General features: G+C 36.0%; 8 protein-coding genes across 10 annotated transcripts in view; 2 read left to right on the top strand and 6 right to left on the bottom strand.

Moving 5' to 3' along the window:
- LOC111903028 (phytochrome-associated serine/threonine-protein phosphatase) overlaps positions 1–1,131 on the top strand; it is a 4,309-nt gene extending 3,178 nt beyond the window's left edge. The window contains exons 8-10 of the mRNA XM_023898825.3: positions 459–554; positions 654–725; positions 822–1,131. Of these exons, the coding sequence (XP_023754593.1) occupies positions 459–554; positions 654–725; positions 822–905 (252 nt within the window). The 3' untranslated portion in view covers positions 906–1,131. The remainder of the gene's footprint in view (positions 1–458; positions 555–653; positions 726–821) is intronic.
- A 2,288-nt stretch (positions 1,132–3,419) lies between these two features.
- LOC111903027 (protein sym-1) lies at positions 3,420–5,500 on the bottom strand. Its single transcript, XM_023898824.3, has 8 exons — positions 5,089–5,500; positions 4,750–4,837; positions 4,547–4,641; positions 4,379–4,451; positions 4,198–4,290; positions 4,003–4,089; positions 3,841–3,921; positions 3,420–3,631 (listed from the first exon to the last, which is right to left on the bottom strand). Exons 1-7 carry the CDS (start codon positions 5,439–5,441, stop codon positions 3,841–3,843), a joined length of 870 nt encoding a protein of 289 aa, XP_023754592.1. The 5' UTR covers positions 5,442–5,500; the 3' UTR covers positions 3,420–3,631.
- Positions 5,501–11,184: 5,684 nt separating this feature from the next.
- Positions 11,185–13,971, bottom strand: LOC111903056 (glutamine synthetase nodule isozyme). Of its 2 annotated transcripts, none has more exons than XM_023898850.3 (11): positions 13,655–13,971; positions 13,490–13,529; positions 13,127–13,230; positions 12,970–13,018; positions 12,713–12,819; positions 12,502–12,589; positions 12,258–12,386; positions 12,045–12,119; positions 11,841–11,932; positions 11,570–11,729; positions 11,185–11,500 (listed from the first exon to the last, which is right to left on the bottom strand). In XM_023898850.3, exons 1-11 carry the CDS (start codon positions 13,726–13,728, stop codon positions 11,348–11,350), a joined length of 1,071 nt encoding a protein of 356 aa, XP_023754618.2. In that variant the 5' UTR covers positions 13,729–13,971; the 3' UTR covers positions 11,185–11,347. The 2 variants fall into 2 exon arrangements, with proteins under 2 accessions (XP_023754618.2, XP_052623265.1); XM_052767305.1 differs by having other exon boundaries at positions 12,713–12,821; positions 12,945–13,018.
- A 406-nt stretch (positions 13,972–14,377) lies between these two features.
- LOC111903026 (dihydropyrimidine dehydrogenase (NADP(+)), chloroplastic) lies at positions 14,378–17,797 on the bottom strand. Its single transcript, XM_023898823.3, has 7 exons — positions 17,291–17,797; positions 16,386–16,649; positions 16,130–16,300; positions 15,898–16,010; positions 14,919–15,105; positions 14,729–14,838; positions 14,378–14,656 (listed from the first exon to the last, which is right to left on the bottom strand). The coding sequence occupies exons 1-7, from the start codon at positions 17,564–17,566 to the stop codon at positions 14,500–14,502; spliced, it is 1,278 nt and encodes a 425-aa protein (XP_023754591.1). The 5' UTR covers positions 17,567–17,797; the 3' UTR covers positions 14,378–14,499.
- A 2,848-nt stretch (positions 17,798–20,645) lies between these two features.
- On the bottom strand, positions 20,646–23,199 carry LOC111903024 (putative D-cysteine desulfhydrase 1, mitochondrial). Its single transcript, XM_023898819.3, has 10 exons — positions 22,895–23,199; positions 22,755–22,820; positions 22,255–22,449; positions 22,062–22,172; positions 21,888–21,979; positions 21,617–21,709; positions 21,441–21,498; positions 21,247–21,360; positions 21,077–21,174; positions 20,646–20,980 (listed from the first exon to the last, which is right to left on the bottom strand). The coding sequence occupies exons 1-10, from the start codon at positions 23,147–23,149 to the stop codon at positions 20,776–20,778; spliced, it is 1,287 nt and encodes a 428-aa protein (XP_023754587.1). The 5' UTR covers positions 23,150–23,199; the 3' UTR covers positions 20,646–20,775.
- A 1,820-nt stretch (positions 23,200–25,019) lies between these two features.
- LOC111903025 (rhodanese-like domain-containing protein 8, chloroplastic) lies at positions 25,020–27,300 on the top strand. 2 transcript variants are annotated; one of them, XM_023898821.3, is made up of 8 exons: positions 25,020–25,502; positions 25,651–25,704; positions 25,799–25,948; positions 26,112–26,235; positions 26,325–26,416; positions 26,507–26,610; positions 26,677–26,934; positions 27,016–27,300. In XM_023898821.3, the coding sequence occupies exons 1-8, from the start codon at positions 25,179–25,181 to the stop codon at positions 27,143–27,145; spliced, it is 1,236 nt and encodes a 411-aa protein (XP_023754589.1). In that variant the 5' UTR covers positions 25,020–25,178; the 3' UTR covers positions 27,146–27,300. The 2 variants fall into 2 exon arrangements, with proteins under 2 accessions (XP_023754589.1, XP_023754590.1); XM_023898822.2 differs by having other exon boundaries at positions 25,362–25,502; positions 25,804–25,948.
- Positions 27,188–31,422, bottom strand: LOC111903023 (plastid division protein CDP1, chloroplastic). Its single transcript, XM_023898818.3, has 12 exons — positions 30,912–31,422; positions 30,369–30,482; positions 30,114–30,251; positions 29,911–30,015; positions 29,700–29,822; positions 29,254–29,622; positions 29,044–29,139; positions 28,857–28,976; positions 28,680–28,745; positions 27,875–28,603; positions 27,498–27,688; positions 27,188–27,415 (listed from the first exon to the last, which is right to left on the bottom strand). Exons 1-12 carry the CDS (start codon positions 31,194–31,196, stop codon positions 27,331–27,333), a joined length of 2,421 nt encoding a protein of 806 aa, XP_023754586.1. The 5' UTR covers positions 31,197–31,422; the 3' UTR covers positions 27,188–27,330.
- Positions 31,423–33,424: 2,002 nt separating this feature from the next.
- On the bottom strand, positions 33,425–36,210 carry LOC111903022 (DNA-binding protein RHL1). The gene is made up of 10 exons (XM_023898817.3): positions 35,803–36,210; positions 35,386–35,496; positions 35,211–35,297; positions 34,907–35,127; positions 34,725–34,823; positions 34,512–34,641; positions 34,345–34,396; positions 34,206–34,240; positions 33,940–33,981; positions 33,425–33,705 (listed from the first exon to the last, which is right to left on the bottom strand). Exons 1-10 carry the CDS (start codon positions 36,124–36,126, stop codon positions 33,676–33,678), a joined length of 1,131 nt encoding a protein of 376 aa, XP_023754585.1. The 5' UTR covers positions 36,127–36,210; the 3' UTR covers positions 33,425–33,675.
- Between the last annotated feature and the right edge of the window lie 34,469 nt (positions 36,211–70,679).

A 70,679-nucleotide genomic window follows, 5' to 3' on the forward strand; every position in this document is an offset into this window, starting at 1 on the left:
TTACTTTCATCAGTTTAGGCACTTAACTATTTTTTCAGCAAGTAGATCATTATATAGAAATGCACAACACACTTTTACAGGTTTATTGATTTAGCCACTAGACTACTATTATAATAATCATTAAAGTAATAGTAGCTCAGTGGCTAAATCAATAAAATAGCGAAAGCATGTTGGCTCTTTTGCTAGACCAGTAATAAAAAAGAATTAATTGTTTTGGTAATTGGTAATAATGGTTTAACCACTACAAATAGAGTTGAGTGACTAAAATCAATAAAATGGTGAAAGTAGATTGTGCTTTTCTGTATACTGCAATAAAGTTTGTAATTTCTTTTTCTTGTGTTTTTGCCCAAAAATATAAAGGCAGTTTTGCAGATGAAAATGACATTATGTACAATGGGCAAAACTGTAATTTGCTCTTTTACAGGCTATTGAGTGATCCTTTTTTTTATATGTTTCAGTTCAACCACATCAACAAGCTTGATTTAGTTTGCCGGGCCCACCAACTTGTTCAGGAAGGTTTAAAGTACATGTTTCAAGATAAAGGACTTGTAACTGTAAGTTAGTTTCCTGTTTTACCCTTTCTTTCTTTCACTCCCAAAAATAAAAAAAAAAAAAGAAAATTTGATTTTCCATTTTCTTTCTTCGTGTTATAGGTCTGGTCTGCACCAAATTACTGCTATCGGTGTGGTAACGTGGCTTCAATTTTGAGCTTTAGTGAAAACATGGTATTCCCATAATGCCATGAACTTTTTTCTTTTAGGAGTATTATACTACTATTAATCAATAATGAATTAATGATTGTGGTGGGTGTGGTGTGACAGGAGAGAGAAGTAAAGTTTTTCACAGAAACTGAAGAAAACAATCAGATGAGAGGACCAAGGACAGGGGTACCTTACTTTTTGTAAGAAAGGAAAGAAGAAAGAAAGAAATATGTTTTCTCAAGATATGATGACGATGATGATGATGATGATTTTTGGGTATTTTCTTTACATTGCTTGTTTATTGTGTTCCATAATTAATCATATTCATGTGTTGTTGATATTCTATTCTGCTAGTAGACTCTGTAATGTAACTTCTCTCCATCATTTGACTTTTCATTAAATACCTACCTACCTACTTATATTTTCAGAATTTATCTTCCTTTCACATTCATCACATATCTAGCTCTATCAAATTACTAAGGAATGGATTATTCCATTCCATTCCATTATTATGTTTGGTTGGCTTGTACTAAAAATATTGGTTAATTTAAATCCTAAATGAAAAAGAAAACTAGGAAAGTGATAAATAAAAAGGAATATATATATATATATATATATATATATATATATATATATATATATATATATATATATATATATATATATATATATATATATTCCCAGTTCTCATAACAAATATGTTGGGAAAGATGTTATAGATATGTAGGTAGTCTTACCTACATATGTGAGTAGAGTCGTAGAAGATCAAACAAATAGGCATAAATATGTAGATGCACACAAGAGAGCATAAAGTAACAAGCAAGTAGTTGCTAATATGTATATACAAGCAATGGAGTAGAAAGTATCGGTACGACCAATAAAGCAATAGAGTAGAAAGTAACAACCTTGGATACAAGCCACATACAACAAGAGCCAAAGTAAAAGGAGGGATGCATACATAGACAGGTTTTACTACTAAAACAAAAGAAAATCAAGAGATGTGCTACTTCACAATCCTAATCATAAGCAATATGCTACCGTGGTATCCTAATTCTAAGTCATCGCTCCCTTCTACACCCTATCTCCTTTAGTAGTCTAACCTCACACTATCTTATTGTTTCTTTCTCATCGAAGACTTCTCATTTGCCTATTGCTAGTAACAATCTCCACAATCCTTGATGTATCCTTCGGTAAGCCGCCTCCTTTAGACGTGGCAACGCTATCATAATCTTGCTTTCCTCATTTTTTCGATGATTGACACAACTACCATCCAAATTATGATTATTGTATTTGTTACTATGTCGAACATTGTTCTGCCATAAGTAATGTAGCATCATCAAATTTGTAACTTCCATGTTACTCGCATTTGCCTTTTTTAACGACTAACATTCAGATCTATACAACATAGCTGGCATAACCGTCGTACCAACAAAATTTCCCTTCAGTTTCAACGAACCCTCTTGTCATATTAGCGGCTAACATTCAATCTCTATACAACATGCTTGAAACTTATATTGGGAGAAACACTTGCTCCCAAATGCAATACTCTTTGCTAAAATTGCACTAAAATATTATGTCATATCAAAAATATTAGTCTAACCTTTTTATCTTCCAAATTCGTCCAAATATCAAATCTAGTATTTACTATTTAGATTTGCCTTTGTCTCAATTACTAATACAATGTCATCAGCAAAGAAAAACATTCCATGAATTTTATGAGATCTCATCGTAAATCAGAGCAAAAATGTACGGGCTAAAAGCCGGTGATGGAGCCATGTTGAAGACCCCATACATATTGCAAATGGCCTTGGCATAGCAACTTTTGATCTTCTATGGTCATTAAAATTCTCGAGGTACACTATCATAATTAGTGGCGGAATTAGATGAGACGTTGGGGGTACATAAATAAAAAATATTATTTGTAGACATGTTTCATGTTATTGTACCACAGCTAACGAGATTATAACATGTTTTTTAATGTCCGATACTAGATAACTACATATAATATATTGACAATGTTGGTACCCCATATGAAAATTCATGGCTCCACCACTGATCATAATCTTTGTTGAGGTTGATAAATACCATATGTAAATCCGTACTTATTTCTCTATATTTCTTTGTCAGACGTCTAAGATGAGGAATTAGTCATCAACCACACATGGTTCTTTAACCACCACACCCAACATCTCCAATGAACCACCGTATACTAGTATTAGTTAAAAAAAAGTTGAAATATGCGCTCTAAATAAATCATTTGAAATATATACTACACGTTTTTTAATTAGTCAAAAAGTTTCACTTTAAAAGAAGTGTTTACAAGAATAAAAGTATAAATAAAATCAAATATAATGAAATCTTAATATATAATTATAACAAAAAAAAAAAGATATTCTTAGTTGTTTTTAGAAAAGAACAAGAAATAATTGAATTGAAGTTATGAGATTTTTAAAAAATATTATTGTTATTGAAAATTATATAAATAAACGTAACCAGTTAACCTTTTTCTATGGGTAATTTTATTGTTGCCTCCATCAAGGAACCGAAAAAAAAAAAGATTCCTCCTCCAAAGAGTGAAATTCAAATGGGAATCACATTTCATGAGGAATATTCCTATGTAGTACGTAGCAAACAGATGACTTTTTTTTTTTTTTTTTTTTTTTTTTCATTTCGTTGCAATGCCCGATTCAGTTAGTGCATACAAAACACAAGCTAAAAGACTCCAAAACGAAATCTCAACTACTTTTTAGATGTCAAATAAAGAGTTAAGAGGCCGAATTAGTATTTTGAATCATTTTACTACTTGGATTCCATATCAACAAGAAAATGCAAACTCAAATTGACACAAAAGAACAAAAAAGACATTAAAATTAACCAAAAAACTGTGCTGCTGCATGCCAACATACACCATTCGAGCCCTGATGAGAAATCTACAGATTGTTCAATAAAACATGTAAGATGCTAAGAAAACTACAAGACTGGAATATATGGATGTTTCTTTTCAACTTAATGCATAGATAAGGACTTAATACAAAAATTACGGAAACAAGGCTTTCCCGATTAAGTCCCAACTTTTTAAAATTTCAAATTTGCCCTTGATCAGTTATTCCTTTTAATTTAGAAATTGGCTTTTGCATACCTATTTTGCAATTACTTCTTTGTGAGCTTTATAGGATAGAATTACATTCCACACCAATGCAATAAAGTTAGCTGCAAGGACCTGCCAAACCAATTTCAACATTAATAAAACCACAAAATTTGATTTTGATCATATAAAAAAATAAAAATTAACAACTCAAACCTGAAATTGTTGAGGGACAAAACGGAAGTTGAGAAATTGAAAAGGTATCCATAGCTGCCAATTTGCAATTACCGAAGATACCCACTCCTAAATCATAAATAATTATTCGTTTTTATTAAAACCGGATTTCTTATATTATATAAAAACAAATGTCACGATAAACGTTATAAAATATACTAAAATATAAAAGCATACCTGCTGAAGCTTTGGCATAACCTGGGATGGCCTCCCCTCTAATGTCACCAATGTTGATAGAAAAACTCCAATAAAAGCCGGAGCAAATATAAACTGAAAATATTTATATATTAATAGACCTCTTGCTAACAATTTTGAAAAAAAAAAATCATCCCAAAATGATTTTATAAAAATAAGTCACCTGATCGATTATGAGGCGCACAAAAGCACCAGAAGCTCCAGTCATTGTTACCAATTTACTCAAGTATAAGTACCTACACAAAAGTTTATACTCTTTTACACTACAAAACACCACAAATTAATGAAATTATATGCCCACATTACAAAATCAAGATTTTCATGTAATTACCAGAAGTGCAATGTGGGTCCAACCAAAACCAGTCCAAGAAGAGTGAAAAGAGATACCCGTTTCAGATCCAAAGATGGCACTTGATCGATTACAACCTGAATCATACAAGTTTTGGATTTATTTATATGGAACAAAATGTATGTTCATGTATGAATTATGATATTGTTATATGTAGTTTTCACCATGAAAGAAGAAAGATATACCTGGCATATCAAGTCTCCAACGAAAGTCAAAAGTGCAGATGTCACTGCTTTTGTCCATACAGGGTGTGCTTCAAGAAGAGTCAAATACCTAGTAGTATAAAAGTAATGAGATAATGGATGCATAATTAGCTTCTTAATTGTGTTCCTCTAATGGGTATTTTGGCAATTTGAATTTTAGCATATGATGATGAATTAAAGAATTTTGGCTGAAAAAGGACGATTGCTTTAATGATTTATTCTTCAAGTTCTAGCATCTACATACCTTTACTAAAATTGACATGACCAGAAGATTTAATGCAAAATCGAATGTGAAATTCAATTCAAATTGAGAACCTTTACCATGAAACAAACGACCATTTCTTTCCGCCGTCGCCGCCACCATCACCACCACCTCCTCCAGAACTTCCAGAGTCGGAACCACCACTTCCACCACCGCTGGAGGTGGACTCAACCCGAAATCTATTATGACCCGATATCCGTGACCCTTTCCCAAAAAACCCCAATTCTGTAGAGAATTTTTTGCGAAGATTACACTGAAATGTAGATGGTGAAAAGCTTCTATTACAAGGGTTCCCAAGAGAATCTGGTTCCTTGACTCTGGCCAGGTTGACTCTATGGAAAGTGGGCTTGACGTGGCTGCCAAATATAACAGGGCTCGACGCCATGGTTGTTAATTTTATAGTTGTAAGCATTTTTCTCGATACTTCTCAGCAGTCCCCGAGCAGGGTTTATCGGAATGGGGTATGTACTAGTTGGAACTTTGAAGTGACAATCATCTTTTTGCATTATCACCCTTCAATTTTCCAGACATGTAATTTTAAACCCTAATCTTCCAGCTCCATGGCCTTTCATGAGACTAGCGTGGATTTTTTTAATATCTGAATCGGTATCCAAAACTTCGGACATCTGAAATTTTAGATTCGGATTAGAATACCAAAAAGAATATTAAAAAATTTAAGATTTTGTTCACTATTAAATATCATTTGGATTAAAAAAAAACCAACGTTATATATGTTAATTCGCTACGTTAAAACAGCCACATGTATATTCTTTAACAATATATTTTGGGTTAACCAAACCATTTTTCATCACTTCATTATGACATAAGTATGAGTTCAGGCTGTAGATTAGATTTTTGTATGTGAAAAAAGGTGCTGTTTCATGCCTTCGTTATATTATCTTCAACTTAGTCATTTTTATATGTAATATAACATGATATTATTAATTTGTTAATCTTACTTAAAGAGAAAAAACATGCGTGATTCGTGAATGCTTACATATTTAAATTCTTTATTCTCATGAGTACGTGACTAGCATGCTGGTCATAAAGGGGTTTAAGCTTCAACCAAAGGGTGTTGGTGATTTGTTATCATCAATATTATTTAAATGTAATGAGATTACTTTGTTGACTAAAAATGATCTTGATAAATATTGAACAAGTAAAGAAGGTGTGCACACTTGTTTAAGTTTGATCAAGTATCAAAGTATACTGTCATTTAGGGGTGAAACCCCTGAACGAACCGGGGTCCGGGGGCAGCGCCCCTGGGAGCGGGGTCTAAGTGGCTAAGGGTCGAGCTGCCAGGTCAGCCCGATTTTTTTTTATTTGTGTTATATTGTTGTATTAAAAATGCATCAGAAAATCTAAATTTTGAATATTTGACCCGGTTTTGACTTTGCATTAATCCTTATACAAAACCCGGATTTATAACAGTTTTGACTGTTGAGAAAAACTGTTATATGACAGTTTTGACAGTTTTTTCAGACAAGGAAGTTTTATAACCGATTTTAGTCACTTTTCTAGTACTCACGAAATTACACCATCTCATTCTCTCTTTCTTTTTCTCTGATTTTCTCTGAGTCTTATCCAATTGAGGATTTGCGAGTACTACTCAAATACTTCGATTTGAAAGTGATTATCATGATTCTTAGATTTTCAAGTGCCACAAAACCACATTTCTAACAAAAGGTATTATGAATACTTTTAGTAATTCATTTTTACCCGTTATTTAACAATATTATTGGAGCCTGAAATTATAGACATCGTAAGAAGGGAGTGGAATATTGAGTTTGAGAGCCTCAACGTGCTCTCTTTGATCCAAAAACTCTCACGTAAGTTATGACTAGTTAAAACTAGTCCGATATAAACATGAGAAGTTGAGGAATTAATCATTATAAATAAGTTTTTTTTTTTACAAAAACAATTGTTTCTTTTTATTTTTTAGAAAATGACCATTGCTTCCGAATGCTTCATTTCATATTTGATCTTCAAATTCAGAGTTTCTTTTTGTTTTTTTTTTTCCAAAGAAATCTCTCTACTTATGTCTGAAATGTCAATTACGAAACGTTTAATGTCATCGTTTTTCAATAAAATGTATGATTGTATGCCCTAATATCATATATAGTTCACATTTACTATATTTGTTTAACTTTTTGTTTGATTTAAGTAAAAAACAAAAAATTTTTCTTGAAATTCCGGAATTGTTCATCAGATTTCTAACTTGTTTTTGAAATTCTGGAGTTTCTTCTTCGAACTCTTAAATTTCATTCGGGAATTCCGAAATGACAGTCTGATTGTTGTTGTTGTTTTTGTTTTGTTTTTTTTGTCAAAAAACTCATGTTTATTCTAAGTCTGGAATGCCCATTCCGGACTAAGTGGTTAGTTTTGCCAAAAACATTTTTTTATTATTATCTCCAATACACATTAAATTGTGGTTAGATTACTTAATTTCCTGTAAACAAATGGAGATTAAAAATCAAAGAAAAGAAATGAAAATTGTTGGGTGATCTCACTAAAAACATTGTTGTCATTGATATTATTGTCAAAGTCGGATTCATAGATGATAATTAGTTAAAGGAGAGTTAGAAAGAATGTATTGTAAATATAAAAGAAATTGAGAGTACTCGATTGCTGACCTTAAGCAAAAATTCACGATGCAAATGGTTACTTAAAGGTGATGAGAACTTGAGTTTCTTCCACCTAATATTAATGCTAACCTTAATAACTCTAGAATAATTTGTCTCAAGATCAATGGTGTGCGATGTGCAAACTCAGAGGAGGGATCAAAAGAGTGACATTAGAGTTTTTCAATAAAATGTTTAAGGAGTTGACAATAATAGACCGAAATTCAAAAGTAATAAATTTAAAAATTGAATAATGAACAAAATGATTTGTGCACATGTCTGTTTAGTATGAAAAAAGTAAAGCATGCAGTTTGGAGTTGTGACAATGATAAATCCCCTAACTCGGATGGCTCCACATTCGAATTTATAAAGAAATTTTAGAATCTTTTATGCTCGAACATTTTATTGGCTATAATTTTTTAGCAAAACACGTACATAAGTCATGAGAGTAATGACTTTTTCATTACCCTTGTTCATAAAGTGAAAGACTCTCTTATTCTTTCGAATTATATGCCTATTAGTCTTACCGGAAGCATTTATAAAATTATCTCTAAAGTCCATGCAGAAAGATCGAATAAAGTTATTGTCTCAATTATTAGTAGTGAGCAATCGAATTACATTAGTGATAGAAACATCCTTGATGAAACACCCGTTTTCCAGGATGGATCAATTTAGGGTTTCAAGGAGTCAAAAGGTCGATTTTTGGAAGAAATGGAGTGTCACGACGTGACCATTGAGTGGTCACGACATGAAAAGGGTAACATGAGAATTGTGTTTTGGGACCAATCTCACGACGTGAGACATAAGGTCTCACACGTGAGAACTGCTGCAGCCCAAGCCCATGATCTTTTAGGGTTTCCTTCGTATTTAAGCCCCTCTAAGTCATTTTTAGGGTTCATTACCGACCTCTAACACCATTTTACCTCAGAAAATCCGTAGCCCTAGTTCCTTGGTTGATTCTTGGCCTTTTGGAGCATTTCTTGTCTTGAAGAAAAAGAGAAGAAGGAGAAGAAAGTGTTCTATTGGTGGAGCTTGTAAGGAATCATCATCTCATTTTGTTTTGTGGACCTTTGTAAGTGGAAAAGACTCAAACTTTATTACTTAAAGTGGTTAGATCTAAGTTATTGTCCCATTTCTTACATAAGGTTGGCAACTTTATGCTTTTTAAGGGTTCATTCAGTATAATATTGCTCAGATCTAAGAGTCGGTTGATTATTGATCCCATGCATGAAGATTTTGGGTTACTCCCTTCATTTTGACCTAGAATGGATGGAGGACATGCATGCGGCATGCGTGTCGATCAAGTTATCATTTTATGGACCTTTGGAGTCCCCTTTGGCTTCTGGAAAAGTTAGAGTTAAAGCCTTAATGGATTAAGGACTTAAATCTTTGGATTTTGGCTTCAGACTATAGTCACGACATAAGACATAAGGTGTCACATTGTGAGAATGATAGATCTCGTTTATGCTGAACCTTCCTGGGGATCTCGACGTGAGGTCAGCTCAGTGAGTTACCCGTGTCTGAGTTGGAGTGAATCGATTTGGAATTGGGTCGAGTAAGCTCTCACGACGTAACCAAGGGTTGGTCACGACATGATGCTTGATAGTTAACATTATGGGTTGTTGAATTTGACTTTGACTGTTGACTTTTGTCATGGGTTGACTTTTGGTCAAGCTGGATGGTTTTAGTGTGTAGACTAAGGTTGAACCTTGTATGTTGTGATAGGAGTGCTAGAGCAGTGGCTGCAAGGCCTTGAGTTGTAGTTTAGCTGATTCGAGAGTCAGGTGAGTCTCCTCGCTATACTTGTGGGTCAAAGGCACCAATGTCGACCCACTAGAATGAGTTATGTAGGATGGTAGATGTCTTTGTGACTCTCGCATTATATGTTGGGTTGGGCCCATTGGCATGCATGTAGGGTTGGGCCCATTTGCATGAGTAGGTTGGGCCTATTGTATGTTGGACTAGGCCCATTGTATGTTGGGCTAGTCCCATTTGTATGATGGGCTAGACCCATTATTATGGGTCGGGCCCAATATTCGAGCTAGGCCCGATGATATGTATGGTATGTGGTATTTTTGGGAACTCACTAAGCTTGGTGCTTACGGTTTCATGTTTATGGTTTCGGGTACTTCCGGTTCCAAAGGGAAGGACTTGGCGTGACTGCACAACATCCCCCACAGCTTATTCTGCATAAGTTATTTGTGATTTTTACTATGAATTTTTTTGGGACGTTACAAGTTGGTATCAAAGTCTTGGTTTGAGGGATTTGGGCACACTTTCAGGTGTGTCTGGAGTCAAACTGAGGAATTAGTATTATTTTTGAAAGAACATAAGTTTTCTAAAAAGATTTTTATAAAGAAAAAGGGGGTGTGATGCATGTAATCAACCGAACTCAAGTAAGTGATTCTCAAGATACCCATACATGTTGATATGTTATATTATATGAAATGTTTGCATGCTAGTATAAGGCTAACGATACCTTCAAGAATTGCATGATAGATTGCCCTGATTTGTGATGCCTTGTAGCCTAGGAGGGATTGGATGTTATGTTAGATTTGGAATCTATATTGGTGGAAGTGATCGCTAAGTGTATGCTTTAAAAATTGTATACGATTAAGATCATATAGCCCAAAAATGAATGATTAAGCCTTATTTTTTGTTCCTTATCTGGTTGTGGTCTTAGGGTATAATCTTTTATTCGAAAGTCTATTTAATCCCATATTATGTATAATTTGCATGCATAAGTCAACTGACAGTGTTAGTGGAAGTTTCTAGCATTGTAGCAGCAAGTGAGTAGGGGATGTTCTGAGTATTATTGCACGAATGTTGTTTGCTTTGTGCTTTGTGGGACTCTTGATGATGTGAGTTAAGTATTAAGTGAATATGTTAAGTTACATGCTGCAAAGATTAAGTAATCTTAGAGTGATTGATTTGACCCTATTACACAACTTTCGTTTGAGTCTAATCGTTGTAGGGTTGAATCTTTTAGTCGAAGGATTATATAAGTTTTGTTGATGTAATTGTATTCATGAAGTACTTAACTGACATAAGTGGGAGGAAAGTATAGATAGGTGTGGAAGGTAGTATTGGGCCCGTACTACTGAAAACACAAAATCCGTACTCAAATTGAGGAAAGTCACAGAGATTCTAGGAAGCGTGTAGGATGAGGAATTTTGTGGGTATGTTTTGATTATTGTATGGTTGTTTTTCAGAATGACGATGAACACTCGTGGAGAAGATTCAGGTTCTAGTTCAGGCTCATGTGTTGGTGCTGAACCGATTGATGAGCACACAAAACGAAATCTAGACTTGGAACATTATATTACGATGAAAGAAAATCTTAATCATTCAAGTAAAGCACACAAAACAAGCTTTGGGTCTCACACGATGTTGTGACGGAGAACTCTATACTACACATTCACAATTCGTATAAAGCTTTGGAGAAAAAACAAAAATTGAGATGCAATGAAATTATACTCATCAATCTTCATTGCAACCTATAAATAAAAACAAGCTAATAATATATATGCAAGAATTACTTCTACTACTAACTATTTGCACCTAAAGACCAAGAAACGTAATCGAAAAATAACAACTCTTTTAAAATAAATAATAAATAGAACTAAGCACTACTAGCTAGAAATCCTTGATCCAACCCATGATCACAAAGATGCCAAAACATGAGTGTTCAAAAGACTCAAGGCTGCCAGATAATGGTTGTCTCAGCAATCATTGAAGTGACAACATAAGGATCCATATTCGATGATGGCCTTCTGTCCTCAAAATAACCTTTATTTGCCTTCTCCGTTTCTCTTCCAACCCTAACTGATGCGCCACGATCCGCTACACCCTGTAATTAATTAACCAAACCCTAATTACACATTCATGAACCAACCAAAATATATTTATAAAGAAATACCCAATTGAAGTTATTGATATCTGCCGTCTCATGCTTTCCGGTTAGTCGGCGCTCATTGCCTTCTCCATAAGCAGCCATATGTTCCTTATGCCTCTTTTCAAGCTTTCCAATCGCCTTCCTTATCACATCAAAACCTCCATCCGATCTCATTGATTTTGTACTACATACAAACCAACATACATATATATATATTCAAGTATAACAGCATTAATCCACGTAAATATATCTCAAATTAAATGTCTTGTATGTAGCACCATTTGTATGTATGTACCTGTAGTTCGTGTGAGCACCTGCTCCATTCCAATCACCATGAACAGGTTTTGGGTCAAATGAAAGAACCACTCCGGCGATCTCAGTTATCCTCTGCGTATAATATTCGTAGATTAAAAATAACGTCTTTAATTAACACCAAACTTGATTGTTTTTGGATTTTTTTAAAGAACACATGCATATAATATTACTTTATCAATCATACCTCTAAAATGTAGCGAGCCACCCACACCTGGTCGCCGGCGGAGATGCCAACCGATGGACCAACTTGAAACTCCCACTGGTGATGATCATAAGGACATTAAAGATCATAAGTTCACCCATTTATTACAAATACAAATGAAATTTATATATCAATCGTCTGTTTTTAATTTTTGTATAGATCAGAATGCATGATCATATCAGATAAGATATATACCTGGCCAGGCATAACCTCTCCATTAGTGCCACTAATATTTATTCCGGCATACAAACAAGCCTTGTAATGTGCATCAACAATATCGCGCCCAAAGGCTTTATCAGCACCTGTCCCACAATAATACGGTCCCTAATACATACACCAAAAAAAAAAACAAACAATTCATTCAAGATATATTTAATTATCATTATATATAGAATCTATATATATTTTGACAGTTTGAAAAAGGTGATCAAGACATTACTTGAGGTCCAGGGTACCCTCCAATAGGCCACCCAATTGGCCACTTTACATCTTTTTGTAGCAATGTATACTCTTGCTCTATGCCAAACCTGTTTTCATTTATAACAATGCAACCTTTATAATACACAATATCTTCGGGTTTAATTCGTTATCATCAAAATAATCGTTTTTTGTTTTTCAAATGAAAACTATATATATACATATACATATACCAGGGTTCTTCTGCAATGACGTCAGAATGGCTAAATATTTTTGCGGCATTATGACGTTTATTAGTTAGAATCGGGTCTCCTTGAGGGTTGTATGCATCACACATCACCTATAAATATACATATATATATATTATGAAATGAAATCAACTTGAATTAATTTTCCAATCAGTAAACCAGCTAGCGTTTAGTTAGAATCTATAAATTGTTATCAACTAGTTTTTGGAACATTTAAGCAAATATAGATATGAACAACTTACGAGAATGTTGTTGCCTCTCCTGAATGGATCCTTATATATTGCTTGAGGACTAGAGACATGATAAAAATGTGTTACTTAGTCGATTTAGATTATATTATTTATATACGTATTAATTACTGGAAGTATAAGTTTTGATGAAAGATGGAAATTAACAAACTGTATAATGATTTCACTGTCCTCGCCACGGGCTTGCTTGGTGCTAGATCCGTCGTAGTTCCATTTTGGTAGTTCTGAAGGATCAGAGACCGGTCCAGGTAGGGTCTAATAGCAATTAAACACAATATATATATATATATATATATATATATATATATATATATATATATATATATATATATATATATATATATATATATATATATATATATATATATATATATATATATATATATATATATATATATATATATATATATATATATATATATATATATATATATATGGCATACAAACCTCAGAGCATGATTTATATATGTAAGTTATTCATGCATGAAAGAAAATTTAAGAAACTATTTTTTACCCTAGCTTTGCTTCTTATGTCCACACCAGAACCACCAATCCTGTTTAATTTATAATCAATCCAATATTAGCAAATAAATAAACTGTACAACTTTCATGTGGTCTTCTAAAAATGAGTATATATATAAATTAATAAAAAGAAAGAGAGCATGCAGACAGATCTAACCATATGTATTCTGCGATGATTTTTTCAGTGGAACCAGAAAGATCGAGATTAACGAGATCGGAAAGAAGAGACATTTTGATGACTAAACAAAATTTTGTTTTAAATTTTTTTAGTTTTTTCTAAGGTTTTTGTGTTCTTGAGATGAGTTTAAGGAGAGAGAGTGAGGCATTGACGGGTTTCTTGTTAACAAACCCCATCCTCTATTTGACCCATCATTAATTTATGTGAGTTTGTTATGATGTAAAGTGAAATCATTTATCTATATCTACATAAAATAAATTGTTAGCTACTATGGTCAAAATTGTAATTTACTTTAAGGTATGTTTGATGTATTAATTGTTAGCTGAAAATATAGTTAATAACTAAAAAGTTAGTTGTTAGCTGCTAGTTGATAAAATATATATATATATATATATATATATATATATATATATATATATATATATATATATTGTAAAAACTAGATGAAAGAATGAATTACGTTTGAGTTGTCAACACGATGTAACGCCTCCTATTTCAGATTCTTTTTTCAAACAAAATGAACCTAATCTAGCACTAAAAATCATAACCAAAGGTAGGATTCCAAAATCATATCATAAGTCAGCATCGCATTAGCATTCAATCAACCAAACCTTCATAATAATGTTGAATGATGATGATTTAAGTCATTTAACCACACATCATGACTTAATCATCATCATAACTACCGTTTTGTAACCCATATGAACACAATCACTTTATTTGCAACGCTAAAGAGTAGACTTTTACACAGAAAGGAAAACATTACAGTAAATATATTTAACTTACGAAACAATTCATAAACATCTTTATCCATGTTTTAATCATCAATTAGAAACCATGCTTTCACTTTCTTTCACAAATCCATCTCCAGTCCAATCTTTATCAGATGCCAATCCTTTCTTTATCGCCCGTCTCTCCTTAATTGCTTCTTGCTGTATTCTCACAAGTTCAGTATGCGTAGTAAAATATTGAAGTGAAGCCCTGCATAAAACATTTCAAAAAACTCATTTCTTTTATAAAATGTAATTCAAATTGACATTTTCAACTGCATACCCTCTAAATTCTTCTATGGTTGCGAAGTTATGAGCTCTCATGAAGTCCTTGAGCTCCTCACACAGCTTCGATACCATATCATATCCATACATCATCACACCCGTGCAAACCTAAAATTACAAATAATTTTTAGCAGTTTGACTTGTTATTTGAATAAAATATTAACTTGAAGTGAATTAATTATACATACTTGAACTGTATTTGCACCAAGAAGAATGAATTCAGCAGCATCTCCACCAGACTCTACACCTCCAATTCCAGAAATTGAATAGTCGCCATCTTGAAATTCTGATTTCATCATTTGTGCAATACTCATTACTTTTGCAAGTGCAATGGGATGAACTGCCTTGGAAGAATAGCCTCCTGGAGTTGAGTATCTGTGAGTCATACAAGTGAAAGATTGTTATTGGAATCAATGGAATCTCTCAAAGGAATTGGAATCAGAAACGGAAATGGAGTTTGAAGGAAGTGTAATGTATTGTGTGTTGGGTTGGCAGGAAATGAAATGAAATTCAATAACAAAAAAAGATTGAATAAGTTATTAATTTTCATTTATAATTTAATCTTTTACAGTAAATTATATTTTTGGTCCCTAAGTATAACTGTTTTTTTCAATTTTGATCCCAAACGTTTCTCTTGCACTTTTGGTACCAAAAAAACATCTTGCAATTTGGGTCCTTATTTGAGGTTTTTGTAAAGTTTATGGTCCTGTTCCAAGAAAAAGATCATATTGGGACCAAAATTGCAAAAATCTGCTATACTCAGGGACCAAAAATAACTTATTTTACTTGGAATTAGGGACAAAAAAACTAATAAGGACCGAAAATGCAAGAGAACCATTTGGGGCCAAAATTGCAAAAATCATCTGCACTTGTGGACCAAAAATGTAATTTACTCAATCTTTTATTTCAATATATATGAGGGGTATTTTGGTCTTTTGATAAAAAAGAAAAGAATAGAGCTGATTTCCTTCCACCCGACCGCCCTTGAGAACGGTGGAATCCATAAAACAATGAAATTTGAAGGGATCTGACTGAAATGAATTCGTCTATCTAGCAACCAAACACACCATGGAATGGAATCTCGGATTCCAATTCCATCAAATTGCAACCGAAACCATAGATAACACTTGTCAAATTAGATTAGATATACAATATAATAATACTAACCCTTCAACACAAGGCTCGGGATGTAATGTCTTCAAATTAATGCCCATCACACTCATTATTGTGTTAATTGCAGCTATACCCTCGCATCCGGATTTCAAAGCCACCCTAGCTGGCTATAACACACAAAAAAACAAAAAACAAAAAACATTTCATATAACACTGACACTGACACCGACACCGACACCTCACTTATGGATTCTGACCTCCTTACTGCTAAAGCAAACACGCATACCTGAGTAATATCTGTAATATTTGGAGTCATTTTTGCCCAAACAGGAACCGTAGCTTTAGCATTGATCCATCCACATACCTCTTCTAACAAATCACAATCCTGCCCGACTGCTGCCCCCATTTTTCTTTCGGGCATACCATGAGGACACGAGAAATTGACTTCAATAGCATCCTATTAAAAAAAAAAAAAAAAGTTAAAACTATTACATTCCAAATGGCGATGAATTTAGATTTTTTAATATTTTACAAAAACTTACAATTCCAGTTTGCTCGACTCGATCAACGAGTTCTTCCCATGCAGCTTTGTTGTATTCCTCCATGATTGATGCAATAAGTATCCTGTCTGGATACTCTTCTTTCAATTGTTTGAATTCTTTCAACATTGTTTCTAAAGGTCGATCACTTATAAGTTCAATATTTTGCCACCCAATAACTTGCCCTTTAGATGAGCCATTCACTCCAGCTCGTAGGCGCGCGTATCTTGGGGTAACATTGATAACTTTTGCAGCATCTAGTGACACCTGAATATTACAGGTTAACGTTAGGAACTTGATTGAAACAAAGGTCAGTTTTTTGAAATTTGAAGAGCCCAAAAGTCATAATTGCGACATGAAGTGGATTTCTGACTGATTTATGAAGCCTGTTTGGAACTTGACTTCATCAGTCTGTGAGAAATCAATTTGATTGCATATTTTGGTAGAAACGTGTAACGGTGTAGGCGTTTTGATGGATTTGTTTGGGAGAAAGGGGAAAGATTCTTAAGTTGCGTGAGAAGCTAAGAAAGGAGAGTAGTTTGACAATTTGGCACTAGTGTAAAAATAATGAACTCTTCCTCCTTTTCCCTTCTCTGATCACGACTTTTCTTTGTTTCTTTTCCTTTCTAATCGAGATCGGATCAGGATCGGATGATTGGAGGAAAAAAAGTTAAAAAGTAATTATAGCAACTAAAAAAATCGAGATCAGATAATTTGAAGTTTATTCCGGTGTTCATATCGGAAATCAACATTATAATCAGTTTACACATACGCAAACAGCCATCCGACTTCAAATTCAAATGGAGGTGATCAGTTAAAATCAATCTATGAAAGTTCACTCTGTTTTAATGGAGTAAAGTTATTGAAGAAATTAAGAACGATCGAGCATTATGGATCAGAAGACTTACTGTTTTAGCTATGACTGCACCCCAGCCTTCATCGAAAGCTTTTTTCATGACTTTGTAGTTGGTCCCTGGAGGACCCGACCCGATTACGAATGGATTGGGCATATGTAAGCCATTAACGTTGACACTCAGATCAGGTTCTTGTTGCTTCATTTCTGAAGCAACGATCTTCAAGCCGCCAACTCTTGCTCTGCCACTGACACGGCGGCGAGACGATGGTAAAGCGACGCGGGAGGATGTGAGGCCATTGAGATGGGTTAAACCCAGGGAAGACGCCATACTCGTAAAGAAAGAAAGATTAAAGGAAAGACGATGAAGATGGGGACTGAAATCTGGGGAATATGATGATGAGAAAAATGGTGAAATTGAATATCTGGGAATCTGAGTAAAATGTTAGAATAATTGGGATCGGGGAAAATGAGGCATCTTGTTGTGAGTGGATTGGCGTTGGTTTATGAGCTGAGGCTGAGCTGCCGAAAATGTGTTACGTAATCCTTTGAAAAAACAATTAAGATTCGTATGTAATAATAGAAGGTGATATGCTTATAATGAATTACTATTATTTTTATCAAATATTATAATTTTTTAAAATTATTTTAAATTGATATCCAACTATATGTTTTTTTTTTTAAATTTCATTAAAATAATGTTACTTTTTTAATATGCCTACTTAATCTGGAAAACGGATGATTTATTTACCATTTCGTAGATAATATTATCAATTCATATGCCAAATTGTCATATAATATTGTCATTATCAATTTCATAGACGATATCATCATTTAGAAGATGATATATGTAAAATGGATGGCTATTTTGTTGAATAGACTAATTTTTTTCATTATTACGTTAAGAATGATCGATGATATTAAACATATTGTTTTTTTGTTTTTTTTGTTTGTCCTTTTTTATCAAATATTAGAGAAGCAATAAATATTAATTAGAATGTTAAGAGTTATAACTTCAAATTACAAGCATGTATAAAAAAAGAACTTTTCTTATATTCTAGACAAAACTTCAAAAATGGTCATTGTGGTTTTCAAAAATATCAAGTTTAGTCCCTAAGTTCAAAAAAACTCACAGATCGTCCTTGTGGTTTCAAAACTTTTAACATTTTGTCATTCCGACTCACTCCGTTACCATTTAGCCGTTAAGTCATGGGCATTTTTGTCGTTTCATTACCCAGGGACCATTTATGAGGTTTTCTATTACTTTTTTTTTAAATAAATAAATAAATTTAATATGCAAGGGTCCCACCTCTATTTCCCTCTGACTCACCGAGTCATTCCCCCAACTCGGCAGGCTACTCACTGAGTGAACTATAGGAAAACCCTAGCCCTACTCATCGAGTCTGCTCTTGGGACTCGGCGAGTTCATGCCATGATCAAGCTCAAATGACCTCCTGAGGTCAGATCCGTTCCTCTAATCTATAGATCTGGCCTCTTTAAGCAACATAAACACGTAAAGTCTAGATCTTGATGCCCATGCAAAGACCCAATGGCTCTATTTGAAGAAATGGACTCAATATGTCACCCTAAGCTCATATTACCCAATGTCACCCCATAAAGATCAAGGAGTTAAGGTCTCTGGACCTCTTTGGATCCAGATCTGAAGCCTCAACACAAGAAGGGACCAATTGCACCATCATTCACACTCTAAATGGGAAAGAAACCCTAACTCTCAAGGATTAACACCCAAAACTGAAGAAGGATCGAATATATAGCTCAATATGAAGTCCTTAGGCTCTGAACTCCATAGAATAGCACCCTCTTCAACTCCCTCTTGCCTTGGTCACCTTCTTCTTGCAAAAACACCCACACAAGGATCAAAAATGGCCTCTTCTTCCTCACAAACGCTCTAGATCGCTTAGGGTTTCACTCAGGGGTCTGATAGCCGCAATTGGTGGCTATAAGCCCCTTTAAATAGGTCTCAATCCCCGGGAATTAAGGCTTCATTAAATAGCGCAGACTCACTGAGTCCACTACTCGACTCGCCGAGTCTGGTCATTAACCCGGATGGAATTCGCGACTCTACTCGGCGAGTCTAAGCATCAACTCGCCGAGTCCCTCCAAAATAAGGAAAAAATAATGTACCTGGGAATCCGGATGTTACACCAACACAAAAAAACTTTAAACTTGTTTTCTTTGTGAATTTTGTATGTGATTTGTATTTGTGTGTCGACTCAAAAAGATTGACATTTTTATAGTAGAGTATCTATCCATTAATTGTTTATTAAATATATTATATAAGTTATAAAACCTTTGAATATTTAATCATTATTAAGAGACTTTTTAGTGATATTCATTAAAATAAGAGGTTTCAAATGCATGAGATGTTTGCAAATTTTTATGGGGGTTTCAAATACATGAGATTCAAGAAAAAATGCTAGCTTTATAAGTATGTATGATGTATGATTATATCCAACTATATGTTTTATTTTTTTACATTTCATTAAAATAATGATATTTTTTAGTATGCCTACTTAATTCTGGAAAACGGATGATTTTCTGACCATTTCGTAAATAATATTATCAATTCATGTGCCAAATTATCATATAATATTGTCATTATCAATTTCATAGATGATATCATTATTTAGAAGATGATATGTGTAGAATAGATGACTATTTTGTTGAATAGACTAATATTTTTCATTATTACGTGGAGAATGATCGATGATATTAAACATATTTGTTTTTTTCCTTTTTTATCAAATATTAAACAAGCAATAAATATCCGGTGTTAGGAGTTATAACTTCAAATAACAAACATGAGCCAAAGGCCTTTTAGCCCAACGGTATCTCATGTTGTCCTTCCTTCTTAAGGTCGAGGGTTCAAGTCTCAGTATGGATATAAGTAGAATAATTTAGTTTAGTATATATTTTCTTGTCGGTGGTTATCCAATTATTATTATTAATCCTAAATGATCATTTTCAAGTACAAACGTGGTCTAACATCATGTTAGAGTTACGTATGAACAAATATGATGACAATGAAAGCATTATTAATCTATTCTAAATCATATATTTTATCATTTTCTTATTCTTGTGATATTTTCTTTTTTCCAATACAATAATATACTAGCATGTTCGTTCATTTTAAGAGTAGACTTTTGTTTACTTTTACTAAAAAAAACGTTTACAACTAAGTTTAATCATTAATATATTATATTAAAACATGAAGTAAAGAGAAAAAGATAAATCTAGTTAAATTTACTAATTATTTAAAAAAAAAAAATACCTATATATAGGCATCAAAATCACAGTTGGACATTTACAAACTGCAATTTCATCAAAAGTATTTTTTTTAAAAAAAAGGTTGTACTTTTGACATGATGAAAATTGCAAATGACATGAAATTCATCCAAACCCATCTATGGTTTCATCTCCTCAATCTCATATGTTATTTTTTAATTAATCTCAAGTGAGATTGTACAAGTGTTTAATGGGATTGTATAAGTGTTTAATGCATAGACATTTGAAATCCTTTTAGAACATTTTCCCAGTGCCATCTTTTCGTGGAATAGACTCATCTAGCTCCATTCTACGCCATCCCCCAACCAATGAACCTATTTCTTCATTTTTATCATACAAACCAAGAAGCCCTCCCGTGTGTATAAACATAATCTTTCTTCCTTCCCACTTTCTTGGATTTTCTGCCATGTCTTTCATCATTCCATAAGCCGCCTTTCCACTACAAAACACACATAAATAAAAACCAAAATATGACCTTTTTTTTTTTTTTTTTTTTTAAATTCCATGCTTCAAAAGCAAATATAATAGCCCAAACCTGTAAACAGGATCCAGGATCACACCGGTGCTTTCTGCAACTTCCTTGACAAATTTAAGCTCTTCTGCTGTACTCATGGCATACCCGACTCCTTTGGCCTATCAAAACAAAATATTAAACAAATATCAAAATGTCAAAAATTATACATGAAAATAAGTTTATGTTGTTACATTTTCGATTTTGACTATATCATGTGAATTGACTCCAGCTTCAAGTCCATCAAGTAGACCTTGGACATAATCATAGAAGTATTCCGGATCATCACATACACAATATGCAGTAACCTGCAATTTAATTTTGTTAAATTAAAAGTTTTGAATCTTTAAGGAAAGAAATTAAATTAAAATAAAAGATGTGGATGTACTTTTGTTTTAAGCTCACTTAGACATGAAGCAATTGACAAACCAGCAACTGTACCACCACTAAGAATCAATAAAAATACAATAAAAATGAAGTTAGAGAGAGATAACTTTATATAATATCATGCTTAAAATATAAAAGTAATCACAATAAAAGTTGAAATAATAACAAGACTAAAACCTGCCACATGCTACAACAATATCATCAAAGCTTGTTTTGATTGTCCCGTTTTGGACCTGATTCTCAATCTCCCTAATTGCTTCAATATATCCCCTACATCACATGTTGGAATTCACCTTTTAATTTTTTTTTTAATATTTTGTAAAAATATATATATATATATATATATATATATATATATATATATATATATATATATATATATATATATATATATATATATATATATATATATATATATATATATATCTTAAAAAAAATCCAATCTCACCAGGTCCCTAAGGAATTTGATCCACCAACCGGAATGACATAAGGTTTTCTTCCTTCTTTTATCAACTTCTCTTTCAACAAATTAGTAAGTGTCTGAAAGTCAAGCAAAAAGGAAGAAAGTTTTGTAATTTACTACAATATTTTTGTTGACAAAATGTTTGAATATATTACATACCAAACTTCCAATTCTTGAATATTCTTCCTTTGAAACAAGATCAATATGTGCACCAACTAATCGCTCCACCAACAGGTTTCCTGTCAATCCAGGGTCTTTTTCCACAAGAACCTGGATGGTAATTAGATTTTTAAATTAAAAAATAAAATTTATAGATCAAGAAAAACTGAGAAATGGTTTGAATATAGGAAACCTTTGAGGTACGAAGTATTAGAAAACAATCTAGGTTGAGATACTTGGCAGCGACAGCTGTCGCACGACAATGGTTGCTTTGAATGCCGCCAATGGTTATGATGCAGTCTGCTCCTTGTGCAACCGCATCTGCTAACAAGAATTCAAGTTTGCGAACTTTGTTCCCGCTCAATTGCATACCTGAAAGATCATCACGCTTACATGATGAAGAGTTTTGTGTCAGTATTGCAAAAAGAAAGCAATCAACTATGATGATATCCAGTATTACTGATAACTACCCATCTAGGTTTTAGTGGAATTCGATGCTATCCATACACATTTTCAGAAAAGAAAGCAGCAGGTACTTGTAAAAATCATCAATCATATAACAATTACATCAATAAAAACACTTCATAAGTCATGTAACTAGGCATAAAACCAAAACTTTTCACCGATCTGCATTCAAACAAAATCCATATACTGAACGAAGTACAAACCAAAATATGGATATGAGCTAGTTACCTTTAGCCAGACTTCAGTGTCCTTGGGCAAGTTAGGAAGGTTCCATTTGTGAATTGGAGTCGGAAACTGAAATCAAACAAAACCAACAATAAAAAACGGCATAAAACAGGGAGTGAAGGAGGGAAAAGGGTACGAATTACATGTCCAAGAGAGAAGGCGTGAGAAGGAATTGGATTGAGTTTAGATGCCCATGTCGGAGGATGATATGGTCTCTGCGTCAAGAACTCGGAAGTCGATTGTTGTTGTTGTTGCTGTAATTGAGTTGTGGATGCCATGAAACGAAATGGAGTTTGATTTGGGCGTAATTTGGGGGTGTTGGTGGTGGGTAATGAGAAGAATGGTGATAGGCTGGGACTTGGGGTTAATCGCCGAATGCTCCAGGTGCTGTTCAACATCAGGAGAGTGGACTAATCACTATGGTCCCAAATCTGTAAAGGAAAGATAACCATGGTGGCCAAGTAGTAAAATTTAAGACTACAGTGCTCAAATCGTTAAGTTATTATTGAAGATAATCAAGAAGAGCACACAACTTGAAGTCATGTTTTATGACTTTAATATATATGAGATTTTAATACTTTATTCAAGAAATTTATTATTTTTATAAGAAAATAGTTTTTAAATCATTTAAAAAGCATATAACAAGTTATTGTGAGAATATGAGATAATGTTGTTAAATAATAATTAAGTTCCACAATTATATTACTTATTTATTACATGAATTATTCAACTTATTTAAGAGGTAACATGTTTCATGTTCATTTATTCCATTTTCGATATTTTTTTTCTAACCTAGAATAGAGTATACAGTTATTTGTTTTGGAATTTTTACGATAATATTATTAAATAATAATCAAATTATATTATGGTTCATTCTATTTTAAACTTTTGTTACTAATTTAAATGCCAAGTTTTAATTTTACACTATTATTACCAAAAAAATTTATACCGAAAACTATTTGGTCTACTACCTTCTTGATTTTCAAATATTATTGCTTCGACTTTACACAATTTACAACAACAAACTAGTTCGATTATGGAATTGTGATAATACACAATACTTAAAAAATGAAATTTTATTATATACAAATTAAAGCATAATATAAATTACAAGTGATTTATTCACTCATACACAATTTAGAATAACGACATGTTAATCCAATACATGAAATAAATAGTTTTGGTAATGTGGAAACAACTTAGCTGACTAAATCAAGATTTCGTTTTTCAGTTTTTTCGTTCTCTTCCAAAATACACAGTTCCCTCGGTCATTTCCTCCTCTTCATGATCTTCCTCAAATCCTACTCTTTTAATTTTTCCTTTAAACTTATTATGTATTAGTTATTCTGCATTCCAACTTCTACTTTTTCTAATTTTCTATTTTTTTTTCTTTCTGTATGTTCATTTCTATTCTTTCAAACATATTTGGTTTTTCAACCTCACAAATCACAACATATTTTAAGGTCTAATCTTAATTAAAACCTGACTCTGGACACAAACTCGACACAAAAATAAATGAGCTGACGTGACACGATTTACAAACAGGATGAATTATAGTCAAGCTCTCTCAATTCATTTGTTATTTCAACGCAACATGAGACATGTGTAAATATTATACATAAAATTATAAAAGTATATCGAGTAATATGAATAAAAGGCTAAGTTAGATTCTATATAAGTGTCAAATGCTCAAAAAATAAGATAATTATAGAACATAATCTAAAATGCTTAGTTATTGTGTCCAATGTTTTAAAAGCCGTTTTTTTTCAGTTGTACCGGTTCGATGATTGGTTTCGATTCAACCGTTTCGACCGCCGATTTGACTACCAGTTCAATCGTCGATTCAACTAAGAATTTTTCTAGATCTGGTGGTGGTGTGCGTCGGCCTTCAAGTTATGTAAACTTCGAAAATGTTTAATTTTCTTTTAAGATATGTTGTTTTTTAACAAACTAAGTGAAATTTAACTATACAAATCTAATAAACATGTTCAATGGTTTTTTACCGGTTTCATCACACCGGTTCAATCTAGTTTTTGAAAAAACGGTCTGGTTTTATCCAGTCTAAAAGTTGACATAAAACCAATTGCTATTGAATTGTTCCCGTCATGGTCCAACCGACCAATAATACGGTTTTAAAAACATTAAATTTGTGACATTGTGTGTATTTGCAAGATCCGACAATAGCTTCTTTACGGGTCCAAGCCAAAGGAGTGAGAGGTTCGGGTCGATCCGGGTTGATTTGCCCCAAAACAACGACAAAAGCTTGTGTCTTTTTCCCTTTAGATATCGAAGCATAGAGGAGTGCGAGTGCCTGGCATGGCAGGATAAGCTCGTGCGATTGAAACTTGAAACTGAAGAGCTGAGGAAAACCCACACCCAATTCCTGGCAGTTGCAACTCACATTTTCCTTTCTGTGAGTGTAAGATTATGTGTTCTCTAACTCTAACCCTACCATGTATCCCACCAAAAAGTCTCAATTGTTCCACTATAATCACTCGAAAGACCACTTGTCCATCATATTCAGTTCCAGTTAAATATAGGAGCATCAAAATTCGATTACAACCTTGTAAATGCTCTTCCACATTATCATCGTCATCGACTAAGAAACCCAATTGGGTAAGACGGGAGCGGGATAAAGCCGATGAGGTTTTTGAGGAGGGTGAAAGGGTTTTTTTAGTAGTTAATTTCTACCGGTTTGTGTTCATCAAAGACCCAGAACAGGAGGTCTCCAAACACCTTGCGTTTCTACAGGTTCCCATTCTCTGTTTTCAATTATAAGGAATTTATTTGAATGTTGAAGTTGATTTTGATAAGTGTTTTAGTGAGTGTTCGAATGTGCAATTGAAATGATTAGGTTGTGGTGATGACTGATGACTTATGACTTATGACTTACTTGTAGGGTCGTGACATACATGGTCGGATATACATGAATGAACAAGGAATCAATGCTCAGGTAGGTAAAAACGATTCCTGCATGGCATCTAAATTGGGCCTGAATCATATTTGAAGAATGATATGAACCCTAATTTGGTTAATTTGTGGTGCAGTACAGTGGGCCATCGGAAGATGCTCTTGCATACGTGAATTGGTTAAAAGAAGATGAGAGATTTAATGATATATTAGTTCAGATATCACCTCCTGTTCACAGGCATGCTTTCCCAAGACTCAAACTGCGGTATAAACCTTCTCTTGTACAGGCAAGAAAGCAGTCACACTCCTCTAAGCTGATTTTTTTTACTAGACATGGTTTTTCCTGACGTTAAGTACTTAATACAAAAAGTCAGGAAAATGAATCAAGTCTAGAGGTGGAAATTATTCTTTTTTACTAAATGTTTTTAAATTTGTGTTAATTTTGTTCAGTTGGAAGGAGGGGTATCACATCTTCCTTTAACCGACTCATCTATGCGAGCAACGCCTCTCACACCATCTGAATGGAGGAAGAGACTAGAGGATAGAAATGTCATTTTATTAGATGTCAGAAACGGTACTTTTCTTCTCCCCTCTCCTTATCTGATCTTATTTAACACATTAATTATTTAATTGTTATTGTAGTAATAAGGTTTTGGTATTTAGGTTATGAATGGGATATTGGTCACTTTCGTGGAGCTCAACGACCAAATGTAGACTGTTTCAGGAGCACAACTTTCGGGATATCTGAATCAGAGGTATATAAATATAACTTTCTCCATAGTCAAATATCAGATTTCAAATTATAAAATGTATCTATCAACTCGATGTTTATTCATTTGATACAGGACATTGCTTCAGATCCTTTAGCTAATGTTAATAAAGAAAATACAGAGATATTAATGTATTGCACAGGTGGTATTCGTTGCGACGTATATTCCACTATCCTTAGGTATGTATGTGTATATGTATATATGTATGTATGTCTGAATAATGAGTTGTGCATATGATTTGATAGACAAAGGGGTTACAAAAAGCTGTATACATTGAGAGGAGGAATCTCACATTATCTAGAGTGTGAAGGCTCGGTGGAATGGATTGGAAATTTATTTGTTTTTGACTCTCGCCTCTCTCTACCACCACCTTCAGTAGTTAAACATGATGAAACCAAAGTTCATGATGATGTCGTGTTTGCTAAATGCTACATTTGTAATTCAAAAGTCTCGGAATTGAGACATCGGAATTGTGCAAACCTGGATTGCAATCTGCTATTCCTGTAAGTAACTTTAGTGTGTACCGTAATTTTATATTTTTTTATAATTTGATGTTCATAAAAAAATATTTTTTTTCTTTTCAGGTGTTGTTTGAGTTGCATGGATGAGTTAAGAGGATGCTGTTGTTCGAAATGTACATCTGCTGATAGGATTAGACCTGTGCTTTCAGGTCATGAAAGATACAAAAAATGGCATCACTATCGCGACACATAAAGATTAAAGATCCATTGGCATTGTAGTGGAAGACACAAAGTGTAATATGAACACCTAATAAAATTAATTTTTTGTACATTTCTGAAACAGTTAAACTAAACCACAACAATGTTCTATCAAGGTTATAATAAAGGAACAAAGAAATGAAAAAACTAGTAAGAGCTCCAGACAATGAGTATGTATGATCATGTTTGGATTTCAACATCACCTTCACAGAATTTCCATGATCCATCTTCTTGCTTCTTCAGCAAATAACGGATCGTGTAGGTACTGAAATTAGTCATGATTAATGTTATCGATATAGTTTGTAATGATTGTTAAAGGGCAAATTTGTAACATGCAAAATATCTACCTATAATAATTTGGGTTCTTTTTATGAGATGAGTCCACAAGTTCAGCTGCTTCTTCAACAAGAGCCTCTATTTCTGCCATTTCCTTACCTGTTCCATCTGTCAAAATGTCTGCTTGAAGAATAGTCAACTCCAGCAAAACAAATCTCCAAAAGCAACACCTGTCTTTTGCTGACTCAGCTAAACCCTTCCACTGTGTTCAGATTAATGGAAAGTTGTAAATATCAGAGACCTTGAAAAAGTCAAAGATTTATTATAAGTTTTGAACAAATATTTAAAAGTTTCATATGAACCCTCTGAACATGAGTAAATGACTATTTTACCCTTTTGTTACCATTAAGTTAAAAAGAAACATCCCCAAAGCAAAAACATTACTTACCTGAAGAAGCATCGACCCATCAAGAACATCAACAAGATTATGAAGTTGATGATTAGGCCCAAGAGCTTCAGCTTTAACAGTTTGCCATTGTTTAACAAGACTTTCAGCTTCTTCCACACGCATTGATCTCTTTTTACATGAATTTAAACTCGCACCCATGCTAGAATCTTTTACACCTCCACCTTCGATTCCACCCTTGACTTTTTCCTTTTGCGTTGACCACAATGACATCACCATTTTGGCAATATGATTCCCCTTATCACAAGCAGATCCCCAAAGACCATGAGAAGATTCTGTAAGTGATCCCGTGTTGGGCCCACTGAGGGCCCAACTAGATACCCTCCTGGGCCCACGAAACCGCACACCCATGGTTGCAAATAATAAGCAAAACATTGCTGTGGCAAAGCTCATATACCTAATTGTGTTATTTGGATCCAACCAAATTTCCCAAATATTATCATAGTGTACTCCTAAGTTTCTCTTTAATTGAACAGATGGATAGCTTTCGGGTTTCAAATTGTTTGCTATTAGTGGGCTTTGTAGATTTGATGGAGTCAACTGCTTCACAGTTGACCCAAGACGTGGTGAAGATGAATGATCTTCAATAGTTCTCCAATCAGATGAAAAAGTAGAAGAAAGTGGTCTCTGGTTTAAACTTGGTGATGTTTGTGGTGCTCTTTTTCTATTCTTGTTTTCAGAAACCTTCTTTTCACCAACAAAAAAGCTATCCTGTAGAAATTTGTTTGAAAAATTAGCTTCTTTTAAGACTAAAAACAGATATGTTTTTGAACAAGTATTAACTCACCAAAGATGGAGAACAGTCCCTTGTGTCTGAAAACAAACCAAGTAAAGCATCCTTTACCCATGATTCCTGATCAATCCAGCAACAATTCTTGTGTGAGATTATATCTACATTTATCACATAACCCATGATTTAAAGGCATTTGAAATTTTGTAAAAAATTGCATAAACAAAAGCATACAAGCAACTTCTTGGCATTTGAAGCATCCTTGATGTCCATCCGTGATAACAATGTTCTTGAAGTTGAATTTAAATTTGACTCAACCTGCTGAAGCCTTTCAATAACCGCAGCCTCGTCACCCTGTACAAAATTACGAAAATAGCCCTCAATATGTTGATTAAACACATTCTATACAAGAGAAAATCACCTCTCCTAGTAGAAACAAGCAAAAGGCTTCTTCAAGTTTTAAAGCAATTCCTTCTGATGCCACAAAACACTCAAGAATACTTTTTGCTTTCTTAATCTACAAAATAAAATGAAAAGACTTTAATGAACAGATATGTGAGATGTATTTTTTTTTTAGATATGTGAGCTTAAAATAAATAAAAAATGTACCAGGTTTCCAAAAGGAATATACCATCTCTATTTGCTTGCTTGAAAAACCAAGGGCAATATGGGCCATCATTACAGTATAGAGGCAATTTGCATCAACTACTACTCTTTGATTCTGTGACTCGAGTGACTTCTTGTTCTTTCGTGTATTAGCTAAACTATCCCATGTAAGAAGCTCAACTATTTCTGCAGCCATGAGCTTATTTAAAGCTTGATTCAAGAAGGTTGACCAATCTTCTATTTGGCATTGACTTTCCACATCCAGTCCCTGTCTTAAGAGTTCCCTCAAGGCTGCAATTGCCCCTACTCTCCTCTCAGCATTTTCTTGTGTATGAGGCATGCCTAACAACTCCAATATGCATGCAGGAGCAAGCTCTTCCAAAGATTCTTCAATCTAATGCATATTGTAATTGATATTTCCATTTAGGGTGTTTCTTTATTTGAATAAAAGGAAAGTGAAGTAAAAAGCACCTGAGATAACAATGTCATCTGCTCAAGTGAAGGTTTGCTTTTGAGAAGAGACTGAGCACGAGCTAAAGCTTCAAATCCTTGGGAAATCTTGTTCTTTTCAAAGTTTGCTTTTGCTATAGCACACTTCAAGAAAGCACCTATAAGGCTATAATAAGAAAATGTGAAGGAAAAGACAGGTGGCAAGCTCAAACCTCTTTTTGCCTTTTCTTACCTCTGCAAGAGCCATTGATAAAAGCAAATCATGAACAAAAGGCTTAGAATCAGGGTGTTGTAGTGCTGTTCGCCCAATGTCTAGAGCAAGCTTTTCTTCTCCAACCTAGAAGAAACTTAAATTAGATATATATACTAAATATAAACAAAGAAATTCAAAAAGAACATGAAAAACAATACAACGTAGTTCCAAGAATCATCTACCTCTTGTAAGAGGGAAAGTGCACCAGGCAACCAGGACCATGGAATTTGAAGAGATGACTTTGGTGGAACTTTTTCCCTTACATTACCAGCATAGTCTGCTTCAAAAAGAAGCTTATCACGCACATCCATTAAAAGATTCTGAAAATATGCAAAACAAAGCTATATATCAATGCTTATGTAGTGAGTTTATTGTTATCCTGTAACAAAGGGATCATATTAATGTTACTAGGGATATTAAAATAGATTTAAAGGCACCTGGCGAGAAACAATAGTATCCATGGTGTATCCTTCTTCAATCTCAGCAAGTTTTAGATGCTTCATGGACTTAACAATCTCATCTTTCTCTGATTTATCGGGAATACCAAGAATCTGCAATATGTTCATTGTAAGTAATTCAGATTGATAAGCATCTTAACTTATCATAGGTCACAAATACCCTAGTCTTCAACAAGAGGCAACATAAGTCATCTCATTTGTGGTTGGTAGAAATACTAAAGACTATATATGATGAAGCAGAGAGAGACATATACAAGGATGTACCACTAAGAAATCCCTCATATAACCACTATCAGTCAGATTAGATTAATTAATCCCAGTATTAGACAGTTAAACCCAATAATATATAGTACTAATTACAGCAACAGAGTAATCAATAACATTGGCTGCTTGTTTTGGTCAAATCTAGAGCCAATCTGATATTAAGGATACATTTAACTGTGAGTGGTGAATATGAGAGTACAGTGTCAAGAAATTGACGCCAGTAAGGCACAAATTAATCATGAAACGAGTACAAGGAACCTGGTAGCAAGTGACAGGTATCTCAACAAATGCTGATCGTGTATGATGAACATTGTTGCTATTATCAGCGACACGAACGTCAGCAATTTCGCGACCGCTTACAGACAGCAAAATTCGTCGTTGACGCCTTCTCGACAACGAATCAAACGAAACCCTAGAAGGATAAGAAGAACTGGTAACTTCACCGGAGCTGTATTTACTGAATCTCGTGTGAGTCTTGTTGTTTGGAGAGATGTAGCAGCACAGAAGTAAAATGTGTGATGAATCAACAAATACTGCTGCCATGGAAGAAAACGCCGGTGTCCCTCAAGTAGCAGATAGAAAGAGAGAGTGAGTGAATGAAGGAAAGAACAATGTTACAATGCAATTGAAGCTTGTGGAAAGAATGGGAAAGAAGAAGGGCGAGAGGAAGCCATGGCCCAAAAAGCAGCTAAAGGAACTTCTGGAATTGCAATTTGTACCTTTTCCATTGAGCCTTGGAAATCCCTTTCCCTTTCCCTTTCCCTTTTTTTTCTTTTTTCTTTTTTTTCTTTTTGTTGTTTGGATCATAAATAGCTCTCGAGATTTTTGTAAAATGTTTTAAACATGGAAATGGTAAGGTAATTATAGAACATACGAAAAAAAAAGTTACATAACGTCTGAATTAATGTCATTTACACCGATTTTAATCTAAGAAATTTCTAATTTCATAATTATTCAAGATAATAACAATAATACTCAAACCACATGAGAATGAAATAAAATTGTGACTAAAGAAAACAGAAAGCGACTAATCATACTATCTGTCCGTTTTAACATTATTCAAAGATTATAATTATAATTGTTATCATACCTTGAAGAATTTGATACAAATAAAACTAATTTAGCATGTTAAACTGGACATTGTGTTTTCTTGTGTGCGCCTGAGGTGGAATTAGACATTGTGTTAAACTAGGGACCAAAGCTAACAAGTAATAGTTAGGCTCCGTTTGATACGCATCTTTCCAGGTTTAAACAGATCTTTCTGGCTAAATGGACCGGAAAGACTGTTTGATTTGCACAAAAGAAGGGGTCTTTCCTGGTAAGATATGTCTTTCCCAGAAAACCTCAAAATCATATCTTTCTGGCTGAATGGGCTTGAAAGACAATTATACACCAAACATCGTCTCTTTCTTTCTTTATTGGATTATTAATTTTTTTAAATTTATTTTTTATTGAATTATTACTTTTTTTTCATCATTCAGCACAGTTAATCAGATGTACAATCAAACAACATGGTTTCTTTACCAGTCAGAAAACTTTCTCAGACAGCATTTTACCGGACAGCACTTTCTCAAACAGAAACTATCAAACGGAACCTTAGGATTAGGATATCCAATTGGTTTTAACAAAAAATTAGAGGTATTAATGTATTATCGCGTTGTAATTGATAGATGTTTTTTTTTATAATACTCATTGCAATGTGAAGTTTCCAAAAGTGTATTGGCTTGGGAATTTTTTATATTATTTTAAAATAAGTAAAACGTCATCAAACACAAACACAATCAATGTAAATAATATTTTATATTTTAAAAATATTCACTTATTTGATTAGACTCGAGATAAGTAATTTGAATCACTTTACAATGCCAATTAAGATTATGTTGAGTTTAATCGCTTAATTTGCAAATGTCAACTAATATTTTAAGTCAAATTCAACCACTTGAGGTATAAAATTTGATCGCAAGCGTATAAAACTTGTGATATTTTGAAAAAATATTCGTCAAGTATCTTTTAATTATATTATCGATTATTAAAATTTTATTCACTTATTTCTTTCTTCGTGGGCAAAAAACTAAAGTGGCATTGATATAAAGGTTTGTGAAACACCCATTGTTAAGGTAAATTTTAAAAAACTTTTAAAATCTTTTGATTTTAAATCTCATTTTGAAGGTCAAAAATGCAAAATAATGGTCCCAAATATCATAATCATAGTTTAAAGTTTGAAATAATAAGGTTGTTACAATTTATATCATAGCATAGTTCAAAATACCATACAAACTGGCCTTCAAAATTTTCATTGTCATCTTCTATTCTTATCTCTAGGCCTTCATCTATACAGATGTCAAATTATAGTTAAGCAATGGAATGTCTTATGAAAATACTCGATTGACTAATTTTGAGTAAGTAATGATGACAATCATTATAGTCAATTCAAACCTCCAAAATCAACAGAAAACCAACAAAGTTTTCAAAAAATCAACAATATTAAATCAAGGGTACAAGGGACCCAAATTTATCAGAATGGTTTAATAACCGACAAATCAAATCTCAAGGGTGTAATAACTAATAATCCAAATCAAAGGGGTATATAAACAAGTATCCAATGTCAAGGGGTATATGAACTCATAATCCAAAGTCAAACACCAAAGAATTTCTAAGATGTTAAACAATGGTAAGATTAAATAAGATGATAAGAAGCAACGATTTATAAGTTTCTCAAGATTTATTTTCGTTTTAAGTTTTAATACGTTGTTGTCTCTGATACTATATACTTATTGAGATATTTCATGTCACATTGATATTTCTATCCATTTCGTTTTACACATTTGACAAAACAAACATTTTAATAAAATTACATGTCAATCTAAACGCTATAATTCTATGGAGAACATAGACAACAACAGGTCTTTGTAATGAATAGAATCCATAAAGACTATTATAGTGCACAAATCAATTGAAACATATGCATACAACATTTGATGAAGAATCTTCCCAAGAGCTTCAGTTGACCTTAAATGAAAAGTCAAGCACCCCAGTCTTCATCACTTGAATCCTGAACATACCATTTGATGATGAAATTAGTTGAATCCAAAATTTTCAACAATCAAAATACAAAATACAATTTCTTGCATTTAACCCTATTACTTATACTAAAACTATGTGTAATTACACAATTTGCATTATCACATAAACATGAATCTTGAGGTGATTATTTCATCATATGAATATATAATAAGTGACATTAAGTAAAAATTGTAAAAAGCTGATTAGTAATAAAAAATCTTACCTCGGATGGATCTGATATATCTTCAATTTCATCATCATCAACCTAAAAAAATGAGAATGTTGTCAAACGAAAATCTAGAAATATTTCTGTTAAGTAATTAAGGAAAGATATATAAAGTTTCTCAGCAAACTATGTAAAAATGACACTATATTTTCACAACCTTTTTAAATATATACTTGAACATAAAATATTTATCAATCCAAAATGCTAGAAGAAAAAAACAATTTCTAGCAAGTAATCTTATAAAAGAAATTTAATAAGAATACCTTAGCCTTTTTCTTCCTTGGAGTAGATTTTGTACCTAAAGTGAGATGTATACCAATAAATTAGACTAATATGCTTTACTAGACAATAAAAAAAATAACAATTATATAACATATAGCCATATATGATATAGTAATATACCACTAGCTCTTCTTCCTTTAACTCCTTTTCCCTTTTCTTCCTTTATTGCCATCTGTAAACATCAGAAGTTTAATAAAACAAGTCATTAACACTTAACACATTAATTATTCTAAAAGGGTATATGGTGGAAATAACGATTGAAAATATTTCATGATTTAAAGTATGACCTTTTCCTCTTTTTTCTTGAATAATGTAGAGATAGTGGCTTGAACAAGAGAACCACGATCCTTCACTTTTGTTGCTGAAATACTACTTTCTGTAGCTTCTTCAATCACTTCTGTTTCTTCAGGATCCTTACTGTAGAATATATATATATAGCAAAAGGACTTTCAAATTTCAATCTCCATTTTTGTTAAAACAAAATGTTTTCAGAAAGATACCTGATTGGACTTCCACCAGTTACATTTTCTTCCTCGTTAGAAGATTCAGAGTTGATATCCAAATCAATTGCATCATCTGCAGAAGAAGATTCTGCAAACCTAAAAAAAGATCCTTAGTTATTGGTTATGTGTATATGCTTATAAACACAAAACCTATTAACAATAAATGAAAGAATGCTTACTTATAGTTCTTTCCAGAAGTCCTTGCTGAATGCCTAGTTGGTGTTTTTTGACTCAAATCTTGTAAATCATTTTCACTGTCTGAAAATTCCTCTTCTAGTTTATGTACAGGAGTCTCCTGATGTTTGACTTTGACCTGAGTTACTCTACTTGGAGTTACCCCTTGTATTCTTTCACTTGTTGAACCTGCACCACCTTTAAAATCATACTCTTTTTGCTGCCCCTGTGGAAAATATGGAATGTGTCAAGATTATGTCCAAGAACTGATTTGCAATTGTGGGGAAAAAGTTCAATAATTGTAGTGACCATATTCATATTTTCTGGAAAGCTGAGTTGGGTTTCTTCTGGATTCTCTTCCTTAGTGCCAATCCACCATGCATCAGAAAAAACAATCTGAAGAAGAAAAACATTTCAAGAAGCTTAAAAATTGCAGACCTGTAAATCATGAGAGAATGGTGATAAGAAGTAAACAAACACTAACCATGGTATCAAAGTAATCTTCACACATCACGTTCTTCCCACCTTTAGAGAACTGCAGTGTTAGGTACCTGTTTTTGGGATAAACAATAGTCCCAAACAGCTTCATCCTACCCTACATACAGAAGAGAGAAGATCCAGTCACAGTTAGTTTATGATGAATCAGGCATATGCCCCATGATTAATAATCTTAAACATAACTTTATTTCAGTCACAGTAAAGTAGAATAGACAAGTAAGATAGATCTTGCATTTATTTCCCTTTCTAATGCAATTGAATAGTTGGTTGAAAGGGGCATTTACATTTTTCACATCTATCAAATCCTACCAGACACACGAGGACTCGTAAACTCTCACAACTTTCAACCGGATTGAATTCGTAAGCATAGACGGAAGCAAATCACCAGATGAAGTAAACAAACCTGGGGGAAATCGAGGTAGAGAATAGGGTTTTTGGAGCTGAGATCTTTGAGCTCGCCGAGCTTGCCACCAGAAATCGGAGAAATTAAACCCGGAAATGAGAATAGAAACCGATTCTTCCGGGTAGATTTCCTGAGTACGTCTGCACCGTGGTGTTTGATCACTGTCTTGGAGGGGTTCAGAGCCAGCGACGAAGCTTTCGCCGGAGCTTCAGATAGCAAGTTTTTTGAAATTGCAAGTTTTCTGAGTCGTTTCCGTTCTTCTGCTTCAGGGTTTGTTTGCTCCGCCGCCGACCGGCCACTTTTATCATTACCACCTCTCGCCATCGGGGGAGATTATGGAAGGCGGGAAAAGACTGCTTTCACTACACAGTCTACCCCCACGAGTCCACGACTAAAATCAATTGTAGAATTATCGCATGTTCAGTTATTTGTCAAATTGGATTTGGGTTAATTTCTAATTTTATATTTTCTTTATTTAAACCAAAAATATATATATCGTCGTTTAAAACGATATTTTCCTTTTGTTATCCGGTTGGAAATCCTAGTTTCTAAGGGTTTTTAAAGAGATAAATGATCTGTACTTAACGATTTTTTGTCATACACAATAATTTATGTATTATAGAGTTATACAATATAACACTTTAAAGCATAAATTGTTATGTACGAAAAAAAAATGTTACGTAGAAATGAGTTCCATTTTAAAAATGATTTTTTCCTTTTCTTATTCATTTGTTTGGCAATTGGATGGGATTTTATCGACACTTATCATTTTCTCATGTTTTTTTCAAACTTTCAAAATGAATTGAAATTCTTAATGAGTATAACTTGGGAAAGTAAATTTTATCAAAAATAAATAAATAATTAAAATCTCTTTCAAAAAAATGTTGAATATTACCATACTACTCTCTATTACTATGACAATCACGATCGTCGTCCACCACACCAACCACGACACCATCATCACCACCACCACCACCGTCTTTGCCATCATCATCACCAGTACTATTTTTATAAGTTAAGAAAAAAAACAATAACACAATTATGTCATTTATATTATTGAAATCAAATTAATATGACATATATGCAAATCCAACGGAATATTAAGTTTTATTTGAATTCTATTTTCTACCAACCAAACAAAATATATAATTTTAATTATCTGACAGATTTTAATTCTTTCAGAAACATTATGTGAACTCAACGTCATTTTAATTCTTTTGGTGATCGTGTCCTTTTGAAGGTCTCACCATGGAAAGGCATGATAAGTTTTGAAAAACGTGGAAAACTAAACCCAAGATACATTGAGCCATTCGAGATCCTTGCTAGGATCGGTCCCGTAGCGTACAGACTCCAGTTACCCCAAGAATTTTATGAATGTTACAAGTTGGTATCAGAGTCTTGGTTTGAGTGGATTGGATGAACACTCGTGTGAATCCAATCTCAAACTAAGGAAAAAGATTTTTAAAGTGATTTTCAAATGGTTTTCAAAATAATCAAGGATGATATGATGTGTACGATCAATCGGAACCAGTAAATAGACCCCAAAATACCTATTATTATTTGATATTATGATATGTTAGAATAGCATGCTAGCGATAGGCTAGGATCTTCATGATGTTTTCATGATAGAACTGTCTGATTATATGATACCTGATAGCCTAGGGTCCATCTCTAATGGAATTGACATCATTATTGTAGTTGCTTAGTGTATGTATCATGGTCATACATAACTAAGATCTTATAGCCTCATAATGTTTGATTTGGCGTTATTTCCTGTTCTTATTAGATGAAGGTCTTAGGGTAGGATGTGAGGATTGAGAGTTTGGTGGAAGATTCATGGATGAGTAGTGTGGGGTCAGCTGACAAGTTTTGATATATATATATATATATATATATATATATATATATATATATATATATATATATATATATATATCCTCTAGGATGTGAGGATTGAGAGTTTGGGTATGCTAAAAGTATTGTTAGGGTTGTTGTGATGATCCTCTGGGACAACTATGGGTAGACATGGAAGGTAGTATGAGCTCGTACTATTGAAAGCACAGGACCCGTATGCATAACAGAGAAGTCACAACCCCTAAGGCCTGTTGGGAGTTGGTTCCCCTGTTATGTTATGCGTATTATTTGATACATCCTTGGTGTATTTTCAATATGGTGACTACGAGGCGAGTTGAGATTGGATCCGGATCGGGATCAGGAGCCGGCAGGCAGATTGGGGCAGATGAGTTGGATGCCCGGATTAGGGAGATTCTTCAGGACAAGGTTGTAGCCATTGTCCGGGATCAGCAATCGGAGTTGTTTGGTTCTATTATGATCGCGATGATGGAGTTCTTTGATGACAAATACGCAACCATTGTTGAGACTACTGTTGTTACTGCCTCCGCAGCCGTAGCATCTGCTGGTGTAGGACCGGGTCGGTTTTTTCAGTATCGGGACTTCGACAATACGAAGCCCCTAACTTTCGATGGCGTTCAGGACCCGATCATTGTCATGAGGTGGATATCTGATGTGGAGGGATGTTTCTTCACTTGTTTATGCCCTACTGACCAGAAGGTTAAGTGTGTTATGAACCTTTTGAGGGCCGAAACGAAGGATTGTTGGAGGCTCACTGCCAATTCCTATTTTGCTGATCAGAGAACTATTGTAACTTGGGAGCAGTTTTCTGAGATGTTCCGATCCCGATATGTTCCGTTGGTGGAGCGAGAGAGATTGGCCTAGGGGTATCTGGATTTGAGACAGGGTTCTGAGACGGTAATGGAGATCACCAAGATGTTCACGTAAAGAACTATGTTCTGTCATGAATTTGTTGCATCCGAGCAGGCTCAAATGACATGTTACTTGAGCATGCTCAAGACGGACATCGTGCAGTTTGTTTCTACTTAGCGTTATGGTTCATTGTTAGAGATGCAGGAGACCGCCAAGCAGCATGAGATTGAGATTAACTTGCAGACGAAGGAGCAGAGGTCGGCCCCTCCACAGTCGCATCCTGTGCCAAAGCGATTTAAGACCGCTGATGTCAGATATGGGGGTCGAAAGGGCCGCACTTGTGGGAAGTGCGGCAAGACACTTAAGGGTGCTTGTCGATTATCATCTGGGTGCCACAATTGTGGCCGAACGGGTGCCGCCCGCAGGCTCCGACACTTAGTTCCAGGATTTGTTATCATTATGACCAGGTTGGCTATGTTAAGGCCAACTGTCCAACGCTCGCTGCCAAACCGATGCAGGCTCCAACGCCGACTACTTTGAGGATCACTAACAGAAGTCAGGGCAGGGCGGAGCCCCCGAGGGCTTGAGGTCGCGCTTTCCAGCTTATTGTCGAGGAGGTCAGAGCAGCACCAGATGTTGTGACCGATATGTTTCTATCCCTTATCTTATGTATTATGTTTGTATTATGCTTATATTTGTACCTTTGGTAGGTATGTTCCTAGTGAACTCCTTGCCTGCTTTAGTGTTGTTTGACTCGGGTGTGAGTTGGTCATTTGTTTCTCGGTCATTTAGTAGAGAGTTTGCTATGCCCTTAGGGGAGTTGGAGAGTCCGTTGCGAGTTTCTATCGCCAACGAGCATAGGGTTTATTGTTCTTCGGCGTAGCAGGGTTGTGTTCTGGAGATCTTCAGGGTATCATTTCTGATCGATTTGATCCATATCCCCATAGGGGATGTCTGTGTGATTGTGGGCATGGACTGGCTGAGCCGTTTCGGTGCCATGTTCGATTGTGAGGGCCAACGCATGATAGTTAATTACTAGTGTTTGTTTTTTGTTATGTTTAACTTTGAAAAATGGTGAAATTTGACAATATTAAGATATTTATAGTTAATTACTAGTGATTTGATGTTTTTAACATATTAATTGTTTATGATTTAAATTAATTGTCTTATATCTTATGGTTTTTTTATTATTATAAGTAGTATGTTTGAACTCTTAAAACAATTTGAACTCTGAACCGCGGTAAAAAAAACACACAAAATAACCGTACCAAATCAATGTGGTTAATAACCAAAACATAATTAAAAAAAACGCACCGCAAAAATAACCGCACCAAGCGATTTTGAAAATGGATTAACCGCATTTGCGGTTAGTGGTGAGGTTTTGGCCAATAACCGCACAGAACCGCACCGCGCTCACCCCTACTTCTGGACCTTTGTAAGTGTTTATGATCTGATTTTTATTCCTATATGAAGCTAGATCTTGAGTTTTGTCCTTTTTTTCTCCTTATTCTTGGATGTTGTGACAACCCGAAACTTTTATCTTGTAACTCGTACCCAATTCAATCAATGTTAAACTTGTTCTGTTGACTTCTTGCACTGTTTATGGGTTCATTTAAGTGTTCTAAGCTTGAGTATGACCAATGTTGAGTTTAGGAATTAGTCAGCAAGTTGTATAGTGTCAAAATCAGGCCATACACACCCTTAGGGGGAGTGTACGACCATACACATGGGTGTGCGGCCGCACAGTCACTTCTAGGCAGCACACCCACCACTATATAAAGGGTAGACCCATTCCCTTTCATTCCTTTAACACCTTGGCAGCACACAACACAATTTCTCTCAAGCTCCTTCAACCATAAACCCTCCAAAGCTTCAAGAACGTGAGTAATTCATCCTCTAACTTGATATCCATGAAAGACCACTCTATCTAAGCCTTAAGTGTGCAATATTCGTCATGTTCTTCGTGTTTGGAAGTGAGTGCAGCCGCACACCCCCTTTAAGGTGGCCGCGCACTCTTAAAACACCCTCCAAAGTGAGAGTTTGACTTTCATACTCGAGATAGACATGACCCTAGCCTTATTGCACCTTGGAATGTACATTTTGGACATCTTCATGTGGGGTGTATGACCGCACACACCTGTGTACGGCCGCACACACTCTTGTGTGGCAGCACAATCCCGTGTGCGACCACACACACCCTAGGACCACAAACCCACTTCTAGGACCCTTAACTTGCACTACAATCGAGTATAGACCCGGGACACTTCATGGATGCAAGTATGGACCATGAAAACACCAAAAAGGCACCTCTCATCATGAGTGTACGGCCGCACACCCATGGTCGCACACACCTTTAAGGTGGCTATACACCTCCTTCATGAAATCCTTTAAGGTCCTAACACTTAGTGCAAGTAGTTCCAAGTCTCTAGAGTGGTTCTCCATCACATATAGTGGTGAAATACCTTCATTTGACTCTTTTATATGTGTCATTATGTGTTAATTAGGATCAAATCGTGTTCAAGGCTTCACTTGAACACCCGGCTTTCCGTATCGATCCTTCAATCAAACCACTTACCCAAGGTGAGTTCATATCCCTATATTTTCCGTGTTTTAATGTTTTCAGGGGGGATACAAGCCAAACTCAAAGTTTTTTATTAAGTTTTAAACTTATTAATACAGTCCAACGATTTCCACGTTTAATAACATATTTGGATATTTTATCCCTTTTTGGTAATATGTTGATCATAAGGAAAACTTTTATTTTGGAAATCTAAATTCATAGCTTTCATAAAGGTTTTTACAAAGCATTTTCCATATCGACTCTAATAAACTATAATGGATATAGTTTGGGATAACCCTCTAGGCAGTTTCTACCAAATCAGATTTAATGGATGAATATGTATAAATTGTGGCAGATTTAGTTTATGTTATATATTTTCTCAGGAATATAAAGTACATTTATTCAATGATAGTTACTGTTTTATAATGTCTCTAGCTTGTAAACTAGATTATACAGAATTGTGAGGCTCTACTTCAATACTGTACCCTTAGGTGTACAAGGATAAATCCTTTTAGTATAACCAAAGTCTCCTGGAGGGAGAGTGTGAGATTTGTGAATAGATCTATTCGGGACTGACAATCTCATACCTGAACTGCTAGCTACAGTTAGACAGGCATGCCTGGGGTGAACAAATGTCATTTAGCTTAACGCCTGAAGAACGTTGTAAAGGTCTCTCGGTCAGATCAAGTATAGTTATACGACTCGCAAATAAGTATAAACTAACTTTGGTTTACGAACTTTACTCTTCATTTGTTTTATTTTTAGTAATAAAACTACTTTCATATATGTACCGATAGTAATCATGGATTTCTAAACTTGCATCTCTACCTTTAGGAAGGATAACCTGTTTTTAGGGAAAATATGAGATTTTCCCAGGATAACACCGGCATTTCTAAAACCGATGGTTTTATTTTCTACTGATAGATACTCTTTCAACACTACTTTTCATAAGAAAGTGTGGGATTTTCTTGAGGAACACTTTTCAAAAGAATTCAAGGAACATTTTCCACCAAAAATTAAATGCTTATGAACTCACCAGCTTTATGCTGATATTCTCTTAAACTGCTTGTATTCTCAGAAAATCAGTAGACAGGTACTTTTTGGACTTAGTGGAGTCGGAGCAATGAGAGTCATGTTTTTATATTCTACATACTTTTGGTGTATTTAAAACAAGTTCCAAACTGATGTAAACATTTGTCATATATATTCATAGTAATGGGTGTGTTACTATGATTGCTATTATACAATGGTTGTGATGCTAAACATGACGTCCTCCACCGTGGAACGATTCCACCGTTCTGGTTTCGGGGTGTGACAGATGTTGCTGAAACATCCCAAAAATACGATCCAAAATTTTCGTTTTCAAATCATTATTAAACCATAAATCATCCATAGTCATAAATAAAATGGTGTATCATGTATCACAAAGTATCAAAATATCTTTCACATATCAAAATATCAGAGTAAAACTCCCAAGCTGAAGACTGTGGTGTATGCCATGCTTTCACTAGAATAAAGGGGGCCACAAATGCACTATAACGTATATCGGCTCAACTAAACATTTGAGCTCTCATCGGATCACCCCATGCAACACTAGCAACTTAAGTTTAAACTATCATTATTACTAGATTATTCTTTCAAACCTATATGAAATTTAGTATTAAATTTTGAAATTTTACCAAATTTCCTAGTAATCTACGTTTTACTTTTTCGACCCCTACCCCACACTTATTACATACAATGCCCTCATTGTATGCATAAAAAAAATAAAAGAAATAAAAGGGAGAAAAAGGAACAAACTCCCCTGAGATAGAAGTGGCGAGATCGAACTCCAGTCGTGCGGATAAAATGTGCATTTCGAATATGGACTTCTTATAAATAGGAACTTGGATCTTGATCATTGCGATATATATAAAGCGCCAATAAAATATGGAATCGAAACTTCAATCTTCAACAAAGGTGATGTAAATCTCCAAGCAAGAAAAATAATGTGGGAAAGCATACGCCACATTATATGGTGGAGGAAACGAGCCAAAACAGTCTTCAAAAGAACTCCAAATAGAGTAGTGATGATCCATGAAGTGAATGGAAATGAAAAGGCTTTAATATTATGAAAATAGAATACTCACGACGTGAGTAATAAAGATCACATTGTGAAAGCGCGGGAAGATCCTCACCAAACTCACGACGTGAATAGTGGGCAACCAAAAATTTAAATAGTCCAGCCCCTCTTCTAAAATTATCCACTCCAACCAATGTCTTAATGAATTAAGACTCTTCTAAATGCAGTATTTGATGACTCTCTAACTGTATCCTCTCTCTAGTCTCACCCCACACTTATTTCCAATTATGGGCTTCGATTCTCGACACTAGACTCTAAACGATGCTTGCCTAGACGTATATGCTCTCGACTCAATTTTCCTTCCTGAGACTCCCTTAGCAAATCTGAAATTTAACAACCAAAAGAGAAATAAAGGTAACATAATAACGTAACAAGAGTTTAACAAACCAAACAAATTCAAAAACCACACAAATTCAAACCAAACTAAACAAAGATAAAAATGAAAATGATCAATCATCTTCTTCATCTTCGCGTGTTGATATTGCCATATTTATACCTATTTTTAGGAAATATTTAAGTACATTTTTATTAATAAGTTGGTGATTTATTTAGAATAATGGTACTTATGAGCTTAAATGTTATTTACAGCCAAGAAGAAGACATTTTGAAGAAAATGGACTAAAAGCGTTAAAGAAAGAAACTTTGGGAATTTAAAGATTAAAAGAGAAGAAAATCTGGAAAAAAAATTATTCACGACGTGAGACTTAAAGAATTCACGACGTGAAGAGTTGGTTCTAGAAGATATGTACGCGGGTGAAGGAATCCTTGACGGGCACGGTTATCTACAACTCACGACATGAATTTCTTATTATTCACGACGTGAATTTATGGATATCAGCAACTATATAAATCCTTGACCATTACGAATGGAGAGAACTTTTGACTAGAAAGAGGAGTTCCAGAAGACGATTTTGAGCAGAGAGAAATTCTGGGAAGAGGCTTTCAACACCAAAAAGAGTGAAGGTCCATAATTTAGTTTATTTTGTTAATTAAGAACATGTTTTATTACACTTTGAATTGTGTTAGTTGCTATGATGAGTAGCTGAATCTAGCTACTCTTGTTTAGCTAGATGAAGCTTCTAACTTATGAATAGCTTAATTTTTATGGATTTATTTAGTTGGTAAAATTGCTTGTGTTTGATTTGTATTACCTAGCATGCTTATGTTTGTTTCTCTAATTGCTTGATTGCATGTTCTGTGTAGCTTAGTGACCATTAACTGCATGAACTTGTTTACCTAGTGATTTAGTGAACATTGAATTGTTAGAGCTAGGTTTGACCAATCTTAGTTAGTAATTAGAGTAAATAAGCTTAGTTGTGCTAGAGAATGTGTATTGTGACTATAATTGCGTTTATATAACAAATCTTATATAACATATTCACATTCATAATTAGTTATGTGTTTAATTGTGTGTGAACATACATAGTTTGACATGAATTAGTTAATTATTGGTAAAGTTAGAACTAAATTACTAATATAATTAAAACCAACTAGATGATCCATAAACATTAGCTAGCCATAAGAAAGAAGTGGATTCAAACTAGACAAGAGTGTGTTTTTACTTATCGAATTTGATTTAAGTTCGTCTGATCTTGTAAAATCAGATAAAACCCTTTTTAAACTTGTTAATAATTAGGTTAATTTAATAGTAAGTAAATTAATTAGTAACACCGTTCCCTGTGATCGACACCCTACTTACCCAAGCTATACTGTAATCTGACTAGGTACACTGCCTATAAGTGCATAGTTAGTTTAAGTTTGTTAGGTTATAAATATTAAAATTAGTGGGTACTTTTGTGCACATCACGTGTCCCACTAGTGCCAGTCTCATCTCCCCTTGGATGTTGATAAGAGTTCCATGTTGGGCAAATTGGGTATTGACTCCCCAAATGCGGTGGTTACGTAATATCGAAATGTCGGACCATGTTCTCAATCGTACCCCCGATCCAATTAACACTCAATGATAGCTAATCAAAATACCCTGCCATATCTCCTCCAAAATGTGCTCATCCAATGGGTGTGTGTTGATGCACCGGCTGCCCTCTCTTTCCTCTACCTCTAACATTACTCCACCGAGGTCGTGGTTGTGGTTGTGGTTGTGGCTCATGTTGGTCACTTGGCTGCTCACCATCATCATCATCATCGTTATCATTCATAATCCCCCAATGTGTTCCATAATTCCTTACTACCCGCATTGTCTCCAAATATCCCATAGTAAACTCGTTCCCCTCCATGCAAGTCAAAAAGCGTGTGATGTCGGGAACAATCAAACCATAAGACCGGGACAAACGAGTGATAAAGTAGCCTCCACAAATAGGGCTCCCGGGACGGGAACTTGCAGCATGTTCCGCTAAATAACGGGCCAAGAAATATGGAATGTTGCAACACACTCCAGGCTGTAAAATTGACCACAAATAGAACAAGTTCATCTTTGCGACCTTGTCCCCATGACGTTTATGGTGGATGGAAAAGGTGATAAGGCGGTGGAGTAGACGGTGGATGGGAGATTTGATGCTGCTCTCTAGTGACATCCCAGAATTAAACACTCCGGACGCAATGTTGTTCCAAAAACCAACCCCCGATGCTCCATTCTCATATCCTCAGGCAGCCTCCCTCAAAAACATCTTAAAATCGTGATTCATAGTCTCATGCGCCTCATACAACCCCATACGCCAAGAGAACTCCACCAAACTACATTCTGGATATTCGCCCCCGAGATGGAAGACCAAAGCTTGCTGAAAGGTAGGATCTTGGACATTTTCATGAAATGCCACAATTGCAAAGAACTCCACACAAAGCTCCTTGTACACCCTCTCTTGAATTCTAAAAAAATTGTGCCACCCTTGCATGTAAAAGAAAATCCATTTCCCAAAAATATCTTTGTGAGATATTGGGACATCTGATCAACAAGCCCAACCTCCATCAATCTTTCCGAATTAATGGTAGGGGCAACAACAGTCTCCCGATTATATAACCATCCTAGCCAGTTGTTGCATCGTGTCAAAACATCCTGGGACATGGTTGTTGGGAAGATGTAAAACAGGTGCAAACTAGCCACCCCTAGCCATCTCTAAAAAACAAAATAACAAACAACCACACAACAAAAATCCAACATAAATTATGAGAAAACATAAAATTGTATCATTCACGTCGTGAATTTCTTAGAATTCACGTCGTGAGTTCGTCGCGACAGGTCATAATCGGTCAAGCTATGCACGAATCGGTCCAAAAATTTTAGTTGGGGTTTATTCCTATGTTAAATCTAAGCACAATCCAGCAACATGCAAGTGATATATCACGAATTTTAGGGCACATATAAACAATGTACTAATTACCAAACCCTAGCCCTAAATGCAACTATTAAAGCAAAATTAGCCATGAGAAATAAGAAATCATTACCTTAGATTGTTGATTACGTAAGCAAAAAGAGAGTAGAAGTTGGATTTGGACGAAATCGGGAAGATGGGGGGACCAGAAGACATCCTCACTTCGTGGGGAATAAACAAAGTGGCTGGGTAAAAGGAAGCTATTTCTTATTTGTGGTCCCGTGACATTTCAAAATTCACGTCGTGAATTCCTAAGATTCACGTCGTGAAGGAATTCACGTCGTGACTTTGTGTGGACTGAGAATTTGGGCCATTTAATTGAATGATCATTGGGTTGGGGCATGGATTGGGCTAACAAACAGATGTACGTAAGTCTTCCTGGACTCATGTCGTGAATCATATTGATTCACGTCGTGAATCCTATCTTATACTTTAAATTTTAATTAACTAAGTTTACTTATTTATTACCACTTAATGACCCCACACTCAGTGTTCTACTATGCACAAAATGATTTAGATGATATGATCGATTTTCCTAAAAACTACTAATGCAAAAGCTAAAAAGAAAAGAAAATCCAGACCAAACTCGGGTTGCCTCCCGAGAAGCGCTTCTTTTTTTATGGAGTCGTGAGTTGGACTCCGTGCCTCCCTTCGTTGAGCTGTTTTATGGGAGTCCATCACCACCTGAATTTTCTGCTCTTTCCAATGCCTCTTGTACGCTTGAACTCGTCTAATGTACGCCTTTTTTGAGTTCTCTTCCTTAGCTTTCACCTCATCTACATCGAGCTTGCGTTTGATCCCTTTAGTCTCTAATTTTTCATTACTCTTATTAAGCTCCATAGGAATCTTTTCTTCCTTCACCACTGGACTTGTTTCCTTTGATGTACCATCGTCTTCATCACTTGACAATTCATCGTTTTCCTCACTCACCAAAGTTGTTGGTGTTTTATAAGCAAACACTTCGAAAACAAGTGGAACAAATGCTCTTGGCTTGGTGTGTTTGACTTGATGAATTGTCTTGATTTCCTCCTTCATAAGCTTCTCTAACTCTTCAAGATCATTTTCTTCATCTATATTGAACACCTCTCCTTGAACATCATCCCCTTGAAATCCATCTTGTAGTCCAAAATCTTCCTCATCATCACCAACCCTCAATGTAAGCTTGGATTCACGAACATCAACTAAAGCTCTAGTAGTATTTATCAAGGGGCGACCAAGAATGATTGGGACATTAACATCCTCTTTCATATCCATAACCACAAAGTCAACTGGGAAAACAAACTTCCCAATTTTAACAAGGATGTCTTCTGCAATCCCCTAGGATGAGTCACTGAACGATTGGCCATGTTGTAACATCCTGAAATTCAGGAACATCTCTTAAACCCTTCTTCTCTTCCAAGCTGTCAAGTTTAGCCCTTAAAAGTGAACCAATGATATCGAGTATGCTGGGCGTACTAAGGAGTACGTTGCGCGTACTCAAGGGCGTGTTTTGGACGCAGACTCCACCTGGTACGTTGGGCGTACCTTGAGCTATGCTAGGCATAGCGGGTCCAGAATCAAAACCCTAATTTAGACTTGAGCCCTATATAAGGAAGGCTATGGCCTTATCCTCAGCCACCATTTGAGAGAGTGAAGCCCTAAAAGAGAGCCAACCTTCGTTCTAAGCTTGTGTGAGTGTTTTTGGAGCTAAAAGTGCCTTTGGGTGTTAGTAAAGAAGAGGAGGAGATTCTTGGTAAGGCTAGAAGTTGGAGTGCAAGCTTGGATCCGAATTCTACAGAGGGGAAAGCTTCACTTGGAGGTAAAAAGCTCATAATTTTCCTTGTTGTTTTTATGGTGTGCTTCTTCGACCAATTTTATGGTTTTTGGTCCCAAGGTTGAGAATTTATGAGCAAAAGGTCTCCATAAGCCTAGATCTTCTATATTTCAAAGTATTATGAGTTGTGGGTTCATAAAAACCCAAACTTGGGCGTGGATCTTAAGTCATGCATGAGATATAAGCTTTATGGGGAAATAGGAGAGGTGTTAGAGTGATTAGTCACCTTTACAGCCATGCAAAGGCTTAAAGGTACTGACTTTATGGAATAAGAGGCTTAAGGAAAGCCAGATCTGAAAGTTGGATAAGTGTCTTAACCGTTTAAGACCCAAAGATCAAAGAGCATTAATATGGGAGTTATGCGGGGCGTAATCCCAAAACGCGCAGCGTAGGGGGCCGCGCACCCCGATTCTGTGAGTGGCCGGGTACGCCCAGTGTATAGTTTTGGTACGCGCAGCGTAACCCAGAGGGATGACTTTTGGTTGAATTTTAGGGTTTAGTCAATGGTTGGATCTTTGAGTCATAAGAGGGGTAAAATGGGTCTTTTACCCTTCTAAGAAGAACTTTGGAGATGAGACTATGATGGAGTATTGATCAGGAATGTTATTTGGATGATAGGAGGAGGCTAGGTCGGGACGTTGAGCACGAGAGTTATCTGACTTCATTTGAGATGAGTCTTCTCACTATATTGTACCTGGAAGGGTACCTATGTGTGACCAGAAGGTCTTATATGCTATGAGATGTATGTGCTATACGCTGATATGTGATATGTATGCGTTTTGTATGCTATGTATGATGAGGACCAGAATGTCAAGATGATATGGACCGGAAGGTCAAGAGGACATGGACCTGAAGGTCAGGAGGTTACGGACCAGAAGGTCGATACGGGTAGGACCAGAAGGTCTACCAGGATTCGGGACGGAAGTCCCCTGAGACACTTAAACCGGAAGGTCCCACAGAGTTATGGCTTGGAAAGGCGTATGTGTTGTATGTGGTATTTTGGGGAACTCACTAAGCATTTATGCTTACCGTGTTATGTGATATGTGTTTCAAGTACTAGCGAGGATCGTGGGAAGGCGCCGACATAATATGTACACACTGATGAAGATTTATGTGCTTGAGATTCTGGGATATGCTTTGTAATGATAACATTGGATACATTATGTTTTGGTATTACCTTGTGAATAAAAGTACGTTTTAAAAATGAAAAATTGTTTTGAAAATCTACGTCGTTACAAGTTGGTATCAGAGCCTTGGTTTGAGGGATTCGGACACACCTTCGGGCGTACCTGAACTCAAACTGAGGATTTGAGGAAGTTTTTCATAAAAAAGGAACAATTTTTCTAAAAGACTGAAAGACTTTGAGAAAAGCAGAAAGGAGCAGTGTGTACGATCAGCCATCGCCCGAACGGTGATTTCCCAAAATGCCCTTACATTATGTGTTATGAGATATGATATAATATGTTATGCATGCTAGAGTAGGCTAGGTGTTCATATTAGGACTATAGTGGCCTGATTTGTGATGCCTTAGCCTAGGGAGATTTCTGTTGCTATGAGATGCTTCGAGAGTGAGTAGGTAGCAGTGAGGAGCTTATGAGGTCTACCGAAAGGTAGCCTATGCTTAGCAAGATGTAGATTACTTGTGATTTGGGATCCTAGGAGGAGGACTTGGAATGAATGTTGATGCGGTGTGGAAGATAGTATTGGACCCGTACTACCAGAAACACCGGATCAGTGTGCAATCCAAGTAAGAATCCTTAGGGTACTAAGGAACAAGTAGGGCTGAGTTATCGAGTGCGAGTACACTCGAGTGAGTCTCTGATATTTTTATGATGTAATTAGGAGACATCATGGTTGAGACATGACACAGACCAGAGAACAGTGACGTGAGTGACGAGGAGCTTCGTCAGATGATCCACGACGAAGGGGGTGATTTGATGTTGTTCCGGGAGTTCAGCAACACGAAGCCCCCAGAGTTTGATGGGACGCAGGACCCGATTGCTGCGATGAGATGAATTTTTGATATCGAGGGATGATTCTACACTTGTTCGTGTCCGGAGCATCGGAGGGTTCGGTTTGCACTAAACTAGCTTCGCTTGGGGGCGAAGGACTGGTGGAAGTTTGTGGCGGCGAACTTCACTTTTGTAGAGATTCCGGAGGTAACCTGGGAGAGGTTCACCACCATGTTCAGAGACGAGTATGTTCCCCCGGTGGAGCGGGAACGGTTGGCACCGGAATTCTTGTCCCTCAAGTGGGGGACGGAGTCTGTGACTGTGATTACACGAATGTTTCACGAGAGGGTGTTGTTTTGCCCTGAGCACGTGTCGTCTGAGCATGCACGCATAAGCCGGTATTTGAGCATTGAGAAGTGATGTCATGGTTCGAGTACCATGATAAGTAACAGATTGAGAAGTTATGCCATGGGTCGAGTCCCATGAGTTGTAGCAGGTCGAGAGTTGATGTCATGATTTGAGTGCCATGATTTGAGATGGATTGAGAAGAGGGATCATGGTGCAGGTACCATGATTCATAGCAGATTGAGAGGTGGCCACTTGGTTAAGTATCATGTTAGGTGGCGGATAGTGTTTCTGGGTTTTTTACCGGTTATTCCGTGGGGATTGTCTAGACTGAGATCAGAGGCGAATGAGTATGGGGCCAGAAGGCCATGATGAACAAGTTTAATGGAGCATCCCTGGAAAGGGGAAATCGAGTGAGCTCCGAGGGTTGTGGATGATATGGCAGTTGGAGTCGCAAGACTCGGGGATGAGTAGGGATGGTGCGTTATGGGAGAATACGGCCTGGGCTGGGTGACTGGCCGATAGTGGAGATGTCACTTTCTGTGACCCGAGTGGTGCAATTTCCGTTTCCTGTGGGATTGCACGGATGGTGATCTTCAACCAGAGTATATGGAAATAGGTTTGCCGCAAGGTAAAGATATAGCTTGAACAGGTCGTCAGTGGGGGCAGAGATGGTCAAGGACCAGGATACACCCTATTTGAGTATAGTAGGGCACATATTAGCTGCAACGTCGGACGATCAAGAGGAGTATATCTGGGCGGTGGCCCTCATTTTCCTTGATGGGTATTAAGAGTGGAAATATGGTTTCTGATCTTATGATAAGTGACGTGATGGAACGTTGGATTGAGGAGTCGATGATAAGGAGTTCGACATATCATTATTTCTAGACTAAGAGTCAGAATTAATATTGGACAATTGGGAGGTCCGGTGATGGAATGGTGTGAGATTATGAATGACTAAAGGCATTCATGGTAGGAAGTTCTAAGGATTTCATATGAGTTTCGAGGCATTGGAGTTGCTCGATCTCTGTCAGGAGATCATCGAGCGTTGTGTAGCACCTTCCAAGAGTCGGTGCGATGGTATTGGTGGAAATAATGTGTGGGATAAATTGCTGGTGCGCCGAGTGGGGTTGGTTCGAACCCTAAGCGGGGGAGAACCAGGTATTTTATTGAAGGGATTAGAGATTTGATCGAGAATGGTTAGGGATCTGGATACGGAGAGATCGACAGTGTGAACTCATGAGCCCAGGGTTATTGGTGATTGAGACAAGGTGCAGAGCGAGATAATGAATGTGTTACGTTTGAAAAGGATGAGTGTCTCCACGACATTTGGCCGTTGGTCGGAGACCTTGGAGCGAACGGAAATTCTTTGAGGTCAAATGGTGAATTCGAGATGGTTGGCTCGTAGGGTGAGTTCGTCGGTTGAGAAATCTTGGTTCAATGATGGGGCTGTTAGTCAGTTTGTGAAGGGCAGAAGTTGATTAGTCGACCAATTTCAGGTTGTGGAACAGGAAGATCAGTGGAAGAGACGAGATGTCGTGAGGTTCTATGTGTTGGATTAATTTCTAAGTCCATAACTATATTTGGTATGTACTTGAGCCGACCCGGCATGGTCCATTTGGGTTGCACTTCACCGACACAATTTATATGGATAGTCTTTTGAGAATAGTATATTTATGATTAATATTAATATATTATAAGTTCTAATATATTAATATGTATAATATATTAATATGGAATCGTATTATTTAATTAGTATTGATCAAGGATTAATTTAGAATTAATTAAGTGATCAAAAGTAACTAATTAAATATGGACTCTTATATATATGGAATGAGCCAAGTTCATTTAGGTTGGGCTAAGCTTTTATGGACAGTCCATGGAGCTTTTAACCCATGGATCCTATGTAAATGACAGGTCATGGGTATTAGGGTTTACATGGATGTAACCCTAATCCTCCATAATATATAAAGGGGTCCTTGGCTCACAAAATTGACACAAGTGTGTGAAAATAAGAGTGGGCCGATTTTAGTGTGCATACATATTCTCTCAAGTTCTTCCTGATGGATTTTGGTCATAAGACATCCTATGTGCTCATACAAACCCTAATGCTTGGATTTAGGTTTCTCTATTGTACATGCAAGTTATCCAAGACTATAAACCCTAATTCTAGCATATGGGAATCGATATTAACATATAATTAGGTTTAAGATGTTACCTTGATTGTTATGTTGCAATAACAATCCCAAATCTCCTTGTATTGACTTTAGAAAGCTGAGAATCACAAGTGTCACTCCTCTAATGGTTCACAAACACCATAAGCAAGAGGATGAAGAGGAGAGAGGATGGAGGCTACCAAAACTCGTGTGAAACCTTAGCAAGAAGCTTGTCCACGTTTTTGGTCCTTAAGGGATCTATATATAGTGAGGCAATTAGGGTTATCTAACAAGGAAACCCTAATTTGGATGCTTAAGCCCTAAGCAACCCATGGAGCCCTTTTCTCAAGGCCTTGGACGATTTCATATGGGCTTCCCCCATAGAATTCGTCCACCTTATAATAAAAGGCAATCCATGGCCCAAATTGTAATTATCTTATAATTACAATTCCAGTCCCTTAAGTTTAATTAATCTCTCTTAGTCACAAAACTAATTACCAATTAATTATTGACTAATATTAATTAAACAATATGATTTCTCCTTTAATATATTATTCCCATAATATATTAATAAATCATATTTAATCCTTTCTCTCCATAATTCATCCTATCAAGTTGCTTTGGTGAAGGCAACCCAAAAGGACCATGCACCATCGGGTCAAGTACATACCAAAATAGTTATGGACTTAGACACTAATCCAACAGTCTCCCACTTGGATAAGTCTAACAACTATTCTGCGTATGACTTCAGATCCTGATCTGCAATCGTAGCTTTCCAAAGCCGCTGTCAACTCTGATCCTATCAGATACGCGTGTCCTTAGATAAGGGATCATATATTCCTCCATTCTAGATATCATATGAGACATGATTTCTAATCATTCTCTTTGTACTATATCTCGATTCCGATTTATGACGACCAACTAATTGAACAAATCAAATTAGCCCTAGCCCGGCCGAGCATTTACGTTTGTCATCACTAAATCATCGAGGGGCCCAAAGATATCACTTTTATCCTACTTTGGATAAAAGGAACGGATAAACTTTGATACAATGCTTGCTTGCACTCACTCACCAAATCACACACAATAATATGTTTTATAACACCAAGTTACTGGTGCGTTTACATATTATCAATGTGCAACCGATTCGCAAGATACAACTCACACATCTCGGTTTCAAGAATATAAGATGTTATCGTCTCACCAATCACTCGTGATACAATTCATGGAGTGATCCAAGTGAACGTGGGTTTAATCCAATGCTCAAATCGTATTCATAAGCACTCATGAACGTTGCAGCAAACATTTGCTTATGTCTAATACTCTTTTAGACAATCCACACACCAATTCACGACAGTGTTCTTTCATATCTACTTCCAACATATGAACGACTGTGGCCCGTTTGAATAATTTGACTGTTCTTAACCAATTAAATTATTCAGGAAGTCAAAACATGCAAAGTGAAACACAAGAATAATACTAATCCCATATGGTCTCAACCCTTTGAGCATAAATAAAACTCCTTTTATTTATCACCATATCGATTACTCATTATTTTCCGTTTCGAGTAATCAACTTCTTACTTGAATTATTACACTTGTACCATGCTCCTAGCATGCACACAATGTTTACCTATGGTTCTTACTTTGTGAAATAAATCACATTGAACACATTTCCAATCATTCTCATTTCACAACTCCAAATCCTTTTTCCATAAGTTAAAGAATATCAAATTCTTGCTACTTATAGAATATGCTAGATTCTAACATTCTATGTAAATATCCTTTCGTAATGTCACTGCACCAAAGTCACAAAGACTATTGCCAATGATATTACAGAGTCCTCTATCGGAGATTGTTACAAGACAATTCCTTAGATATGATGTCTCTCACTCAAAGTACATTCCTTTGAACATCCTTTTGCATAAAGGTTTCTAATCTAGACATAGATTTTCAATATTCAATTCCCAATATAGATACATTTCCACATTTTCCATATAGAATCTTATATATTCATAATAATGTCGATATGGTCCATTCAATACCATGCTTCCAACTACTCACAAGCAACCAATCCTCGTCGAACTTTGGATTTTCCTTTGATAGTTGTTGAATTATTTTAGTCAAAACCGATTCTAGTCCTTTTTCCCTCTAAATGCGTTAGACATTTGGAAAATTTTAGAATGGTCAAACATTAAATCATTTGCAATCGATCCTATACTCGAAGCGTATGGGACACGACGCATAATGTTTTATTTGCTATGTTCTTAAAATTCGAATTGTGAAGAGGAATGTCGTAATCATAATCGAAATTTTAAGAACACACTATGTACCTTTGACTAAATTTATTAACATTTCTCAACCTAAGCCTTTAGATTTGAAATGAAGCATAATATTCTCTCCCTTAATTATAGCAAAACAACCTTTCAACTCTTACAACTTTGCAAAGTATGACTCTTGTTTTCTATAATTAATATTGCTAACCTTGCAATACTTTCCTTAACAATCATACAATCATAACATTTATGCTCCCACTATAATGATGATTACTATAAAACATAACACTTATGCTCCCACTAGCTTCGACATGTATTCATAAACATCTTAACTTCCAGAAAGACAATACCTATTGAGTTTCTTAAGTCCATGTTTCTAATACTTAATGCTTTGATAATCTTTTATCAAGGCTTCTTGAACTTATACACCTTTGCCTTCGATAGTTCATATGTGTGTCTAAATAATTAAGACTAATTGTCAAACCTCACAATTCAAATTATGGAAAGGGATACTGTAACCATAATTGAATTCGAGAATGCAATTTTACAATCACTATCTTCTTAAAATCTTTCTTAGTGAAAGCATTTCCTCACAATCATTTTCATGAAGGAGGAAATCTTATGACACTTAGATTTAAATGGTGTATGTGTTCCTATCCATGTGAATTTGTTAAAACCAAAGTTTACGACAAATTCAAACTCATATGGATCGAACTTTCTTAATCTTGTTTTCTTTCCTTATGGTAGCACAGCTGCCCACCATGTCTTCCAAGTAGTTAAGCAGCTCACCCTTTCCTATCAATGTACCTTCCATTGATTAAGGTCCTTGCCTTTTATGCATTCAAATGAGAATTCATAGGACTCACATGCATAATTAACTCGATTGGATCGGCACAGAAACAAAATAATGTCAACACGATAGGTTGTGAACCTCAACTCGTGTGCTAGTGATGATCGATAAGGTTTATTTGATTTGTTCTTGAAACCTTTCAAGACCATTAAGGCTCCCACTGACTCCTTGACATATAAGATTCTCTTGTCAATAAACATTTCTTGACAACCAAATATTCAAGAGTTAGTTTAGGTTTTATCAAAACACTTCATAAATCGGTCCTAGTTGATCTTTGTCTTATCCAAGACATCACAACTTTCCACATTTGATGAATGTTACAAACCTTCTTAATACTTTTCACTCAATGTCACAATCTTAACTTTAAGATTTGTTATTGTAACGAAGTATGATAGACTTCTTGATTTAACCATTTCTTCAATTCTTGATTCCTCTTCTTAGACATACAATTGTACTAAGACTCACTTAGAGGATCAATTGAGATATGGTTCTTAATCATTAAGACCTATCAAAAAGCATAAAAGCTACCCTCCCTTCTTCTTAGAATGGAGAAGCTTTTATCTTTCTGCCTACTTGATTCTTCTTATTCGTTCTGCTATTGATTTAAACTTTTTCAATTAATTCAGAGTTAAACTTAATCTTGTAAGTATAATCATATTTACTAAACCTTTAGTAAATCATGATGAATATCATTGTTACTCTTATGGTGAACTTGATCAACACACACCTTTGTGTACTCGATCTCCTAGTCCTTCACTTGACACTTTGTCAATGAAATAGTCTAATTTCTAAATATGAAATTTCTCATTCATCGTGCAACCAAGTTGCATGATTCCAAGTTTCTGTCCCATTGAAACTTGGGCGATGAGAAACTCTCCCTATTTGGTAAATTCTCGACTTTCCATAAATAACATAATAAGAACCAAATCCATTATTGTTAATAATAGAAACATTTTAACATCAATTTTTCATACACGCCATTGCAAGGATAAATAAATAATATAAAATCAAAATTTATTTTATTGCGGAAAAATTTTGTCCTTACAATGCAATTCATTGAAAAATTATGTTAATACATCTTTCTTAGCAATCTAATTCTAACTCTAAGTAGTAGCTCAAATATCTAATCTTCGAGAAATGCGATCGAAATTCATTCCTTCACGGTTAGATTTTGCTCACTTCTTCCCTTAAGCTTCCTTTCTTTTCTTCGATTCTACAAAACATCAATTGCAATCTTATCACATTATGTATTAAGAATCTAGAATAGAAGCTTAAAAGAGTTAGTTAATGGATTTTACCTATATTAGAGCCATACGTTTCGACTCTCCCATCTCTTAGATCTCTTAGGTAAATGGGGCAGTTTCGTCTCTAATGCCCTTTCTCTTGGCAATAAAAGCAAATTGACTCTTTTGGAACTTGACATGGAACTACTTCAGACATTGCCTTTCTCTTATGATCAAACTTTTCGATCATAGCATGTCTTTCGTTGCCATTGTCTATATCCATAGAGGTCTTGAAGGCAGATTCACCAATCAACTTTGCTTTTCTATTGCGCCAAACCATTGTTGATTCAGCAGCAATAAGCATATAGGTGAGATCTATAAGGGTCACGTCACGGTTCATCATATAGTACTCTCTTACGAACTCACTATATGAGTTAGGAAGTGACTGAAGAACCCAATCAACAACTATTTCCTCACAGACAACGGATCCCAACATTCTTAACCTATCAATGTGTGACTTCATCCCTAAGACGTGTGCACACACCGACTTTCCTTCTTTATGTTTACTTGCCAAAAGGGCGTGAGTGATCTTGAACTTTTCAAGCCTTTGAACTTGTGGGTTAGGGAGAACAATTGGAGGAGGAGGAAGTGAAGCATGATTTCTTGTTCCTCGATCGAATCGTGGAATACCATCTTCATGTGGAATACTTGTTCCACGAGATTTGAGAAGACCATAGTTGTCAAACTTTGACATCTACAAAACGGGAGAAAAAACAAATTCAAGTTAGTTGATTGATTGAGTCCTTAGTAAATCACCCAAATGAGATACTAAGGTCAGGACCCAACACAATATTCAACAACTCGGGAGAGGGATGTCGTAACCCTAATTGCAGAATATTTGAAGGTAAGTGAATGACGATTCACTAATTTCCACCATGAAAAACGAAAAAGAAATTTAAGTTTTAAATCTATGAAAACTCCTAGATCCTTTGAGATTCATTGAACATTTCAATGGCATGTTTAAATCTCGATATGCCCCTCTTGTTTGTGACTGGGATGCCGAGGATCACAAAGCGGGTGTGAATAACCATGCAAAATCCATGCAAACTTACATGGTGCCCTCACATGTTACAGTCACCTATTCGATGTGCCGGTAAACCACACACGCTCCACCGAACTATGACAAACATTGAGTCACCCTTTGCTGCCTTTGCTTAGAACCATTTAGTGTGCCGGTAAACCACACACGCTCCACTAATGTCTTCGCAAGGGCACAAAGTGTAATTTCATGGAATTGCATCAATTCACTTTTGCCTAAGTAACTAAGATTGGGAATTTTATGAAAACATTTAGTTACTTTTATAGACTTTATTATACTTATAATGGAAGGTTTCGTCATATCCTACCCGTTCGGCTAACGACCCTCCACTAGTCAAGAGTGCAGTGGGTAAGAGTGGATACCCATTCAATCGCCATTTTATAGGCAATTTCCTTAAACACCCCTTATAAACCAGCTTCGTGAATGAGGCATACTAACGGTAAGACTGACTTTTACTCATACATATATATAATGTTAGACTTTTAATGTTATATATACTATAGGGTGTATTTTACACTTTTAAAATATTAGGAGGTCAAATTTAATAATTATACCTTTAATTCAACTAAATTTGTAAACCAAAACTTTTATGGATTTATTAAACCTCTTTTAATTATACACCTTAATTAATTAATAAAACCATAAAGGTGTGATTTGAACTTTTTCAAAACAATACTAGAGTTTTAGAATTTAACATTCCTAATTAAACTTTTAATCAACTTTTAAATTCCAAAACTTGAGGGCAAGTTTTGAAACATTTCAAAACATTAGGGTTTAGAATTTAAATGTACATCAAAATTAAACTGTTAATTCAAAATTTAAATTCCAAAACTTGAAGGCAAGTTTTGAAACCTTTTTCAAAACATTAGGGTTTTAACTATTTAAATTTCAAAACAACAAAACTTTTGGGTTCAAATTTAAACTATAAAACCTAAAGGGTAAAATATAAAACTTTTCATAACAACAAGGATCAAATAACAAATAATCTAAATTAACATTTAATTACATAATTATCCATATTTGATTTATTTAATAATTTCTTGCAAAACAATTTATCAATTTAGTCAAAATAATTAATCAATTATCACATAAGGAAACAATTATCTTATTAATTGATAAATATCTTCAATTAGATCAAAAATATAGTCATATATATCAAAAAATCGGATTTATATTGATCTAATATGATAAGGTAATAATCCATAAGCAAAAACAACAAGAAATCACGAAATACCCTCCATCTGACGAGTTGACTCGTCGAGTCAAGCTTGGACTCGGCGAGTTCAGCTATGGACTCGGCGAGTCCAGCCTCCAGAACATCAAAAATCAAATTTTTTTAACATGTAATGCATCAATACAATTGAAACCAGTCTAGGCTCTGATACCACTTATGGGTTTTGGTCATAAGACATCCTATGTGTTCATACAAACTCTAATGCTTGGATCTAGGTTTCTTTATTGTACATGCAAGTTATCCAAGACTATAAACCCTAATTCTAGCATATGGGAATCAATATTAACATATAATTAGGTTTAAGATGTTACCTTGATCGTTATGTTGCAATAACAATCCCAAATCTCCTTGTATTGACTTTAGAAAGCTGAGAGTCACAAGTTTCACTCCTCTAATGGTTCACAAACACCATAAGCAAGAGGATGAAGAGGAGAGAGGATGGAGGCTACCAAAACTCGTGTGAAACCCTAGCAAGAAGCTTGTCCACGTTTTTGGTCCTTAAGGGATCTATATATAGTGAGGCAATTAGGGTTATCTAACAAGGAAACCCTAATTTGGATGCTTAAGCCCTAAGCAACCCATGGAGCCCTTTTCTCAAGGCCTTGGACGATTTCATATGGGCTTCCCCCATAGAATTCGTCCACCTTATAATAAAAGGCAATCCATGGCCCAAATTGCAATTATCTTATAATTACAATTCCAGTCCCTTAAGTTTAATTAATCTCTTTTAGTCACAAAACTAATTACCAATTAATTATTGACTAATATTAATTAAACAATATGATTTTTCCTTTAATATATTATTCCCATAATATATTAATAAATCATATTTAATCCTTTCTCTCCATAATTCATCCTATCAAGTTGCTTTGGTGAAGGCAACCAAAAAGGACCATGCACCATCGGGTCAAGTACATACCAAAATAGTTATGGACTTAGACACTAATCCAACACTTCCAAGGTGTTTTGGTGATTTGTGATTCCATTTGAGGCTTCCACACTATTGGGGCTAAGCTCTTAAAGCTTGAAGACATCAAGCTACATCAAAAGGTATGTCATCTAACTAGAACTTTGTACCAAATGGCTTGTAGCCCAGCAGTATCAGGTGGTGCCCTCCCTCTTTGAGGTCGACGGTTCAAGTCCCGTCATGGACATAGGTGGTATAGGTGTTGTTAGCTTAGGAGTAGATTAGATTTGCCTGTTCAAAAAATATATATATATATATATATATATATATATATATATATATATATATATATATATATATATAACTAGAACTTTGTAGTATAGGTGCTTCATAATATGATAGTTAGGATGAAACCTTGGAATAGTTAATATTTTTATGTATAATAAAGAAAACATAGATTCAAGGTTTATAGGGTTGCATGTACACCATATGAGTGTTAGAATGCTCAAAACCTAACAGTGGTGTCAGAGTCATGAGTTGTTTTCTGTTATATTGATGCAACTGTTTTATTTTCAAAGTTGAAAAAAAAAAGAAAAAAAACATGACGGTTGTGAAATTTTAAGATAATTACTTGTTTTTGTGGAAAACTAATTCTTAGTAAAATTTGAATCATTTGCTATATGAGTTGAATTAGGTCAAATTTAGTAAAATAACATGATATGATTATTTTATTAGTTTTAAAAGTTTGATCTAAAGAGTTTTTTGAAACCTCCATAAGTTATGGATATTAAAAGGTTTTAAAAAAATTGATTCAAAGTTTTTTATGGAGTTGCAAAACTTGGTCTTAATGTTTTAAAGAATTCCATAACTTGTTCTTAAGTTATGGAACATGAAAAGTTTCTTCATAAAACAAACATTAAACTCCATAAGTTATGGAATCCAAAAGTTTTCAAGAGTTACAAAACTTGCCCTCAAGTTTTGGAATTTGGAAAAAGTTTTTATGACAAAAAAAGAATTGAATTATAAAACTCTTGGGTTCATAACTTAAACAATTAATTAAATGATTTTAATTTTGAATTTAAAAATTAGAATTATGATGTTTTTATTGAATAATTCAATTAACTCTTATGGACTTTATTAATAGATAATTAGTGTGTTTAATTAAAAGATAATTAATAATTCAATAATGACATGGTTTAAGTTTAATTAAATTAAGAGTATAGTTTAATTAATAGATTAAACCACCAAGTATTTTAAATGTCTAAAATACACCCTTATACTATTATAATATTAAAAGTTTAATATATTATATGTATAAGAGCAAGTCGTCTTACCATTAGTAGGCCTCATTCACGAAGCCGGTCTATAAGGGGGTATAAGGTTACTGCCTATAAAATGGCAGTTTAATGGGTGTCCACTCTCACCCACCGCTTCCTTGACCGATGGAGGGTCGTTAGCCGAACAGGTAGGACAATGACTATAGTTCTCCCTTCATTATAAGTATAATGATAAATACTAAGTAACTAAACACTTATAAATTCCAAATCTTAGTTACTTAGGAAAATGTGAATAAGGTGCTAATCCATGAAATTACACTTTGCACTTTGTTTAAGTCGTTAGTTGAGCGTGTGTGGTTAACCGGCACACTAACCTGGACTTAACAAGGTAGGAAAAGGGTAACTTAATGTTTATCATAGTATCGTTGGAGCGTGTGTGGTTAACCGGCACATCGATTGAGGGGTAAATATTAAGGGTAGCAAGTATATTTTCATGGTTACTTCACACCTTGTTTTGTGATCCTCGGCATCTCAGTCACAAAACCTGCAGGGCACACTTGATATTGAAACATGTCATTGAAAAGTTCAATGAATCTCAAAAGAATCTAAGAGTTTCAAAACCAATTAAAACCTAATAATACATTTCGTTTATCTTGGTGGAAATTAGTGAATCGTCATTTACCTATCTTCAAATATTTTATAGCTTGGATTATGGCATCCCTGTTCCAAGTTATAAAACAGTTTGTTGGGTCCTAGCCTTAATATTTCATAGTGGGTGTTATGTTAAGGACTTATATCAACTTTACTTGAATTTCTCCCATTGTTGATGTCTGGTTTAGACAACAATTGTAACGCCCCAAAATACGGGCCAATAATTTCATTTTTAATTAAGTGATTTGAAAACGTTTGTAGTAACATATCATTCGACCATATCATTTAATAAAACATGTCTCGTGTCAGTAAACCAAAACGTAAATCATAATAATATCAGAGTACAAATCCCAGAATGTCTCATAGTGAGAAAAAACAAGAGCATGTGTGTGATATGCCGCTACCGCGCCAGCTCCTTCCCCTTGGCTGAAGAGGTACCTGAAACAACAACTAAAAACCGTAAGCACGAAGCTTAGTGAGTTCCCCCACTGTACCACATACCATATAACCACATATCAAACATATATTGTCAGGCATATCTGGGTGCCCGACCTACCCCTTTGGTCCTCTCGACCGGATATTAGCTAGCATATCTGGGTGTTGGCCTCCCCTTCGGTCCTCTCGACCGGATACTAACTAGCATATCTGGGTGCCGGTATCCCCTTTGGTCCTCTCGACCGGATGTTGGGGACTATTTCACCCCTACTACTACCATATAACACATATCACATAATCTATCTAGCAGGGCTGGGCATGACTACCCCTTCGGCCCTATCGACCGGTAAACCGGGGACTATCTCCCCTACTGTCACTAACACATAACATCATATCATACTAGCACATAAACATAACACAGGTAGTAGCAACCCTAGATGAAAATCACAGAGACAATCATCTAATCATACAACTCCTACTGGTAGGCCGGCATCATGGCGTAGACCCACTGCTACTGGAAGGTAACTCACCTCGAAAGTAGTTGCTGAAAGTCTGCTTGCTGAGCGCCTAACTGCTGAACCAGTAATCCTCCGGCTATAAATCATGAACTTAGATTAGACACTCATAAATACCCTTAGGTCAAATGAATGACCCTCCCCTGGTCCAAGGTCAACTCCTTGGTCAAAGTCAACTTCCAATTGACTGGACTTGCCGAGTCATGGCATAGACTTGCCGAGTCCTTCTCCTACTAACTTGGTCCTACTCGACAAGTCCTTCTTCCCACTCACTCCCACTCACTGAGTCACCCTTAACTCACTATCTGGGACGATTGAACCGATTCGCGACCCGACTCGCCGAGTCCAAGAACAACTCGCCGAGTCCCCACGAGCAGATCTCCTACTCGCTTCCAAATCCTCACCAGAGCATCTTTTTTGAGGCTTTGGGTTTCTGGGACTATTGCTACATGCTAAATTGCTAATTCCGCGTACAGATACGAAGGGTTGGACCTCCAACACTTAAACCCCTCTCACTCAGTAACAGTTCATCGGACTCGCCGGGTTTGAAGAACAACTCGTCGAGTACCACGCAATCTTCATAGGACTCGCCGAGTTGTTCATCCAACTCGCCGAGTCTAAGGCCACCTTCATAGAACTCTCCGAGTTCCACTTTGGGACTCGCCGAGTCCCTTGACCCATTTCCCATATAGACCAAATATGAGACATGCAACACTTTAAAACCATAGATCTATGTTCCTAGGGCATGCTTATCACGTAAAGTTGCAAACTTTACGTGCATGCATGGCCTTACAAGCTCCAAAAGGAAAATCCAAGATTTTTATGAGGTCATACACCCAATGGGGACCTCAATCACTCTAACCACATAAACTTTATACTTCTAATACGTCCATAATGTCTAGATCTGAAGTCCTTTCGGATCATTAAGCACAAACACAAGGAGTATGGTGTTTTAGGGCTTGAAAACCATCATTTTAGGGACAAAAGGGAATCTAAAGAACTAGTGAGCAAGGTAGGGGCTTTTTTACCTGAATGGAAGCCTCTTGCAGTGTAGATTCCGGATCTACTTCCCCTCCTTGCACACTACAACCTATTTCTTCTTCTTCTAAGCTCCAAACCTTCTTTACAAAGCCAAAATCACTCTCAAGAACAAAATGGGGGATAGGGTTTCGCTCTTCAGCTCTCTGGAAGTGTTAGGGACAAAGGAGGCCAAGATTGAGCGTTTAAATAGGGTGCAAACACCCGGATTAGGGTTTTTTCCCAAACAGGGTCTACTCGTCGAGTCCGAGAACTGACTTGTCGAGTCCAAAGTTCAGTCCCCGCGTCTTATCCCGCTCCTACTCGGCGAGTTGGTCCATCAACTCGCCGAGTCCAAGGCAAAAATGCATTATTTTAAAAATGTTAATTACAAGGAGTACGTACCGGGAACCAAGTGCTACAAATCTCCCACACTTATCTTAGACTTCGTCCTCGAAGTCTGTTGCTTGATCCTGAAACAGCTCGGGGTAGTGCTCCATCATCTCTTCTACCAGCTCCGAAGTCCACTCTGATCCCTTCCGGTGCTGTCATTGCACCTTCACGAGTTCCACCCTTTTGTTCCTCAGATCCTTCGACTTCCTGTCGAGGATTGTCACATGCCGCTCGATGTAATTCTTGCTGACATCGACCTGAATATCCTCCAAATGCACCACTGCCGAGTCGTCCACCAAACACTTCCGCAATTGAGAGACGTGGAAAGTGCTGTGGATCTGGCTGAGTTCGGCTGGCAGGTCCAACCTATACGCCACCTTTCCCACCCGGGCAACAACCCTGAATGGCCCGATGTACCTTGGGCCTAACTTTCCTCGCTTTCTGAATCGGATGACGCCTTTCCATGGTGACACCTTCAGAAGAACCATATCCCCGACTTGAAATTCCAAGTCTGAACGACGCTTGTCGGCATAACTTTTCTGCCGACTCTGAGCAGTTTGAAGCCTGCTCCGGACCTGCTGAATCTTCTTTGTCGTCTGGAGCACCACTTCGGTGCTTCCCATGACTATCTGGCCAACCTCTCCCCAACATATCGGGGTCCTGCATCTCCGTCCATACAACATCTCGAAGGGAGGACGGTCAATACTCGCGTGGTAGTTGTTGTTGTATGAGAACTCAGCTAATGGAAGATAGGTATCCCAACTACCACCAAAATCTAGCACGCATGCCCGCAACATATCCTCAAAATTCTGGATGGTCCGCTCACTCTGACCATCCGTCTGCGAGTGAAAGGCAGTGCTAAAATGCAGACAAGTGTCCAACTCATCATGAAACTTCTTCCAAAACCTGGAAGTAAAACGCACATCTCTGTCTGAAATCACTGATACTGGCACCCCGTGCCGCGCCACTATCTCCCTGATATAGATGTCGGCCAACTTCTCGGCCGAGATGCTCTCCTGAATCGGGATAAAATGGGCGCTCTTGGTCAATCGATCCACGATGACCCATATAGAATCCACTCCTCACGTGGTCCTGTGAAGCTTCGTGATAAAATCCATCGTAATATCTTCCCATTTCCACAACGGGATATCCAATGGCTGCATCTTTTCGTGCAGTCTCTGATGCTTGGCCTTGACCTTCCTACAGGTCAAGCACTGCTCGACGTACCAAGCCACATCCCGCTTCATACAGGGCCACCAATAATCCAGACGAAGATCCCTATACATCTTCGTCGCCCCGGGATTAATGGAGAATCGGGATTTGTGCGCCTCCTCCATCAAGATCTGGCGCATGCCTCTGAGGTATGGTACCCTCACCCTGCGGTGTAATGTCAATAATCCCCTGCTGTCATAGTTGAAGGAGGAAACCTGACCCACTATGCGCTCACTCTTCCGATGTTCCTCCTTCAGGGCCTCCTGCTGGGCCTCCCGAATTCGCTCCAAAAGCGAAGTCACCATTGTCATCCGCATGCAAATATCCCTGATCGGCGCCGCCTTGCGGCTAAGCGCATCGGCCACCGCATTGGCCTTCCCCGGGTGGTAAAGGATCTCACAATCATAATCCTTCACCACATCAAGCCACCGACGCTGCCTCATGTTCAAATTCAGTTGATCCATGAGGTACCTTAAGCTCTTGTGGTCCGTGTAAATGGTACACCGAACCCCGTAGAGGTAATGTCGCCAAAACTTGAGGGCGAAGACCACCGCCCCCAACTCTAAATCATGTGTCGGGTAATTCGCCTCGTGAGGCTTCAACTGCCTCGAAGCGTAGACAATGACGTGCCCTCTTTGCATCAGTACCGCGCCCAACCCCGAAATGGACGCGTCACAATATACCACAAAATCCTCTACGCCCTCTGGCAAGGCTAAGATTGGCGCCTCACACAATCTCTGTCTCATAACCTCGAACGTTGCCTATTGCTCAGGCCCCCATCGAAAGACCACGACTTTCTTAGTCAACCGTGTCAGGGGTACGACTATCTTGGAGAAATCCTGAATGAATCTCCGGTAGTAGCTCGCTAAACCCAGGAAACTCTGAATCTCAGATTGAGACTTCGGAACCTCCCATCTCATCACGACCTCTATCTTGGCCGTGTCAACCAGTATACCGTTCTGGTTGACAAGGTGCCCAAGGAATTGTACCTCGCGCAACCAAAACTCGCACTTGGAGAACTTGGCGTACAAGCTCTCCCTCCTCAGGGTCTCCAAAACCTCTCTCAGATGCTCCTCGTGCTCCTCCTGTGTCTTGGAATAAACCAAGATGTCATCAATGAAAACTATCGCAGACCGATCCAACATCGGTCTGCACATGCGGTTCATGAGGTCCATGAACGCGGCAGGAGCATTGGTGAGCCTAAACGGCATCACCACGAACTCATAATGGCCATAACGCGTCCGAAACGCGGTCTTCTACACATCCTCCTCTTTGACCCTCATCAAACACAAGTTCAATACCAACTAATCAAATCCATAATAAATTAGCTAAACCATAAGTCAAAGTTTCATCTCGCTAAGCAGGAGTTACTAAATTCAGCTACTCATACTCAAAATCAAACTAAAACAATTCAAAGTAATAGACATGATTATAGTACCAAACGATTGAACTAATTATGAACTCTCTTCTCCTTGGATGCTAATAGCTAATTCTAGAACTTTTCTTCTTCTCCAAATCGTCTCCAGGAACCCTCCAAGCAGCCAAAAGTCTCCCAAGTCGTAATGGACAAGGATATATACTTTCTGATTTTTCCAAGTTCACGTCGTGAATGGATATGTCTCACGACGTGAATAGTGGATCTCCGTGTTGGCTAAGGACTCTACTTCGCGATGTCAATCTTCTAGAATACTCCTACTCAAGTCGTGAGCCTTCAAAGCTCATGTCATGAATATTAGGGGGTGTGTGGAGCGGTTTGGTTTGGTTATTGATCAAAACCGAACCATAACCATTATTATTGGTTAATGCATTTTGGTACCCATTAGGTATGGTTAATATTGGTTATGGTTAATGGTTTTTGTCGGTCAACGGTTTTGATTAATGGTTAATATTGGATAACCATAATGTTCAAAATAATATAAATGTCGAAAGTATATTGGCATAAAAAATAAAAAGAAAATTAAAAAAGTCCTCGTCACCAATGTTTGTAACCTAGGTTATAGTAATAGAATAAAATTTGTAGCTTTGATTCTCAAGTGAGATAACACATAGTCACAATTAAAATCAAAAACATTTAATAAAAGTATAAACCATTAAAAAAATTCACATTAATAATTTCATATATTGATAATTTATATTTACATTAAAATAAAGTCAAACATCATACACGTTCAATGTGATTAAATAAAAAATTGTAAAAAAAAGAAAGTCAAACATTCATATTATGTGTTATCTGGATAAAAAAACCAAATACTCATATTCATTCAATGTGATTTAGTCAAAAGCGGTAAATAAAAAAAGCCAAAAATATAAATAAATATATTCTTAATATATCTCAAAGTCAAGATGAACCAAAAACTTAACTTACCTATAAATCTTGATTATATAGTCAAAACATCATTCAAATAGGACTATAAAGTCAAAACAATCTTTGATTAGGATTAACGGTGTGAGAAGCCTTCAATTATGATTATGAGTGTGGAGATTAAACTAATTGTGAATAATGTTTACAAATTGTAGAATTAGCCGATTAGGAATTACATAATTAATAAATAATCTAGCTTAATGCATGATTGAAAGATTGTGTGTGTCTGCGTGATCAGTCTTTGATGGTTTGATTGTTCATTCGTCTCCTGATAAGTGAGGATTAATGGATTATATTTTGAAATTATAATGGGTATTGAATAAGTTTGACTATATTATTTTATATATAATCTATTATTTTTATAGATTAAAATATAAAGTTAGCGGTTCGGTTTAAACTGGTTCGGTTAACCTATAAAACCATAACCGAACCATTCGTTATCGATTAATAAAAACTAGAAACCGAACCAACGGTTTTTAAAATGGCTCGGTTAATACGGTTCGGTTTTTCGGTTATTATGCTCGCCCCTAGTGAATATGGCAGATTCGTGGGTTTCTTTTTTTTTTCTTCTCTAAGTCTCCAAAGTTCCATGTTTTATCAATTTTACTCTCTTTCTTCGAAAATGCTTCTATTTTGCTGCAAAATATAATTTAAGCTTATAAGTACCATTATTCTATTCAAATAACCAAATTATTAATAAAAATGTAAATAAATATTGCCTAAAAATATGTATAAATATGGCAATATCAAACTCGATGAGTTGGAGGCCCCAAACTCGTCGAGTTTAAATGGATTTTGGACGCGGGACTTGAAGTCTACTCGACGAGTTGAGAAGCCTCAACTCGACGAGTAGGGATGCCAAAGTGAAACCCTAATTTTCAGGGTTTGCACCCTATTTAAGCACCTTAACCTCCAAAGGGTGGTCTCATTTGCAGCCTCCATCATCCCAAACCCTAGCTACAAAACCCCAATACATTTTTGAGTGTTTTGGTCCATTCTTGGTGCTTTCTTAAAGTTTTGAAGAAGAAGAGACTTGAGGAGAGAGCAAAGAAGTGAAGGAGAAGTGTAAAACCGGAAGTAGAACTTCATTTCTGGTTCACCTAAGGTATAAAGCTCTTACCTTTCTTATTGAGTGTTTAGATCTAGTTTTAGGGATTTTTCTCCATGATTTGGTTCAATAATGGTGGCCTCTGGGATTTGGATATCCACCATGGAAAGAACCTTCAGATCTAGAGCCATTGAGGGACTCCATGGCATAAAGGTGCCAACTTTATGGCCATGGGAGTTCCATGCAACTTGTGAACCACCTTTTAGGGCCTTTTGAGTTAAATTACCCATGCATGGATGTAAAGTTAGTAACTTTACGGGATATATAGACCCTAGGGGACCAGATCTATGGTTTGGAAGCATTGAACCCGAATAGAAACGACTATATGGATTTAAACTATGGGGGACTCGATGAGTTGTTCATACAAATCAACGAGTTGGGTCGTGGTTCCCCAACCTTTTCTGTTACTGGCCAGACTCGTCGAGTCTAGGAGATGACTCAGCGAGTTGGACATGTTTTTGGGTTTGAAGATTGAAGAACTCGACAAGTTCAAGGAGGAACTTGGCGAGTTATGAGCGAAATGTACCGACTCTATATGAAGGGGAACTCGACGAGTTCATGAAAGAACTCGACGAGTAGGATCGAGATTCCAGGGTTGCATGGATCATGGAACTCGACGAGTTCATGAAAGAACTCGGCGAGTAGGATCAAGATTTCAAGGTTTTATGGATCATGGAACTCGACGAGTTGATGGCCCAACTCGGCGAGTTAAGTCAACCAGGATGTTGTCTTTGACCAGGATGTTGACTTTGACTTTGACCATTGACAAGAGTTGACGCTTAAAGGGATTATGAGTACGAAAAGGTAATTAAAGGAGATTGCTATGTGTAGGAGTTTGAGAGGAGTTGATCCCAAAGCCAAGGACAGTTCATTTACTACGCGACATTGAGGTGAGTTACCTTCCAGTATAAGTGAGTCAAAGGCACCAATGTCGGACCACTAGTAGTTGATTATAATAGAGATGATTGTTTTTGCGATAATTGTCTGGTATGCCACTATCTGTTATGCTATTTGTGCTAGTATGCTATGATATCATTGTTGGATTAGTGTCTAAGTCCATAACTATTTTGGTATGTACTTGACCCGATGGTGCATGGTCCTTTTGGGTTGCCTTCACCAAAACAACTTGATTGGAGAAATAAATAGAGAGAGACAGAGGTTATTATGATTTATTAATATGTTATAAGAATAATATATTAAAGGAGAAATCATATTTGTTAATATTGGTCAATAATTAATTAAGAATTAATTTTGTGATCAAGTGTAATTAATTAAACTAGAGGGGCTGAATTGTAATTATGTGATAGTTACAAAATAAGGT

Source organism: Lactuca sativa, chromosome 9 (assembly GCF_002870075.4).
Source record: "Lactuca sativa cultivar Salinas chromosome 9, Lsat_Salinas_v11, whole genome shotgun sequence".
Classification (NCBI taxonomy): Eukaryota; Viridiplantae; Streptophyta; class Magnoliopsida; order Asterales; family Asteraceae; genus Lactuca; species Lactuca sativa.

Bases quoted from the DNA above. Each gene is read 5' to 3' on its own strand.
- LOC111903027 (XM_023898824.3), bottom strand. From the start codon at position 5,441: ATGCTTACAACTATAAAATTAACAACCATGGCGTCGAGCCCTGTTATA. The intron at 4,642-4,749 runs GTATATCTTTCT...TGTATGATTCAG, and splicing joins TTGGAGACTTGATATGCCAG to GTTGTAATCGATCAAGTGCC. The intron at 4,291-4,378 runs GTGACTTATTTT...AAATATTTTCAG, and splicing joins TGCGCCTCATAATCGATCAG to TTTATATTTGCTCCGGCTTT.
- LOC111903056 (XM_052767305.1), bottom strand. From the start codon at position 13,728: ATGTCTCTTCTTTCCGATCTCGTTAATCTCGATCTTTCTGGTTCCACT. The intron at 13,019-13,126 runs GTTTGTTAATTT...TCATGTCTCTAG, and splicing joins GACAGTGAAATCATTATACA to TCCTCAAGCAATATATAAGG. The intron at 12,822-12,944 runs TTAAATGTTCCA...ATGTATATTTAT, and splicing joins TTGTTCATATCTATATTTGC to AGGTGATGTGTGATGCATAC.
- LOC111903026 (XM_023898823.3), bottom strand. From the start codon at position 17,566: ATGGCGTCTTCCCTGGGTTTAACCCATCTCAATGGCCTCACATCCTCC. The intron at 16,301-16,385 runs GTAAGTTTTTGT...TTTTTTTAATAG, and splicing joins GAGTCGAGCAAACTGGAATT to GATGCTATTGAAGTCAATTT. The intron at 14,657-14,728 runs GTATGCAGTTGA...TGTTTTATGCAG, and splicing joins ACCATAGAAGAATTTAGAGG to GGCTTCACTTCAATATTTTA.
- LOC111903024 (XM_023898819.3), bottom strand. From the start codon at position 23,149: ATGTTGAACAGCACCTGGAGCATTCGGCGATTAACCCCAAGTCCCAGC. The intron at 22,450-22,754 runs GTAACTAGCTCA...TCATCATGTAAG, and splicing joins ACACTGAAGTCTGGCTAAAG to CGTGATGATCTTTCAGGTAT. The intron at 20,981-21,076 runs GTTTGGGCTATT...TGTGTTTTGTAG, and splicing joins ATCCTGGATCCTGTTTACAG to TGGAAAGGCGGCTTATGGAA.
- LOC111903025 (XM_023898821.3), top strand. From the start codon at position 25,179: ATGTGTTCTCTAACTCTAACCCTACCATGTATCCCACCAAAAAGTCTC. The intron at 26,611-26,676 runs GTATGTATGTGT...ATGATTTGATAG, and splicing joins GTATATTCCACTATCCTTAG to ACAAAGGGGTTACAAAAAGC. The intron at 26,935-27,015 runs GTAAGTAACTTT...TTTTCTTTTCAG, and splicing joins GATTGCAATCTGCTATTCCT to GTGTTGTTTGAGTTGCATGG.
- LOC111903023 (XM_023898818.3), bottom strand. From the start codon at position 31,196: ATGGCAGCAGTATTTGTTGATTCATCACACATTTTACTTCTGTGCTGC. The intron at 30,252-30,368 runs GTGCCTTTAAAT...GCATATTTTCAG, and splicing joins ATACTATTGTTTCTCGCCAG to AATCTTTTAATGGATGTGCG. The intron at 30,016-30,113 runs GTAGATGATTCT...AGTTTCTTCTAG, and splicing joins CACTTTCCCTCTTACAAGAG to GTTGGAGAAGAAAAGCTTGC.
- LOC111903022 (XM_023898817.3), bottom strand. From the start codon at position 36,126: ATGGCGAGAGGTGGTAATGATAAAAGTGGCCGGTCGGCGGCGGAGCAA. The intron at 35,128-35,210 runs GTCACTACAATT...TATTTTCCACAG, and splicing joins TTCCAGAAAATATGAATATG to GGGCAGCAAAAAGAGTATGA. The intron at 33,706-33,939 runs GTAAGATTTTTT...TGGTATGTTCAG, and splicing joins ATATATCAGATCCATCCGAG to GATTCAAGTGATGAAGACTG.